This window comes from Emys orbicularis, chromosome 8 (genome assembly GCF_028017835.1).
Source record: "Emys orbicularis isolate rEmyOrb1 chromosome 8, rEmyOrb1.hap1, whole genome shotgun sequence".
Taxonomy (NCBI): Eukaryota; Metazoa; Chordata; order Testudines; family Emydidae; genus Emys; species Emys orbicularis.
The window spans coordinates 6,131,296-6,197,583 of NC_088690.1; the positions used below are offsets into that span (position 1 = coordinate 6,131,296).

The window sequence follows — 66,288 nt, forward strand, 5'->3', positions numbered from 1 at the left end:
CTATAGCCCACCTCCAATTGTATTCGCTTAGCCTTTTATAGTAACCCCCTGACCCCTTCCCATCTGTGTCTGACAATCGAACAGGGCTTGCTGGCTCCTGGCCTCCAGACTCTTCAAGGGGCAGAGCAGCTTGTTATAACACCCAAGGCATGCAGACACCCAGTATAACCCCCTATTGTAACATGGTGTCATGAAAGGCAGTGGGCAATTATTACACAGTGGCAAAGAGCATTGTTTCCCGGGCCGTTGTAGTCTGCAGCACAGATGGCTTGTTGAAAGTCGGTTGAGCAAGATGATCACTGCAAGAAGCATCCAGCAAAGCATATCATTTGCTGTGGTTGTGATTGTTCTCCCCACGACAGGGCAGGAATTTGAGGTGTTGTCGGGGTGAATAAGCAGAGGCATGTGCAGAATACGAGTTTCACGGGCAGAAGTGAGTCAGGATTGTCCATGGAGGGTGTATGCCCCAGCGTTAATCACCTGTGACAGCTGAACTCGATAAACAGATTTCTATTGCTTATTTATTCAGATTTATAACACTATGGATACAAGCACCTGGCCTAGGCCTTTGCCAATGCTTAAAAAAACAATCAATCTAGAGTAAAGTCAGCAGCTGCTCCACACCCCTGTGCCAACGCTAACAGTGCACAGGAGAAGCCAACCCAACAATTCTCACCCTCTTCCACATAATTGATCGCTTCTAGTGTGTCCCTCCCTCCACAAAGGCCTGGGTGAATAAATGGGCTTTGCAGCCTGCCCACATCTGAGCCATTTCAGACTAAGGGCTTGTCTACACTTGAAGGTTGTACCACGATAACCATGTTGATTAAGGGTCTGTTTTTTTTACTGATATAGTTCTACTGGTACAAGCCCAAATGAAGACACAGTTATATCAGTATAAAAGTGCCTGATACCAGTATAGTTATTCCTCTTCCCTTACAGAAATAGCTCTAACTAAGCACCTTTATGCTGGTATAACGCCTGTACCACTTCAGCTATGCTGGAATAATTAAAATAGCACAATTTTCTAGTGTAGACATGGCCGACATCGAAGAGAAGGCTTTGGATTCTTCGACCATGGGATGGTGTTCCAAGAAGGAGGAGTGCTAGGCAGAGACGGGCTCCACCTAACGAAGAGAGGGAAGAGCATCTTCGCCAGCAGGCTGGCTAACCTAGTGAGGAGGGCTTTAAACTAGGTTCACCGGGGGAAGGAGACCAAAGCCCTGAGGTAAGTGGGGAAATGGGATCCTGGGAGGAAGCACAAGCAGGAGAGCGCAAGAGGGGAGGACTCCTGTCTCATACTGAGAAAGAGGGACGATCGATGAGTTATCTTAAGTGCCTATACACAAATGCAAGAAGCCTGGGAAACAAGCAGGGAGAATTGGAAGTCCTGGCACAGTCAGGGAACTATGATGCGATTGGAATAACAGAGACTTGGTGGGATAACTCACATGACTGGAGTACTGTCATGGACGGATATAAACTGTTCAGGAAGGACAGGCAGGGCAGAAAAGGTGGGGGAGTTGCATTGTATGTAAGAGAGGAGTATGACTGCTCAGAGCTCCGGTATGAAACTACAGAAAAACCTGAGAGTCTCTGGATAAAGTTGAGAGGTGTGAGCAACAAGGGTGATGTCGTGGTCGGAGTCTGCTATAGACCACCAGACCAGGGGGATGAGGTGGACGAGGCTTTCTTCTGGCAACTAGCAGAAGTTGCTAGATCGCAGGCCCTGGTTCTCATGGGAGACTTTAATCACCCTGATATCTGCTGGGAGAGCAATACAGCGGTGCACAGACAATCCAGGAAGTTTTTGGAAAGTGTAGGGGACAATTTCCAAAAATTGGTTTGGAAAGGTCAGGAACCAACTAGGGGCAGAGCTTTTCTTGACCTGCTGCTCACAAACAGGGAAGAATTAGTAGGGGAAGCAAAAGTGGATGGGAACCTGGGAGGCAGTGACCATGAGATGGTCGAGTTCAGGATCCTGACACAAGGAAGAAAGGAGAGCAGCAGAATACGGACCCTGGACTTCAGAAAAGCAGACTTTGACTCCCTCAGGGAACAGATGGGCAGGATCCCCTGGGAGAATAACATGAAGGGCAAAGGGGTCCAGGAGAGCTGGCTGTATTTTAAAGAATCCTTATTGCGGTTGCAGGAACAAACCATCCTGATGTGTAGAAAGAATAGTAAATATGGCAGGCGACCAGCTTGGCTAAACAGTGAAATCCTTGCTGATCTTAAACGCAAAAAAGAAGCTTACAAGAAGTGGAAGATTGGACAAATGACCAGGGAGGAGTATAAAAATATTGCTCAGGCATGCAGGAGTGAAATCAGGAAGGCCAAATCACACTTGGAGTTGCAGCTAGCAAGAGATGTTAAGAGTAACAAGAAGGGTTTCTTCAGGTATGTTAGCAACAAGAAGAAAGTCAAGGAAAGTGTGGGCCCCTTACTGAATGAGGGAGGCAACCTAGTGACCGAGGATGTGGAAAAAGCTAATGTACTCAATGCTTTTTTTGCCTCTGTCTTCACGAACAAGGTCAGCTCCCAGACTGCTGCACTGGGCAGCACAGTATGGGGAGAAGGTGACCAGCCCTCTGTGGAGAAAGAAGTGGTTCGGGACTATTTAGAAAAACTGGACGTGCACAAGTCCATGGGGCCAGATGCGCTGCATCCGAGGGTGCTAAAGGAGTTGGCGGATGAGATTGCAGAGCCATTAGCCATTATTTTTGAAAACTCATGGCGATCGGGGGAGGTCCCAGATGACTGGAAAAAGGCTAATATAGTGCCCATCTTTAAAAAAGGGAAGAAGGAGGATCCGGGGAACTACAGGCCAGTCAGCCTCACCTCAGTCCCTGGAAAAATCATGGAGCAGGTCCTCAAGGAATCAATTATGAAACACTTAGAGGAGAGGAAAGTGATCAGGAACAGTCAGCATGGATTCACCAAGGGGAAGTCGTGCCTGACTAACCTAATTGCCTTCTATGATGAGATAACTGGCTCTGTGGATGAGGGGAAAGCAGTGGATGTGTTACTCCTTGACTTTAGCAAAGCTTTTGATACAGTATTCTTGCTGCCAAGTTAAAGAAGTATGGGCTGGATGAATGGACTGTAAGGTGGATAGAAAGCTGGCTAGATCGTCGGGCTCAACGGGTAGTGATCAATGGCTCCATGTCTAGTTGGCAGCCGGTTTCAAGCGGAGTGCCCCAAGGGTCGGTCCTGGGGCCGGTTTTGTTTAATATCTTTATTAATGATCTGGAGGATGGTGTGGACTGCACTCTCAGCAAGTTTGCAGATGACACTAAACTGGGAGGCGTGGTAGATACACTAGAGGGTAGGGATCGGATACAGAGGGACCTAGACAAATTAGAGGATTGGGCCAAAAAAAACCTGATGAGGTTCAACAAGGACAAGTGCAGAGTCCTGCACTTAGGACAGAAGAATCCCATGCACAGCTACAGACTAGGGACCAAATGGCTAGGTAGCAGTTCTGCAGAAAAGGACCTAGGGGTCACAGTGGACGAGAAGCTGGATATGAGTCAACAGTGTGCTCTTGTTGCCAAGAAGGCTAACGGCCTTTTGGGCTGTATAAGTAGGGACATTGCCAGCAGATCGAGGAACGTGATCGTTCCCCTTTATTCGACATTGGTGAGGCCTCATCTGGAGTACTGTGTCCAGTTTGGGGCCCCACACTACAAGAAGGATGTGGAAAAATTGGAAAGAGTCCAGCGGAGGGCAACAAAAATGATTAGGGGTCTGGAGCACATGACTTATGAGGAGAGGCTGAGGGAACTGGGATTGTTTAGTCTCCAGAAGAGAAGAATGAGGGGGGATTTGATAGCTGCTTTCAACTACCTGAGGGGGGGTTCCAGAGAGGATGGAGCTCAGCTGTTCTCAGTGATGGCAGATGACAGAACAAGGAGCAATGGTCTCAAGTTGCAGTGGGGGAGGTCTAGGTTGGATATTAGGAAACACTATTTCACTAGGAGGGTGGTGAAGCACTGGAATGCGTTACCTAGGGAGGTGGTGGAGTCTCCTTCCTTGGAGGTTTTTAGGGCCTGGCCTGACAAAGCCCTGGCTGGGATGATTTAGTTGGGAATTGGTCCTGCTCTGAGCAGGGGGTTGGACAAGATGACTTCCTGAGGTCCCTTCCAACCCTGATATTCTATGATTCTATGATTCTATGACGTGCAGAGTAGGTTCCAAATAGGGCAGCTTGGAAACTTTCCATCAAAACGAGAAACTGCGAACGAGAAACTGCAGAACTGGAATTAATTTGCAAACTGGACACCATTAAACTAGGCTTGAATAAAGACTGGGAGTGGATGGGTCATTACACAAAGTAAAAACTATTTCCCCATGCTAATTTTTCCCCTACTGTTACTCACACCTTCTTGTCAACTGTTGGAAATGGGCCATCCTGATTATCACTACAAAACTTTTTTTTCTCCTGCTGATAATAGCCCACCTTAATTGACACCACCTTAGTCTCGTTAGAGTTGGTATGGCAACACCCATTTTTCATGTTCTCAGTATATATATAACTTCCTACTGTATTTTCCACTGCATGCATCTGATGAAGTGGGTTTTAGCCCACGAAAGCTTATGCCCAAATAAATTAGTTAGTCTCTAAGGTGCCACAAGGACTCCTCGCTCTTTTTGCTGATACAGACTAACATGGCTACCACTCTGAAACCAGTCTTTAGTTACACGATTGCATACTAATTTTTCCGCCGGCGCCCTGACGCATTCAGTGCACAGGATGGATGGTGCTCAGTTAATGAGCAGCTACTGAACAGTTCTCTTTATCCTCGTTGAACAATGGAGGTCACTCAGTGGGGCTGATTTTCCACTACCTTACACCTTGTGCAATTCTTGACAGCAGTGCGATGTGAGTGTTATATGCGTCGCAGCCTAGCCTGCTGCCATAAGATCCAGGAAAGGCAGGCCAGATTGTTGCTCTGCTGCACTCTTCCCCTCACAAATGATGTCTCCCCAAAGCTGTGCTGGTTGGACTCTTCCCTCCAATAAAGACTCTCATGATTTGGCAGCAAAGCAGCGTCTGAGATTCTGCCTCTTTGCACAGCATTGGCTGAGGCTGCTGACTATAACTGTAGCAAAGGAAGGGTGAGACAGGACAATGAGTGCAGTTTGGGGGAGCCAAACAGAAGCAGCAGGAACATGACATCTGTGCTAGAGAGAGGGTTAAAGCCCTCCTGGTCCTGGCTGGGGGTGGATATCTATCGGATTTTTCACCTGGCTGCTGTGTTCGGCTTGACCTGCGTGCTGTTGAAAGTGATTCAGCTGTATCACCGGAGACAGGAATTGATCAAAGCTTTCAGCAGATTCCCAAGCCATCCGACCCACTGGCTATACGGCCATGTCCATGAGGTAGGAAAAGGGCTGAGTTTGCACCTTGGGGGATGGGGGTGGGGCAGAAGGAGGTGGTATTTAAAAATGAAATAGACACAGTGCAGTGAACCGAGTAAGCAGCTTCCCTGAACTAGGGAGGGGCGGGGGGAAGCGGGGAAAATCTCACTGATATGGTATGTCCCTGGGATCTGTGAGAATCCTCCTTGTGCCCCTTTGGCTAATATAAATCATTGGTAAGTCATGCATCCCACTAGACCAGGGGTCGGCAACCTTTCAGAAGTGGTGTGCCGAGTCTTCATTTATTCACTCTAATTCAAGGTTTCACGTGCCAGTAATACATTTTAATATTTTTAGAAGGTCACTTTCTATAAGTCTATAATATATAACTAAACTATTGTTGTATGTCAAGTAAATAAGGTTTTTAAAATGTTTAAGTAGCTTCATATTAAATTAAAATGCAGAGCCCCCCGGACCGGTGGCCAGGACCCAGGCAGTGTGAGTGTCGCTGAAAATCAGCTCGCGTACCGCCTTCGGCATGCGTGCCATGGGTTGTCTACTCCTGCACTATACAAAGCTTGCTCTGCAATCATGATCTAAGGAGTGTTGTGTAAAGAACAAAAGACATAGGTCAGTGCAAAAAGCACAACAAAGAGGTAATGATTAACTGAGGGCAAAGGAGAAGGTAACACCTTATGACACCTTATGGGTCAACTCTTCACCTGGCGTAAATCAGGGTAGCGCCATTAAAACTACACTGATTTCCACCTGCTGACCCCAGGTCTCTTCTGGTTTGACTAGGGAGTGAACTGAGAGTGAAACCACTGCAATGCTCTCCATGTTGTAATTCCTTTGCAGAAGGGCAGAATGCATATTAGGATCAAGCTTCCATACATGGCAGATAATGTATGGCAGATACGCGTTTGTAGGGTTTCGTTAATTCCGTTGCCAAATGAGATGTACCAAGTAGTGATGATCAGTTTGTAATGTGCCGGCACATGCTACAAATCCCACACTCAGCAGTCAGCACTGATTGTCATGGACTGGGGTGTGAGCGGTCATGCCTAGTGGTTGGAACAGCAATGGTCAGGCCTAGTGGTCATAGCAGGAATCAGAGGCCAGGAACAGCGCTGAGGGTCAGACCCAGAGTCAGAGACCGGGGTAAGAGTATTTTGACAGCTGCAGGGGACAGAAGAAGATTCTTTCTTACAGGAATAGGAATTCCACTGGATCCATAATGGTAAATGTAGCTATTACTGATTTTTTTAATAATAAATCAATGAAAAGTTAACACAAGCACTGGTAATAACATAGTAATACAATAAATATATACTTGGTGGGGTTAGTCTAGCAAGTCTGAAGGTAGTATGGGGAATCCAGGATAAGGTCCGATTTCCACTGACTTTAGCTGGAGACTAGAATGAGCAATGAATGCAAGAACAGTTAATTATAGACCATTGGTTTGTGGTGGTGAGTGACTGTTGACTTGAGGGCTACTCAGATGAGTAAATTTGTGCATCATCGGTTCCAAGGCCATAGATCCTGCACTTGGAGCTAGGAACACTAATGTCTGCAATGGTATAGGGTCGCCCAGACTATCCTTCTAAAATTTAGGGTCTCCCTTAATTAAATCTTTATAACCCGTAGAGAAAATCTATAACCACCCTAGTGTATGGCTGTAAATATTTCCATTTCCCCTGGAAACATAACCCGTTGAAAGGTTACTAGGCTGAATTAAGTGGTTGTAATTGTTAGCTGCTGTACAAGACCTGGGACTGAAGTTTAGGAGTGAAAGGTGAAGGGCATGGTCTTGCACCCAGGGAAATCAGTGGACTGCAAAGACTGGGGAACCTCATGAATTTTCAGCGGATCAGGGCTAGGAAAAGGAGTTGCTAAATATTTTCCCCGTTACCTGTTGCTCTGGCCCCATGTCTTATGGGTACTGTCACCAACTTGGCTTGGTATCTTGTCCAGCCCAGGAGAGGTGAAGGAGCTTCCCTGCTTTCCCCCTCCCTCCCCAAGTCTTAGTAGTTCCCCTCCTTTCCCCTCCTATCCCTCCGACCCCCACTCTCCCATTCACAGGGGGCTTCTGCCCGGCCCCTCCCTAGCGATGTGACAAAGCAGACAGGCCTTTGCTATAAAATGGGCCTGATTCAGCTCCCATCGACTTCAAAGGCAGCAGGTTTGAGGCCATTTAGGCGGATGTCTAATGGGCGGGCTCAAACATGATTTTTCAATTGCTTGTAACTGAGGATCAGATTGTGATCCAGTTACTCATATTGAATAGGACCCTACTCCAGGAGCAGGGGCGGCTCCAGGCACCAGCGCAGCGCGCGCGCGCCTGGGGTGGCAAGCCGCGGGGGGCGGCCTGCTGGTTGCTGTGAGGGCGGCCGTCAGGCTGCCTTCGGCGGCATGCCTGTGGGAGGTCCGCCAGCCCCGCGGCTTCGGCGGTAATTCAGCGGCAGGGACACTGAAGGCGCGGGACCAGCAGACCTCCTGCAGGCATGCCACCGAATCCGCGAGAACAGCGGACTACCTGCAGGCGTGCCGCCGAATCCGCGTGGCCAGCGGACCGCCCGCAGGCGTGCCGCCGAAAGCCGCCTGACTGCCGTGCTTGGGGCGGCAAAAACCATAGAGCCGCCCCTGTCTAGGAGTAGCTCCAGCTGTAGCGTCAGATATTATTCAGTGCGAGTTAAGGTATCAGAATCTGGCCTTTCATTATTCCACAGTGAAATGCTGTCCAGGATCTGCTCCAAAAGGCAAACTATTTACAGGCTTGTGTTTGAGTTCCAAAGTTCAACTGTTTCCAGGTTAATGAGCAAACAAGGGCCCCATTAAAGCGTCAGAACAAGAGTAAATCTGAAATAGGATCATTAAGAAATGAGGCACTGATCCATTAATTTTGATGGGCTTTGGATCAGGCCTTTAGTGATCCTAGACGTTACTATGTTATTAATTATTATTATGTGTATTCCCATAGCACTTAGCAGTCCAGTCATGAACCAGGACCCCAAAGGACTAGGTGCTGCTCAGACACAGATTAAAAAAAGTTCCTGTTCTAACGAGTGTACAGTCTAAGTATTGCACCATGGCCTATATCCTGCCCCCAAGTTGTGGCTCACACCCGATGCCACATTCTGTATGTAAATCAGTGGGGTGACGCCGCAGAAGTTAGACATAACAAGGACTTTTCCTCAGGAGCAAATTGCTATAACCATAGACCACAAGTTACCATGAGCAAAAACAGACAACAACAAACAAAATCTTCCTCGGGCTGAGATTCCACCCAGTCTGCAGAACATGGGAATAAACCTGGCCCCCTCCCACGCCTCGCAGGCACTCTCCTCTCTGTAGCTATCAAGGGGCTAGTCTCATAGGGGAGGGGTGGGCAAACTATGGCCCGGGGGCCACATCCGGCCCTCGAGCTCCTGGGGTCGGGGGCTTGCTCCGTGCGGCTCCCAGAAGCAGTGGCATGTCCTCCCTCCAGCTTCTACGCGTAGGGGCAGCCAGGCGGCTCCGCACATTGCCCCCGCCCCAAGCACCGCCCCTGCAGCTCCCATTGGCCAGCAAATGGGGCCAATGGGAGTTGCAGGGGCGGCGCCTGCGAATGGGGCAGCGTGCAGAGCCGCTAGGCCGTGCCTCCATGTAGGAGCCAGAGAGGGGACATGCCGCTGCTTCTGGGAGCTGCTTGAGGTAAGTGCTGCCCAGATCCTGCACCCCTGACCCCCTCCTGCACCCCAACCCCTTGCCCCATCCCTGATTCCCCTCCTGCACCCTGAACTCTTCATTTCTGGCCCCACCCACGCCCGCAACACCAGCTGGAGCCCTTACCCACCCCCACCCCCCCACACTCCAACCCCCAATTTCATGAGCATTCATGGCTCACCAAACAATTTCTATACCCAGATTTGGCCCTCGGGCCAAAAAGTTTGCCCACCCCTGTCATAGGGCCTGATTCTCATTTATACTAAGGTCCCTTTGTACCTCTCTGGCAACTTAAACTTGTATCAACTCTAAGGCCCCTTCACACTGCTAGAGCTGTGCAAAGGGGCCCTAGTGTATATGAGAGCCAGGCCCATAGCTACCCTACTGAGCAGTCACAATGAGGAGGGAAGAGAGGGAGGATGCCAGATTTAACCCCTTGCTTACTATAAACCTGGCGTTGCCTCCACAAATTGCTTTCAAATACTGTCGAAGCTCTAAAGTCCTTAATGCAGCCTTGGGCTTAGTTATTGCCCATGTCGTTTTATTGGTGGTTTGGAATGACCAGACAAATGGATGACTTGGCTGTAACTCTGACTTCCCCAGCGTTCGCAGGTACAAATCAGAACCTACTTGCCTGTGAGACTGTTTAAAAATGGAAGATGAAACAGCGCCCTGTGTGAGCTGGCAGGACTACTGTGGCATCGTCTTGGCATAAAGACAGCTTAGAAAAGCCTGGTACTGACCTTTGCTCCAGGCGGTACAAAATCTGTATTGATTCACTGTTCAAAAACATGTTTATTTACAGCAGGGAATTTTCAAGCAGATTTTTGAGTTGCTCGACCAAGCTTTGTGACACGCTTACCTGAATGGCTCCATCTTTCTGCAGCATCGAACTTCGGGGTAGAGAGTTAGGGCTCCCTTCTGACCTCGGAAGCGTGGGCTCGAGCCCTCTGCTCTGCCAGCTTTGAAGGACGTATAGCCCCCCCAAGAATCGCACCCCATCCCGACCTGGAAACCTACAGCGTTCAAACAGGAGCTAAACTATGGTGGACTTTGTCTCGCAAGCTCCCACTGGTTGAGTTTTAATATGAATAATTATACATGAAAAGCATATAGCATTTACTGCTGACTGCGCCCAACACCCCAGTCGAGTAGGCCACTATTCTTCTTCTCATTTTACCTAGAATGAAAATGGAAGCATAGAGGTTTAGGCCTAGATTTTTAAAAAGGTATTTAGGCACCTAGCGCCCATTGAAATCAATGGGAGTTAGGTGCCTAAATACCTTTTAAAAATCTGGCCCTTCGTGACTTGCCCAAGGATATGCTGCAAGTCAGTGGTGGGATTAGAACTGAGGAATTTGTGGCTCTCACCTGTTTATTCAGCCTAACTAGATCATACTGTGCATCTCCCCTTGTGTAACCCTTCTGCCAGGTGGAGCCAGCAGCAACAAGGGCTGGGTTCAGTATCTAGGGGTTCCTTTTTTAACAATACAACACAAAACCGGCTTGAGCCCCCACCCAGTGACCTCACACAATTACACACCACCCCCTGGGTGCCTCTAAGAGGCAATGCTTCCCCTCTCGCAAGCACAGAGTCCAAGTGTAGCAAAACTTTTAATAAAAGGAGTGAATTAACTCAGCATTAATTTGGGAAAACACCACAACTAGGGCTCATAAACGCAAACCATGAGCAAAGGCCCACCCCCAAGTAAGCTGGACAGTGGCCTTTTCCCCTCAGGGTCTTAAGCCCAGCAACCCAAAAGTCCCTTTAACGTGCCCATCCCTTCTCTGCACCCCACTCACAGTTGCTGTCCTTGGCCAGTGCAGCCCCAGAGTTCAGAGATTCATCCACAGAGTTCACCTCCCACCCTGTGTGGAAGGCGGGGCGGGGGGGGAGGTAAGGAGGCACCTTACATGCTGCACTGCTCGGGCACTCGCTCATCACCCCAACAGCCAATTGCCACGCCTCTGCAGGGCTCTGCTCTGGCTCCCTCCACCAGCTTTTCTACTCGCCACTTGCCATGCCTCTCTGCCTGCCAGCCACCCTGTTGGTCACACCTCTCCACTAGCTACCCTGCTAGCCACTTACCACACCTCCCCACCAGCTGCCTTGGTGTCAAGGACCCTTAAACAGAGCCCACACTACCACATATCTGTCCCCACCCTCTCTCAACTCATTGGGCTTTGGAACCCATGTCCCCTGCCTAGCGAGTGCTGTTCAGTTGAGGGTGAGTCCCTCCATTGAGGTATGCCAGGTACAGTTCTGCTGCCCTCAGTTCACACAACAAGGATAGCAACGCTTTATTACTCCTGCCCCAATAACAAGGAGACTGGGGATCCAACACCAGCCACAAGTGATCATTTGTGCAAGCAGTCCCATCATGCTGAGCACCTAGACAGGGTGGGTGTGTCCATGCAAATGAGATCAGCTTCTGAAGTCTTTCCACAGCTCACCACTAGATGTCAGGGGAGAGCTCATTCAGACTCTGCTTACACTTGTAAAACCAAAACCAGAGGTGGTTTGGCATTGGTTTCCACGCTAACTCCACCACAGTTTGATGGAAGGGATGGGTGAATGCTTTTGTGACAGATATGGTAATTTCCTTCACTATCCTGGACAAACCTTATTGGATTAAGCCAAACTTTATTGGATTAAGTTGAGTATTTTAGGAGTTACTGAATTAACGATGCAAAGGTTTATATATTATTGTGGGATTGTATGTAACGTCTCTAGGGGGAGATGTGACTAATGCAAACCCTAGGAAGTGTTATGAGCTTCAAAGGACTCTTTTAAACAGTGTGCCAGGCAAGAATGAACTTTTGGCTAAGTGGGTTTCCTAGGAAATCTCTGGGGGGAGATGAATGCAAATGTACCTCATCCCCTTTCTAGTTATGCAAAAACCCAGCCTTTTGAAGCTATGCCCTGAGGAAAGGTCCATTGTCTGTTTACCTGCTCCTGGAATCTCTAAATTAGAGACCCCAGATGTATAAAGGACAGGCAGATTTATTCATGAGGGATCTTCTTCTGAGCAAAAGACGTATGAACTTGTAACCAAAGAAAACACCCTGTGAGTGGATTGAAGGACTGACTCCTACCAGAGCCCTTGTTGGAGTTTGGGGTGGGGGTTATGATCTCTGATATGCTAGTTAGCATGTGTGTAGGTCCTTTTATTGTTTTTAACATGTTTTCTCTGTAATGTTTTCACCTTTATAACAAATGTGTTTGCTTAAAAGAGCAGGGTGTTAATTTCTAACCAGGGGCAATTATGCTGTTTACAGCCTCTGAGGAGAAAGCCAAGCAGGCCTGCTTGGGCAGTCTGACTTGCTGGGGAACTGCGCAGTCTGGCCAGTAGGGAGAGAGACAGGTCTCCGCCCCAGAGAGGTGACGGCTGAGGAGTTGGGAGCCTAGAGTGGGTGCCCTTGTGAGACCACAAAGGGAATTTTAGGTGCAGTTGTCCTGATCTGTGACAGCTTCTGGCCCATCTTTATCTGGGCTTTTTATTGGTTGGTTAGATTCCTCCTGCTCCTTTACAAAGTCCATTATATATTGTACCACTGTGGCAAGGATTGAACCAGAAACCTCATAGAGCTGAAAACTTGAGTCTCCATCTATGAGCTAAAAAGCCAGGCTGTCCTGCTGGGAGCTGTAACAGATTCACATCCTCTGTGGATTGGTTCCAGGGTAGGGACATGTAACATACACTGACCAGTCCGTTACAGCATTCCATGTAAAGGTATTTTCCTTGGTGAGAATCCCTGGATGAACAGTTATTTCATATAATGTTTAAAAATAACAACCCTCTCTGCAGTACATCAGGCCAATTCAGAGAGACCATGGACTATTTATAACTGTCATGTCCTATGAACATTCCCCATTCTTCTGGCTGTAGCAAGATTACCGTGAGCTCTTCTGGACAGTTTTCCAACCACCCTATTTTCTTCTCTCTTTTTTCCTCCGCTGTTGCAGCTTCTACAAGGGGAGATTTTAAACAAAGTAGAGCTATGGAGCCAGAAGTACCCGTACGCCTTCCCTCTCTGGTTTGGGAGTTTCTCAGCATTCTTAAACATCACCCACCCTGATTATGCCAAGGCCATATTTGCCAGAGGAGGTAAGGCATGGTGCATCTGAGTTCTGAATGATTGTAACGTTCCTGCAAATTGCAAATGCCGAGCATAATTTCCCGGGTATTAACTATTCACAGCAAAGCAGAATTCCACAACTATGATGTCACTCAGGAATCCCAACTCCTTGATGCATCATCATCTGCAAACTGATAGAGGACCTAGACAAATTAGAGGATTGGGTCAAAAGAAATCTGATGAGTTTCAACAAGGACAAGTGCAGAATCCTGCACTTAGGACGGAAGAATCCCATGCACTGCTACAGACTAGGGACCGAATGGCTAGGCAGCAGTTCTGCAGAAAAGGACCTAGGGGTTACAGTGGACGAGAAGCTGGATATGAGTCGACAGTGTGCCCTTGTTGCCAAGAAGGCTAACGGCATTTTGAGCTGTATAAGTAGGGGCATTGCCAGCAGATCGAGGGACGTGATCATTCCCCTCTATTTGACATTGGTGAGGCCTCATCTGGAGTACTGTGTCCAGTTTTGGGCCCCACACTACAAGAAAGATGTGGAAAAATTGGAAAGAGTCCAGCGGAGGGCAACAAAAATGATTAGGGGGCTGGAGCACATGACTTATGAGGAGAGGCTGAGGGAACTGGGATTGTTTAGTCTGCAGAAGAGAAGAATGAGGGGGGATTTGATAGATGCTTTCAGCTACCTGAAAGGGGGGTTCCAAAGAGGATGGAACTCGGCTGTTCTCAGTGGTGGCAGATGACAGAACAAGGAGTAATGGTCTCAAGTTGCAGTGGGGGAGGTCTAGGTTGGATATTAGGAAACACTATTTCACTAGGAGGGTGGTGAAGCACTGGAATGGGTTACCTAGGGAGGTGGTGGAATCTCCTTTCTTAGAGGTTTTTAAGGCCCAGCTTGACAAAGCCCTGGCTGGGATGATTTAGTTGGGGATTGGTCCTGCTTTGAGCAGGGGGTTGGACTAGATACCTCCTGAGGTCCCTTTCCATGTTCCCCTTCAGCTCTAGACCTGCAGTATCCTTGGTTAATGCTAGTCTTGCATCTGTCCTTCATTCAGCCACCTCACAATTATGCTGAACTGGGTGTTGCTTCGTTGTGTAATATTGATTCATTATGAAGAGATGCCACCCATTTTGTTTCATTCACAACTGAAGGTTGGTGTGTACCCCACAGATAAACGTACAATACAGTGAATCATTACTAATAAAGTATTGTCTTCTTCTCTCTCTCTCAATTGACTTTTCCAGATCCCAAGGATAACGTTAGCTATAGGCATATAGTTCCATGGATTGGTACGTATATTCGTGGTCTCCTCCACATTCTCGACCAGAAATGATGCTAGGTCAGTCAAGAACAAGCCATCAATCGATGGCATTTCCCGCTCCTTGGCGTGGTGAGGGCCAGAAGCTCTCTGAAATCATTATGTATGCATTGTGTGTCAAAAAAAGGTGAAACTCGAAGAAGCTTTTGGATAAAGGTGGTTACATGCCGGAGAAGAAGGTTCAGATTGCAGGGTTGAAAGGGCTAGTTTTAAATTGGCGGATACAAAGTCATTTTCTTTTAAAAATTACTACAAATATTGAGTTTAGAGAAATAAGAAAGGGTAGGCCAGCTGTTATGGATTGTTTCTCTTACTGCCAACTCAGTGCTGTGGCTTCCATTATTTAATCACCAGGGCTCTTTGACATACCATAGGGAACACTTTGATCACGACCAAACCAACTAATCACAATGGTTAACTCTGGCCTTTTTATTATTAAAGAAAGAAAAAGAAAACATTAAACAAAATACCACAAATGACAGATTGATAAACTGGTTAGTGTCAGTGACGGGGAGGTGGGCAGTCATGTCTAGTGATCCGAACAGGAGTCAGGCCTAGTGGTTGGACAGAAGTCGGTAGCCAGGCATCAGAGCCAAGGGTCCTAGCTGGAGTCAGAAGCCAGGGTCAGAGCTGGGTTACCTGGAGTGAAGCAAGGCAGGAGCAGGGCTGGGACCAAGGCAGGAGTAGGAGCTATTGCAGCCACAGGCTAATACTTTAAGCCACTGCTGCTGCTGCTGGATTTAAGAGCCAGTCTGCTGCCTCTTCCAAGCAATAAGCAGTGGAGCCAATCAGGCAGCCTACTAAAGGCCAGCTGTGATCCAGAGACTGACTTTGCTGCACTGATTCTAGACTGTGGGTACGTCTATACTTACCTCCGGGTCCGGCGGTAAGCAATCGATCTTCTGGGATTGATTTATCGCGTCTTGTCTAGACGTGATAAATCGATCCCGGATCGATCCCGGAAGTGCTCGCCGTCGACGCTGGTACTCCTGCTCTGCGAGAGGAGTACGCGGAGTCGACGGGGGAGCTGCCTGCTGCGTGTGGACCCGCGGTAAGTTCGAACTAAGATACTTCGACTTCAGCTACGTGAATAACGTAGCTGAAGTTGCGTATCTTAGTTCGAAGTGGGGGGTTAGTGTGGACCAGCCCTGTAACTTCCATTAGTCTCTTTTGCAAGCCTTTCTGTGGTGAGCTTTTAACAGAGATTATACCCTTGAGAGTGAACCCGCCTGTTGGGAGGAGGGGTCACTTTTCCCTCAATAAGTAAAGACCCAAGTATAGTGTTTTCCAAAATTCTTGTGAATTTGGTTTTAGTAGCTTATTAGATACTTAAGTGTTTAATGTCTGGCAAAATAATTTGTTTAAGCCTATCTAGTTGTTAACAAGAACCCAAACAGTTTATAGCTGGGCAAAGGAAGCAATCTTAACTAAATCCTATGAATTCGAAGACAATATTTACATTAGTTTCTTAGAAGAAGCCATTTAACAAGCTATCTTAAAACAGGCCAGTTACAAATATTAAGAATCCTAAATCCAATTAAATCCCACTGTTTCTCGGTTTACCAATGTTTAGCCCGTGTCTCTTCTCCAGGAATACATGATCTAACCATTTGGTGATTAACAGGAGAAATGGTTAGTAAATTTAAGTTATGACATCATTTCAATGTTCCAATAAAAATCATTACAAGAGTTTTAAACCTAATCCCTTGTAAGTGAGTTAACTTCCTCTCACCGATCCATGTTGAAGTCATGGAGAGGTTGCTTTGGGTTGGTTTCTTCTTGAGTCTTCTCTGTTTTTCTTATCTGCCTGTTGCAGCTTGCTTGTAGAGATAGACAGGATGAGTTAGGGTGTACTCGCTCCATGAGTACTGGGAGTGTGTGAGCAGGAGATGTTTATTTCAGAGTCTTTTATACCTTCTTATTTTTGTGAAATTATAGGAAAACAAACTTCTTTTATGCTTGTTTTAGATTCTGGTTGGTTGCTGCCACTCTTATTGACTCCATGATTTCGGGGTTGGCTTAGGTGACATTTTCAACTCCCGAATATGCAGTCTGTCTAATGAATATGCAACATTTCTTGATCAACGAATCATAGAAGATTAGGTTTGGAAGAGACCTCAGGAGGTCATCAAGTCCAACCCCCTGCTCAAAGCAGGATCAACCCCAACTAAATCATCCCAGCCAGGGCTTTGTCAAGCCGGGCCTTCAAAACTTCTAAGGATGGAGATTCCATCACCTCCCTAGGTAACCCATTCCAGTGCTTCACCACCCTCCTAGTGAAATAGTGTTTCCTAATATCCAACCTAGACCTCCCCCACTGCAACTTGAGACCATTACTCCTTGTTCTGTCATCTGCCACCACTGAGAACAGTCTAGATCCATCCTCTTTGGAACCCCCTTTCAGGTAGCTGAAGGCTGCTATCAAATCCCCCCTCACTCTTCTCTTCTGCAGACTAAACAATCCCAGTTCCCTCAGCCTCTCCTTGTAAGTCATGTGCCCCAACCAATTAATCATTTTCGTTGCCCTCCACTGGACTCTCTACAATTTGTCCACATCCTTTCTGTAGTGGGGGCCAAAAACTGGACATAATACTCCAGGTGTGGCCTCACCAGTGCCGAATAGAGGGGAATAATCACTTCCCTTGATCTGCTGGCAATGCTCCTACTAATGCAGCCCAATATGCCGCTAGCCTTCTTGGCAACAAGGGCACACTGCTGACTCATATCCAGTTTCTCGTCCACTGTAATCCCCAGGTCCTTTTCTGCAGAACTGCCGCTTAGCCAGTCGGCTAATTACCTTTGTTCTTGTGGCAGGGAATATCCAGATAACTTTTAAAGTTAAAACTAACTCGTTTCATTCAGTCCATTTTCTGATAAAATGTTTTTACCTTAGTTTGACAGGAAGTGAAATTCTGTTTTCAAAAAGTCCAAACATTCCTGTTCATTATATAAGAGTTTGTAGTCCTCAAAACAGTCTTTTAAAATTAAATAACTCTTAGTAAGACCTTAGCTCAAGTTGTTGATTCTACATGGAAATTTTGGAAATGATGATTTTATGTTCTTCCTGTGTTGGATGAGGGTTTGCTTTGATTAATTAATTCCCCATTATTATAACTATTCTATACTTAAATGGCTTCTTATATTAGTTGTTAGTCTAGCATCAAATGACTTTGCTGTATTTGTACATAAAACATCTTACTATTCATATAACAATAATATCAAGCAATTATTATAGGAAGGCTTGTATTTAGATACAAAATATTTGCAAATATACATATTAAAAGCAGCTGATGCCATCTTAAGCATTTGAGAAACAACAAAGGTGTTGCTCCTTAAGTGGAAACACAAGTTGGAAGTAACCAGTGTCTTCTGTAAAAACTAGGGCTGTCAAGCGATTAAAAAAATTAATCGCGATTAATCACTATCACTGTTAATAATAGAATACCATTTATTTAAATATTTTTGTATATTTTCTACATTTTCAAATATATAAATTACAACACAGAATACAAAGTGTACAGAGCTCACTATATTTATTTTTTATTACAAATATTTGTGCTGTAAAAAACAAAATAAATAGTATTTTTCAATTCACCTCATACAAGTACTGGAGTGCAATCTCTTTACCATGAAAGTTGAACTTACAAAATGTAGAATTATCTTAAAAAAAACTGCATTCAAAAATAAAGCAATGTAAAACTTTAGAGCCTACATGTCCACTGAGTCCTACTTCTTGTTCAGCCAATTGCTCAGACAAACAAGTTTGGTTACATTTGCAGGAGATAATGCTGCCCACTTCTTGTTTACAATGTCACCTGAAAGTGAGAACAGGCGTTCACATGGCACTGTTGTAGCCGGTGTTGCAAGATATTTATGTGCCAGATGTACTAAAGATTCATATGTCCCTTCATCTTCAACCACCATTCCATGTGTCTGTGCTGATGATGGGTTCTGCTCGATAACGATCCAAAGCAGTGTGGACCGACCGACGCATGTTCATGTTCATTATCTGAGTCAGATGCCACCAGCAGAAGGTTGATTTTCTTTTTTGGTGGTTCGGGTTCTATAGGTTTCCTCATCAGAGTGTTGCTCTTTGAAGTCTTCTTCTGAAAGCATGCTCCAGAAGTACCTCATCCCTCTCAGATTTTGGACGGCACTTCAGATTCTTAAACCTTGGGTCGAGTGCCGTAGCTATTTTTAGAAATCTCACAGTGGTACCTTCTTTGCGCTTTGTCAAATCTGCTGTGAAAGTATTCTTAAAATGAACATGTGCTGGGTCATCATCCGAGACTGCTATAACATGAAATATTTGGAAGAATGCGGGTAAAACAGAGCAGGGGACATACAATTCTCCCCCAAAGAGTTCAGTCACAAATGTAATTAACACATTTTTTTAACGAGCATCATCAGTGTGGAAGCATGTCGTCTGGAATGGTGGCCGAAGTATAAAGGGGCATACGAATGTTTAGCATATCTGGCATGTAAATATCTTGCAATACTGGCTACAAAAGTGCCATGCGAACACCTGTTCTCACTTTCAGATGACATTGTAAATAAGAAGCGGGCAGTATTGTCTCCCGTAAATGTAAACAAACTTGTTTCTCTTAGTGATTGGCTGAATAAGAAGTAGGACTGGGTGGACTTGTATGCTCTAAAGTTTTACATTGTTTTGTTTTTGAGTGCAGTTATGTAACAAAAAAATCTACATTTGTAAGTTGCACTTTCACAATAAAGAGATTGCACTTCAGTACTTGTATGAGGTGAATTGAAAAATACTATTTCTTTTGTTTATCATTTTTACAGTGCAAATATTTGTAATGAAAAATAATGTAAAGTGAGCACTGTACACTTTGTATTCTGTGTTGTAATTTCAATCAATATATTTGAAAATGTAGAAAAACATCCCAAAATATTTAATAAATTTCAATTGGTATTCTATTGTTTAACAGTGCGATTAAAACTGTGATTAATCGCGATTAATTTTGTTAATCATGATTAATTTTTTTGAGTTCATCGTGTGAGTTAACTGCGATTAATCGACAGCCCCAGTAAAAACATTTTCCATCATGAATATTCTGCAGGTTTAAAGAATAAAGACTTTAGTGTGTTTACAGGAGAAATCAATTTCAATGAGGATATTCCTAGCATTCCTTGTGTGGGTTTAAACTCTGGTTTCTCTTTGAAAAGAAAAGGGGAGGGGATCTGTTATAGGACCAATTTACCTCTTGATTTATTGCTCTGGTAGCACAACTTTGAATTCCTTTCACAATCAGTTTTCTTCCTATCAGGGTGTAAATGGTTATTCTACTTGATGACTGCTTGTCCTTGGCTATTAGAAACAGAAACCTTCCAATATTTCTTTGATTATAATCAATTAGCTTTAACATTTTGTAACATAATTAGCTAACATGTGCCTGTTATATTTTCAAGCATCCTGGCTAAAACATTATTATGGCTATATCTTAATGTTCAGTAAAGGTCCAGACAAGTTTGTAGCAACTTAAAAAAAAGTTAACATTTTTATTATCATTTTTGTATCAACACTGAGGTCTCTCCCCCACAAGTTGCTACTTATGTAGAGTTACCAACCCTCTAGGACTGTCCTGGAGTCTCCAGGAATTAAAAATTAATCTTTAATTAAAGATTATGTCATGTGATGAAATCTCCAGGAATTTGTCAAAGTTGGCAACCCTATACTTATGTGATATATACAAATGAAATTCCATTAACATACCTTGAATCCAGCAAGAACTAGTGACGGGCGAAGATCCAAAGGTTCAGTTTGAAGAAGCAACCAAAAGTTTAGCTGCTCATCTGAACTTCTTGGATCTAGAAATCTGGCTGTGGATTTCATAAGAACAGGCATTCTCTTGCAATTTAGGCTATTCTTTGCTTCTGATCCAATCAGGAATCTTGGGAGTACAGCCTTTCTACAGGCATTTCTGTACGTCCACTTCTGGTAAATACAGAGAAGCACGAAAATGAATATGCAATCAAAGCTAATTTTACTGGAGACTGGTAAAAGATTAGTTAGTTTCAAGTTATGGGTGAAAGGTTCAAATAGGTTCTTATTTTATCTAAACCTGGTCACCTATCTACAATAAAATCATCGTCTGGAGTATGATCCTGAACAATCATGGTGAAATTTGAAGATGAAAGATCAAGATCCTCTCTGCATTCCTATCAGTTGTTTGTTGTCATAGCACTAGAAAATATACTATCCTAGCAAATAGGAGATGGAATAGATGTGACCAAATAGTTTCCATCTCTGATGAAAGTTTTAGTTATTGTAGGCTAAGGCTTTACCTATATACATCAAAAATATCTGCTTATGGTCTTTAAAATCTTAAATGATCTGAATTCTATTGCTTGTGTTCCCCCAGGGAAAGGATTATTGGTCTTACATGGGCCAAAGTGGTACCAGCATCGTAAACTGCTGACTCCAGGGTTTCATTATGACATTTTGAAACCTTACGTGCCATTGATTGCAGATTCTACCAAAGTGATGCTGGTAGGAATGATGACTGCTATTGCCATATTTATTATGTTAGTTTCTTATCCTTGATGGGTTGAAGGCAAAGTGATGGATCAAGAGTTTCCTTGCTGTTCTTGCTGTTACCTAGCTGTTATCAGCCTGTACAGTCTATAATTCCATGGAAATTCTCTTTTTTGGTGGTTTAGCTTTTTGAATGAATCACATTTCTTTTCTGAGATATAGCAACTAATTGGTCCAGAAGATATACAGACTCTGTGGCAAAGCCTATAACAGGGTTTGGCAACCTTTCAGAAGTGGTGTGCCGAGTCTTCATTTATTCACTCTAATTTAAGGTTTCATGTGCCAGTAATACATTTTAACGTTTTTAGAAGGTCTCTTTCTATAAGTCTATAATATATAACTAAACTATTGTTGTATGTAAAGTAAATAAGGTTTTTAGTAGGTTTAAGAAGCTTCATTTAAAATTAAATTAAAATGCAGAGCCCCCCGGACTGGTGGCCAGGACCCGAGCAGTGTGAGTGCCACTGAAAATCAGCTCGCGTGCCGCCTTCGGCACGTGTGCCATAGATTGCCTATCCCTGGCCTATAATATCATTAAAAAATAAAATAAAATAAGGGACCAGGGCTGATCAGAGAATGGTGTTTTGAGTAAATGAAAATCTGCCTGTGACGCATCTCCTGTCCTTGAAAATTTTCGTTTTTTCTCCCCATCAAAACTTTAAAACAATTTTTAAAAACTTTTCGGCAGTTTACAGCCAAATATTTGTGGGGTTTTGAGTTTTGTTTTCCAATGAAAAGTTGTCCTTTTCAATGGAAAATGCCCCGGTGTTCTGACCAGCTCTGTGAGGGACACATTTTTAAATGAAAAGGTGTGTGAGGAATGGTCCCGACCAGCTCTACTCTTGAGTTAATTAATGCATTTTGCCTGTTAGAAACGTAAAACAATTGGCAGTCCGGGCCTTTCTGAAGTGGATTCCAGCTGCAGTATTTCCTTGCTTTTCAATAGGTAACAATTCTAGAATCCAGGGATTTGGGGTTCCCTTTTACCGTGATCCAAAAATCACATCTAATCTACAATAGTGATTACTACTATTAATAAGGCATTAAATAGGTTCTTGGTGGTACTCTTTAAAGGTACTTATATGAAAGGCAGGATTAAATAAGGGATCTCATGCATTCCTAAATCCTAGGATTGGGACACTTCAACCTTGTGATCTGGGGATTAGAAAATACCCTGAGATGCCAATATTCACAATGTTTAGATTTCAGAGTAGCAACCGTGTTAGTCTGTATCCGCAAAAAGAACAGGAGTACTTGTGGCACCTTATAGACTAACAAATTTATTTGAGCATAAGCTTTCGTGGGCTAAAACCCACTTCACTGGATGCATGCAGTGGAAAATACAGTAGGAAGATATATATGTTTAGATTGCAATCTCTGCTTTCCATAGTACACATTGTAACTACAGTTTCACTTCTCGGTGGGCTCTGTGCAGGAAAAATAATAGAGTTACAAGGTTTGCGCATGGGACCCTCATTAATTTCTGCAGCTACATTGTCAGGGAGTCTGGGTACAAGAGCAACTAAACGTGCAATGCATTGTCCCTCAAAGAACGCTGATTCCATGTGGACAACACTGCCTTCTAGTGTGAGAATTAAAAACAGGCCTGCAGCATAGATTCACTACTGAGTGAACCGAGCATGTGCATGGAGAGAAACCGGAATATTGACGCACTGGCATGGAGTTTGAACCACACTGGGCTATTGTTACAGAAAAATAAAACAGCCCTATTTTCTGTATGTGTCAGCCAATATAACTGGGATCGAACGGGGGACTTCCACCGCTGAAAACATGAGTCTGTACATCTTGTATGGAGCTAAAGAGCTTCTGGGTGTGGCTGGGAGCTGTAACAGACCCAGACCCTCTTTGGAATGGATCTGGAAGGGGCACACGTTCACTAGTAGGTCACATCTCCTTAAGACTGACCAGTATTGCGGCCCCTTTTGCTGCCTTCTTTAATAGGGCAGCAAAAGAGCTAATACGTTACAGTTTTAAATATAATGGGCAAGATTCTCACTTGCCTTCTTGTGGCTGTGCAGGCACATAATGCCCCACTGACCACAGCCCTTCTATTTAGCCTGCACAGACTGAAGCTTCAGGGGGGTGGGGGGAGAGGGAAGGTGAGATCCGACGCTGCAGTATTACTACTTCTGAACCCCAGCAAGTTGGGCAGGGAATAGGATAGGAGGGGAGAAGAGTAGCCACAGAGTTGTGGCTTCTCCCCCCCACTCCCCACGCCAGTTGGCAGATGTCATAACCCAGTGCAAGCTTCGAGGTGTTAAGAGCTGGAAGCCTTTGCAGTGCATAAAACTTTACTGAACCTATAAACTTACAAACCATACAGCAGATGCTATTATTCTTATATGTGCCACTAGAGGGTGATCTCTCTCCCCATAGGCTTGGTAGAATTTATTTATGCATTTATATATCTTGGACAGCTAATATGGATTATTTGTAAGCATTTTTTTTTTCAATTTGCGACTTACATTTTGACAGTTGCACAAAATTATGGGTTAGCTTTTTTCGTATCATCAATTTAAATTTTTCACAGTTTCAGGAAATGATGGGGGGGGGGTCAGACAATAATCATTTAAAGACCGAGACTGAGATTCAAAAAGGTAACGCTTTCTAACCATTAAAACACAATTTGTCAACATCACATTGACAAAGTTACTAGCCTTAAATCAAACTCTAAGTTTTCCTATCTGTATATTTTGATTTATTATCTATGGAAATATTTCCCCCCTCTGTTTGTATATGTATTTGAAATTGACATTCACCAACATTTATCAATGCATCTAATCCTTCCAAGCCTCTATAGATATGCCAACCCCCCACCGCCCACACACAAGGAAGCAAGCTGCATCCTACAAATAATTGCATCAACTTACACCCCAGCTGATGCAAAGGAGAACCCAGGCTGGAGCTGCAAGTCTTTTAATCAATTTCCTTCCCAGGGCTGCTCTTGGCTAATCTAGCTATGGCCACCCCTATGCAGGAGTAAGACGCAATACAAATCATATACCAAAGTCTAAGCATCTGACATCCTCAGCCATCAGTGGCCTTTATATCAGTCAGAACTGGTACCTGAAATCATTGATCAATGAACACATTATTTTTAGATTGACTTTTATAATAACACCTAAGATCCTCACAGTGCCACATTACTAAACATTAATAGCCCGTTGTGGGACCACTCAGCTGTCGTCGCGGCTTCTGCTGTACTCCAACACTTCCCCTGTTGTGGCAGTTATTTCTGACCTCATCGTGATATGAGCCTGAGGCTTCTTCCAAGGAGGCCTTTGGCAATGACATTTGACACATCAGGATGGGCTGTGGGCCAGCATTAGCGTGTCTCCAGTCTGAATTGACACTGGCAGTGTTGGCATGGGACAGATATCTGTCTGGTAGTGAACTTGCCTTGTAAGGAAGAGGAAGGCATTGTTGAGGCTGGGGGCAGAGCATCTGGCATCCTATACATGGGGACTAAAGTAAAAGATCACTCCTGTGCAGAGGGCCAGCCCAAGACCTTTGCATCAGGGTTTGGCTAAAGAGGGACCATTTGTACATAGTAATTTTTCTGACTAATTTTCCAGACCATAAGATAACGTGCAGCGTAACGATCAAAGCAACTGACTCTGGACAAAGGCAAAAGAGAGAAAAATAACTTGGGTCTATACCATAAGTGCCAAGTCAGATTCCTAGCTTCCTCTTGTTTCAAACTAGCATCTCTAAATAAGAAATAAGGGAGTGTCTCCCTTTCCCATATTTTGTTGCCTAGAATACACAACTGGTTAAAGATGTCCCGCGTTTATTTTTAAGATGGAAGGTAAATGCTGACACTGCAGAGCAAGGCATTTCTGGGCCTTCTCACCTGTCTCCTTCCTGCACTAGGATAAGTGGGAACAGCTGATCACACAGGAGAAGTCCGTGGAGCTCTTTGAACATGTCAGCTTGATGACTCTCGACAGCATCATGAAATGTGCCTTCAGTTACCAGAGCAACTGCCAGACGGACAGGTCAGTACCAGATGCTCTCGGGTCCTGACGGAAGGCTGCTATTCATTGGCCATGAATAAACTGCGCAAGTTGCTTATGACTGGTACATTTATCCCACCTTCATTTTAAAAGTTCTCCAACAGTCCATGCAGTTTAATGGGTGGAATGCACAGGAATCCCACCTCCGGCTGCCAGTCACTCTGTGCCAGAGGTGACTTTTACATTTCCCAGAGTATTATACAGTCTCAGCATGAACATTTCCTTCTCAGCAGATAACCCGCAGCAAAGATTTTGCCTCTGCCAGAGTGTCTCTGGGGCTCCCAGGAGCGGATGCGGTATTGAGAACACTGCCGCCTTTTCAAGGCGTGCGATATTTGCTTCCCTCCCTCCTGAGGCAGAGAGGAAGGATGGTCTTGCAGTTCAGGCATTGGACGGGGACTCGGGACCTCTGGCTTCAATTTCCAGTTCTGCTACAGATTCCTTTTGTGCCACCTAATCTCTGTGCCTCAGTTTCCCATCTGTAAAAGGGGGATAATAATTCTCCCTTTCTCCTACCCTTAGACTGTCTTGTTTATTCAGACTGTGTATTTCCCTGCAGCATGGCCCAGTGTACTGTCTCTTACCATGTATGCATACAGGGCCTAGACCAGAAGAGCTCTGGTCTTGCATAAGGCCTTCTGATGCTATTGTATTATAACTAATAGTGGTAGCCCACTCCTTCCTGGGTGGTATCTAGTTGAATATATGGAGTCCTTATGTATTTGCCCCTCCCTTCTATTTTTGGTCACCATCTTCTGCTTTAAAATCCCATTCAGCTGCTCCCTCATGTTACATTACAGTACTAAAATTGATCATACTTCGGAGAGAGATAACTGTTCCCTCTGAAACAATGGTGCTGCTTTGTAGCCTGTGACCAGGCGGGGCCGGGCAGTGAGGGTGTCCATGGGTGAAAGTGAGCATGGACCATGTGCACCACAGCATACAATATTTGATTTCCTGAAAGCAAATCCCTTCTGTTTGTCCCTCACCTCCAACCCCAGGGAGAATTCCTACATCCGAGCCGTCTTTGACCTCAGCTACTTGGTGCAGCAGAGGCTGCGCATCTTCCCGTATCACAATGATCTCATTTATTGGCTCAGCCCTCATGGTTTCCAATTCAAGAAGGCCTGCCAGCTCGCGCACCACCACACAGGTACTTCCCAACACCCTGGCCTTTGGTTTTCGGAATCCTTTGTGCATTTGGGGTGTTTAACATGGAACCCTCTCTAGCCACAAAACAAGCAGCAGCCATCACAGCTCCTGACCAATGTGCTCCAACCTTCTTCTAAAAGGCTAGAGCTGAGTAGTGCAGACGATCTGGCCCATACGCTCCTTGGCCTCAGTGCCGAGTTTTCAGCCAAGGGTCCAGTTACTTGTCAGATGTACCATTGTTTCTCATGATGTGAGCACAAGGCAGCTAGGAACCAGGCGGAGACCCAGCAAGTTGGCTAATGAATGGCCATCCTGGGGTAACAGCTTTGGGTGCTCACTCATGCCCGGTCTGCACCGGAATTGATCAATGACCTTTCTCTGAATCCTAATTGTGCCATATTGTTCCTGGAGTGTAGTAAATGGGGTTGGCGGAGGTGCTGAGGTAAATGGGGTCAGGATAGGAGGAAGTCCCCACTCCTGAAAGACTCCTAACAGACCTTTGCTGAGGCACGAGGGCCCACACCCTCAAAGGTATTTAGACGCCTAACATCCATTGATTTCAATGAACAAAAGGATTCTAAATCTGGGGGATCTGGCCTACATACTGTGGTAACAGAGTGAATGCTACCATGTTCCCATAGGTCAGAGGAGGGTTGGTGTAGTTGAATGGCCACCCCACTTTGTGTTTGGAGAGCACGCAGGCAGTCTCCAGGACTACAGGGCTCTACCGGCTGTAGCTGAAAGGTGTACTTCAATCGTTTTCTAATGCAGACAAGGTGATCTGGGAGCGGAAGGAGTCTCTCAAGGACGAGCGAGAACGTGAGAAGGTCCAGAAGAAGAGGCACTTGGACTTTCTGGATATTCTTCTCCATGCCAAAGTGAGTTATGGAGGTATGCGTGTGCACTAAATACCACCAAGCAGGGGGTATGTTCCACTGGGCTTCACAACCAGAGGCCTGGGTGATACCAAGTGAACTGCACCCCTGTGCTGAGAGCCAGCACAGGACCAATGCACCACTTAGGCCCTCAAATGAGGGCTGAAGTGATGCATAAGCCTCATGGCTGGCCTATTGCATAGAGTGAATTTCACCTGGTGATTAAATAAAATATTTACTCTTCTCATCCTACTGAAAGTTGGGTGGGCCTCCAGACTTTAACTGCCGGGCCCCCGTAGAGAAAGTGAAAAGAGAAGTTAGTCCCCATGCTCAGTTAGTGACCAATCAAGCATCTATATGTAAATCTCACTTCTTGTCTATAACCTCCTTTTCCAATCTGCAATAATTGATTCAGTCCACTAGGGAGCCCCCTTGCTTCAATTTACCCCTCTCTAGCATAGGCAGGCCTTGCTCTCAAGTCTTCTTTCCAGCTGTCATTTCATAGCGCTGGAGAGTGAAGATATTCTCTTCTCCCTTCCTCATAGTTGTTTGCTGGAAGCTCTTGGAGTGGTGTTAGGGTAACCAGATCACCCAAGTCAAATATCAGGACGCGGGGGGAGAGTGACGCGGGGCGGGGGGGCGGGGCAAAAAAAAACAAAAAACAAAACACCCTTCCTCCACAAGTGCTAGAGGGAGGCCCGGGAGACGCAGGGGAAGCGCGGGGCCGGGGTGAGTGAGAGTCCGGCCTGGCCCCGAGCAGGCAGGACTCAGTCGGGCGGTAGGGAGAGTAGGGGGGCGGCCCGCGGGGCCAGGCGGCGGCTGTTCTCCCCCCCTGGGCAGCGGGACTCGGGAGCAGCCACTGCTGCAGCTCCCACTGCCGCGGGGGGAGGAAGCGGCCGATGGCCAAGCTCGGCGGCTGCGGCTCGGACGCCCGGGCCTGCTGCGGGGACCCAGCAGCGCGCACGCTGCGCCCAGCCCCTGGCCAGTCACGTCTGGGCTGCTGCTGCCCAGCTGGTGCTATCCCATGGCGGCCCCGGGGCGGAGGCATCGGCAGCCCAGCCCCGTTCGTTCCCCTGCGGGACCCGAGCAGGACGGGGGGGCTGGGGCCTGCTGCCCCCACTCCGGGGCCGCCGTGGGATAGCACCAGCTGGGCAGCAGCAGCCCAGACGTGACTGGCCAGGGGCTGGGCGCAGCGTGCGCGCTGCTGGGTCCCCGCAGCAGGCCCGGGCGTCCGAGCCGCAGCCGCCGAGCTTGGCCATCAGCCGCTTCCTCCCCCCGCGGCAGTGGGAGCTGCAGCAGCGGCTGCTCCCGAGTCCCGCTGCCCGGGGGGGGGGAGAACAGCCGCCGCCTGGCCCCGCGGGCCGCCCCCCTACTCTCCCTACCGCCCGATTGAGTCCTGCCTGCTCGGGGCCAGGCCGGACTGTCACTCACCCCGGCCCCGCGCTTCCCCTGCGTCTCCCGGGCCTCCCTCTAGCGCTTGCGGAGGGAGGAGGAATGGTGAGCCTGGGGAAGAGGCGGGGATTCGGGGAGGGAGCCAATCGGGGGAGGAGGGGCGAAGTTGGGGTGGGGGGGGGCGCGAGCACTTCTGGGCTCTGGAGCATTTCCTTGTTTGTCCAGTGTCCCGACCGCACATCGGTCGGGACGCGGGACAAACAAGGAAATATCGGGACAGTCCCGATAAAATCGGGACGTCTGATCACCCTAAGTTCTGTGTGTCTACACAGAAGAGTAGAGAGGGCAGATTAATTTTTACAGGGGACATAACTCCTTTCCCAGGACAGGTGGCATAACCTGGACTAAAGGGGCAATATTAAGAAAAGGAAATGTAGATGTAACCCACACACCTCCTGGGTGTGGTGTTCTGTCCCCTCTAGTGGCACCAAGACCACTTAGAGAGAGGGAAAGAGATTAATGAGTCTGCTCTACAGACTTAGCTAACAGCCAGTTAGCTTTCAGTTCATGCTGTAGCGGCTCATGCACTAAGCTCCAGAGGTCCCAGGTTCAATCCTGCCCACAGATGACCAGGGCCTGTCAGCGTTACATAGACACAACTGGTCAAAAGTTGATACAACTTCATAGCAGTCAATTGGGTAAGACCAGAATGAATTTGACCCTTTAGGCCTCCAGAACAGTCTCTGAAGGAAAGTGGGAGAGCATTCTTGCTGGAGAAAACCAAAAGAAGTGCTGTAGGGAGCAATTCTTCACTGCTCCTCCACAAGAGGAGCCAACCTACCTCTTCCCGTCTCTGTGCCAGGGTGAGGCAGCAGGAGTTGTCCATGGGCACTGTGACAAAGAGATTTTGGATTCCCGCCTGAACTGGTTGGCAAAGCGATAGCCAGCATGATGAGTGATTGTAGTTCTTATTGCTGGATTCATTTGTGCCACTGAGAGTGTCCATGTGTTGTTAGGATGAAAACGGAGCTGGATTATCCGATGAAGACCTACGTGCCGAGGTGGACACGTTTATGTTTGAGGGTCACGATACCACGGCCAGTGGGATCTCCTGGCTCTTGTACTGCATGGCCCTGTACCCAGAGCACCAGCAGAGATGCAGGGAAGAGATCAAGGAGATTCTGGGAGACAGGACTACTATCCAGTGGTGAATCTCACATTTTCATATTTATCTGATTCCTCCCTATCAATGTTGTTACTAGGAGATAAGGTATTAATAAATGTTAGTTAGGAAGCCAAGGTGCTCAGGGCCTAGTTTTCAGAGGCACTGAATACACAGTAGTTATGACTTCATTTGATGTAGTGGATGCTACGCCCTTCTGAAAACTGGGCCTGCAATATCTATATCAGTGGTTCTCAACTTATTTATCATTGTGGGCTGCATATGTGGCCCACAATTTGTTACCTGGGCCGCAGGGGCCGGGTGGCAGGGCAGCGGCAGCCCTGATCCTGGACCCCCACCACGCAGGGCCAGCCAGCTGCCCGCCCTGGACCCTGGCCTCTCCCTGCATGGGGCTGGCCGGCTGCTCCGGAGCTTGCGGGGCTGGGCGGCAGCGCCGGACCCTGGAGCTTTTGGGACTGGGTGGCGAGCCCAGATCCCCAGCCGCGTGGGGCTGGCTGAGAGCCTCAACCCCGGACCCCCACCACGCAGGGCGGGCCAGCAGCCCTGACCCCGCCGTGCTGGGCAACTGGAAACCCGGACCCCGCCTCACGGGCCGGCCCTTAGCACATGGCTGAGCTGGGCTGCAGCTGTGTGGTAATTGGGTCACATGCGGCCCAACACCCTCTGATCTATATTTAATCTAGTCCGTGTCACTGCATTTCAGGGCATCGGGCAGTGCAAATATGTTACCCTCAAATTAAGTCCAAGCAGATGTAGGGAAAATTATAATTCCAAACCACAACCAGAGGTGTGGCGGATGCAAACAGTGTGTATGCTCTGGGTACAGCTGTTGCTTGCTGGAATAGCTGTACTGGAAATATCTGAATCACTCACTCACACCCTTGCCTTTGGGTCATTTCAGGGATGACCTTGGCAAGATGACTTACAGCACCATGTGCATCAAGGAGAGCCTTCGCCTTTACCCTCCGGTACCTGGAGTGTCCCGACAGCTCAGCAAATCCATCACGTTCCACGATGGACGTACCTTACCAGAAGGTCTGTATTCGGGTTCCTCTTTTCCATTAATTTTTAATGGTCAAATTCTGCTCTCAGCTATACAGGTACAACTCCCATTGACAGCCATGAGAGTTACACCTCAGAAACGGAGAGAAGGATATGGCCCGCCCCTAAATAAGTTATATGTCATTAGAAGTAGGGTGACCAGACAGCAAGTGTGAAAAATTGGGACAGGGGATGGGGGGGGGGGGGTAATAGGAGCCTATATAAGAAAAAGGCCCAAATATCGGGACTGTCCCTATAAAATTGGGACATCTGGTCACCCTAATTAGAAGAGCAAGCATTGATATAAAAAGCTGCAGACAGCGCCCTCTGGTGGTCAGGAGATGAAGTGCACTAAGAAGAAGGCGATTAGAATCAAACTGTTGGAAACGAATTGAATGAATTCCGACACAAAAATGTTGAGTCAAATTTTTGACCACTCTAATATTGTGAAGAGCAGAGACTTAAGTCCTTTAGAAAGGGGTACTCGATTGCTCTAGGGATTAGTGTTGGGTAATGGAATTGCAAGTTTAGCCAGTTGAAAAGCAACATATGATGTTAGAGCAAGAATTATTTGTGACCACTGGTCATGTGCCTATATGAAATGAATCAGTGATCTAAGTTCAATTAATAGATTCTACGGCTGGAAGGGACCATTGTGATCATCTAGTCTGACCTTCTTTATAGCACAGGCCGGACAACTCCCCCCACCCTCACCAAATAATTCCTAGAGTAGATCTTTTAGAAAAACATCCAATTTTGATTTTAAAATGGTCAGTGATGGAGAATCCACCACAACTGTTGGTAAATTGTTCCATAATTACTCACTGTTAATTTATGCCTTTTCACAGTGGATTGGTATCATATCACACAAAAACCCACCACAACTGAAGAGAGTAGAGACGGAATGAGATCTTGGAGATTAAGCTCCCTCCAGGCCAGTTCTGTGAAACCTTGGCCTGACTCCGGGGGCAATTTACGTTGCTGCTGCCTGGGAAATTTCTTATCGGTGGACAAACAGATTTCTTTCCGCAGGATTATCAGGCCAGCACCCTGCCCTAGTTCTGAACTTTGCACAATATTTGCTTTAAAAAAGAATGAGGAAAGTTGGACTTTGCTCTCCTGTATCCATAGCATTTAATTTGTTCCTCTCTATTCACGCAAGATTCTTGATTATTCACGTCAAAGTGTGTAGTGTGAAATTTACCCCAGGCCGTGTGCCAGAACAAGGTATATGCCTCATTTAAGTCCTAAAAAATAAGGACTAATTGGGATGTGAGTGGTTCATGAGCCTTTCTGCACAGAGATGAACTTCACCCCCTAATGTTTAAATAAATTCATTTCTTGGTTTATCTTATACTAGATGATGGTTTTATAGTTTAATGCCTGACAATGTTCATGCTCACTGGGGATCCAGTAACCTAAACTAATTGGAATGGGATGCTACTCTACAGTCACAATAGGGATATCATGGGCTCACCAGAGCTGGGGTGTCCTGTGGAGCAGGCTCACCTTAATTTAGTTTTCTGTAAAACAATTTTCAACTCAAAATGGCCACCTGGGTGTTAAAGACCATAACATAACAGTCTTTCACAGATCTAACCAAACTGTCAGCGTTAGGCCCATGACCAGCCCAGGTTTTAGTCTTAAATCAGGGAGACAGCACCTTCCCTGTCACAGCCACACCCAGAACTGGCCTTTGAAAGCAGCAGCCAATCCTTTTTATCTGGCTTGCTGGCCCCTGATTGGCCTCTGCCTGCTCCCAGCCCTTCTAGCCTCACTTATTCCTCCAGCAGCTGATCCTGGGAGGCCTCTCTAGGCAACTCCTGGAGGTCTGAGCTCGCTACTCTTCTCTTCCAAAAGAACTGCTTCATAGGGCAGGATTACCATGGCAGCAGGGCCTCCAGCAGGGGGCAGTGAACATCTAGTACCCCCCTGTCAGAAGGAATCAGCAGATTTTCACCCTGTTGACTTGTTCTCCTCCTAAACGGATACTGAACAAGTGACATTTAATTTGGAAAACAAATCAAATAGAAATCCTCCGACAGGGCCTGATCTAAAGCCCATTGACTTCACCGGGTGTTAGATCAGGCCCCTAAAGCCCAAGAGAATATGTGCCTGGCCCCTTGTGAAAGGCAGTGTAGCAGTTCGCGGACTCACCGGTGCGGCGCCTCCTGCTGGTCGTCTGGGAATTATCTCTTTTCCAGCCTCGGAGCACCCTCTGCTGGCCGGTGTCTCGCCTGCCTCAGACCCCTGTGTCCCTCCCAGACCCCGGTGCCCTTTACCTCGGGGTTATGCTCCAGCAGTACCCCCACTCTCTGGGTCTCCCCTCCCAGGGGAACCCCCAACCCTCTATCCCCACCTTGCCTTAGTAGCTACTGCCAGTCACCATGTAGCCCCTTTCCCTGGGGGCAGACTGCAGTCTGTAATGGCCACTCATGAGTGGCAAGGGGGTTGGACCAGCTGCCTCTGCCTATCTCTGTAGCCCCAGGGCCTCAGCCTGGGGAGTTGCCAGGCTGGAGCTCCTCTTGCCTTTCCCCAGCGCTGCTCTGCAGCAGGTAGCCTCTGTTCCCAGGTAGCTAGGCCCTTCCCACTCCAAGGCTGGAGTGAGACTGACCCAGCTCCTCCCTCAGCCCTTTTATCAGGGCCTGCTGTGGCCTGGTTAGGTGTGGCCACAGCTGTGGCCGCTTCCCCAATCAGCCTACCTTTTCTCCGAGGAGTGGGTAACTGCCCCGCCACAGGCAGTCATTGAAGTCCAATGTCTCCTCAAGCTAGAATTTACACTCCCGCTCCAAGTGTAGACATACCCCAAGAAAGAACTATTCAAAATGGCCATTTGTTCTTCCAAGCCCACTGGCACGCTTTTAAAAACGTGAGAACATCTGAGTGAAATGATCCCATCTTGACCAACAGATGGAGAGACAAGACACACATTATTTTGTACTGAAGCTCCACTCTTCTGATCAGCAAGTGGGCTGCTAAATCAGGGGCTGGGGAAGATGTAGGTGCAGCAGAAACTTGTTGCTAATTTCCACCTCCTGGCCACTTAAGCAAGTGTCAAATGCAGACAGATGGAATAAAATGGATTAAGAACAAAGAAATTATTATTATTTCACTAGGAGGGTGGTGAAGCACTGGAATGGATTCCCTAGGGAGGTGGTGGAATCTCCACATCCTTAGAGGTTTTTAAGGTCCAGCTTGACAAAGCCCTGACTGGGATGATTTAGTTGGGATTGGTCCTGCTTTGAGCAGGGGGTTGGACTAGATGACCTCCTGAGGTCTCTTCCAACCCTAATATTCTATGATTCTATGAAATAGTAGGTACCTACATCCCAATTCCTGTTCAAAGATTCACAAGACAAATGGCAAAACTTCAATGGGCTTTAGTGGGGCTAGGATTTCATCCATAGACTAAGGCCAGAAGAGACCACTGATCACTTAAGCAGGTTTTCTGCGTAACACAGCCCATAGAATTTCCCTCTGTAATTGCTGCATCAGTAAACATTTTCTCCCCTTTGTTTGCTTTACAGGTTCTTTGGTTGCAGTAAGCATCTATCTCATTCACAGAAACCCCAGCATGTGGAAAGATCCGCTGGTATGTTTTCTTTTGTCCTTACGAGACCCTTTCCGCTGCAAGCAGTGCATTCAATGTACGTGTTTTAGTAGCTGAGTTAGCACCTTTAGTAGCTAAACCCCTTGGCATACAGGCCCCTGTGACTGAAGACTGTAGGCTGCACAGGTTTCATGCACACTGTGTCGTGACTTTCCTGGCTTTGTCTCCTCAGCTGGGTGGGTGGCATTGATGGGCTATTTCTACCCCACTCCCAACCCCCCACAAAAAACTCCACAAGAAAATCCACATGCATGCGCACACAACCCATGGAGTCCGGACTCCTCGGTTTAATCCTGGCTCTACCAATGTCTGACTCCGTGGTCTTGGAGAAATCCTTGAGTCAGAGACCTTTGTCAGCAATTAAAGACACAGTTAGGGGAGAGCAGCAAAGGGATTTCACAAGTCCACCTGCCTCCCCTGTGTTGATCAGGCACTTCAGGAAGCCTCTTCTGATGGGTGGATCTCTTAAAGCACTTGCACAATAGTTATTTGCACATCTGTACCATCTTTTCATCTGAGGATCTCCAAGAGACTCTGTCAGGGCCGGCTCCAGCATTTCTGCCGCCCCAAGCAAAAAAAAAAAAAAAAAAAAAAAAGCCGCGATTGGCGGTGGCAGTTCAGCGGCAGGTCCTTCGCTCCTAGAGGGAGTGAGGGACCTGCCGCCCCCAAATTGCCAAATTGCCGCAGGTGCCGCCCCTCTCCCTTGGCTGCCCCAAGCACCTGCTTGTTAAGCTGGTGCCTGGAGCCGGCCCTGGACTCTATACATATTAATTAAACCTTCCCACACCTCCAAGTAGGGACACCCAGAATGAACATCCACTTTTCAAAATGGGGGCCCTGACCTTTCTGTGGGTATCAGCTTAGCCAAACAGAAATTGGCTATGGTAGCAATCTGTACTGGTAACTCACAAGGGCACTGGAAGGCTTAATTAATTGTTTGCATTGCAATCCTCAGTTAAAGTCCCACAGGTGTGCAAATTATTGATTATTATTAAGTGGTTTTGGAGACACTCCCCCCCCCCACCCCCAATCGAGAGATGAAGTCCTTACTCAGATTAATAAAATAATAGTAGATCTCGGTGTGTGTCACAACCTTGTTTTGAGCTACAAAGCGGGTTGAGCTTTCAGACAGGCAAAGTCCTCAGGGAAACCTCCCTGATTCTTACATCTGGTGAGTGGCTTTACAATCCTCATTATACAACCGAAGGGCTGTAATTTATGAAAACAGAGACAACTAGAGGCAGGTGGCTCACCAAATAATAGCCACGATTCTCAAAAGTGACTAGTGATTTTTGGGTGCTCAACTGGAGATACCTAAAGAACATAGGACTGGAAGAGACCTCCTGGGACAGAGTCCAGTCCCCTGCTTTTGCAGGCAACTCTGTCATATAATCCCATTCATAAACATATCAAGCTCCAGCCTCAAAATTAGGGCGTTTGCCCCCACTGCTCCTGTTGGGAGGCTGTCCCAGAACCTAACTCCTCTGATGCCTGGACACCTTCTTCTCATTTCCAGCCTGAATTTGTTCGTGGGAGTAGATCCCCATTTGTTCTTGTGCCAAGATTGTCCTTTATTTTCAATAGCTCTTTCTCCTGCTCTAATTTACCTCCTCCCCCATTTTAACCCAATGTATTTAGAGAACAATTAGATCCCCTTCCCAGTCTTCATTTTGCTAGGCTAAACAAGCAAGCTCTTTTCATCTCTCCTGGTTAAACAGGCCCTCCAGTCCCCCGATCATCCTAGCAGCCCTTCTCTCCATCTGTTCCAATTTGAATTCATCTTTCTCAAACATGCATGACCCGAGCTGGCCACTATTCCAGATGAGGTTTTACCAGTGCCTACTATTGGCATTAATACGTCTCTATCTCTACTGGAAAGATCTTGCCTGATACATCCTAGGACTGCCTTTACTTCCCCCTCCCTCCCCCCCCCACAGTCACATCTGTGGTGGCTGATAGTCTTACTGTGATTGACTAAGACAGCCTGGTCTTTCTCCTCCTCTGTTTCCAACTGATGGATAGCAGAAATACTTAGTAGTCTAAGTGCATAACCTTACACTTTATACTATTACATTTCATCCCATTTCTATTATTTCAGTTCTCCAGTTCTACCTGTATTGCTGGTGCCTCCCAATTTGGGTCATCAGCAAGTTTAATTAGTACCCTTCCCTTAAAGGGACCTGACTTTCAGAGGGCAGGTACTTGACCCTTCCTGGGGTTGAAGTGGGGAAGAGAGAGACAGATTCTAAGGCCAGAAGGGACGATTAGATCATCTAGTCTGATCTCCTGCATAGCAGGACCTAGTAATTCCAGCATCAAGCCCACCTTTTCTATTGGAGCTAGAGAAAGCTGTTTAAATCAAGACTGGATACCTATGTAAAGACTCCAAGTGATAGAGAATCGACTGTATCCCTTTTTCAGTGGTTCCATGGATAAGCAGTGGCGGATTATCCACTGAGCCAACGGGGCCCATGCCCATGGGCACCCCTGCACCCCAACCTGCTCCATCTGTCTGGCGCTCCAGCCGGGGAGCAGGGTCAGGGCGCAAGGGCTTGTCCCGCTCAGCCCGCTTGGCGCTCTTGCAGAGTGGGGCAAGCCCCCACGCCCTGACCCCGCTCCCGGCTGAAGCGCCGGGCAGGTGAAGCAAACCCTCACACCCTGACCCCGCTCCCCAGCAGCAGTGTAGAGGGGACTGCAGGTGGAAGGGGTGGGGAGGGGCCCCCACTTGCTCTGGCCCAGGGCCCTGCAAAATACCCCTGTGGATAAGCACTCTCGCTATGAAAGATAAGTTGTGCCTTGTTTCTTATCTGAATTTGTCCAGCTTTATCCTATAAAGGAGTCTCAAATTGGGCATCCAGAACATAGACGCCAAAGCCACTAGTCGCTGCTGAAAGAATTGGCCGGTAGTTTTGAAACTGAAATGACCATTGTTTGTTTGTTTTTTAAATGAACTCTTTCATTCCAGGCGTTTGATCCGTGGAGATTTTCTCCAGAGAACGTCTCTGACAGACATTCTCATGCCTTCCTGCCTTTTGCTGCTGGGTCAAGGTGAAGTATATTTTAATTTAAGAAGTCAAAGGGAAGAAAAGAACCACCATTCTGAAATGTGATTTAGCAGATGTTTCTATCTGTACTGCAGAAGCACTTAGAGATCGCAGCCAAGAACGAAGGTTGGGGCCCATTGTGCAAAGTGCTATACAAGCACAAAGGAACAGATGAGCCCTGCCCCAAAGACTTACAATCTTAATATTTTCTATCAAGTTGACATCAGTTATTATCTATATTCTGGTAGCACCCAGAGGCCCCAGCTAAGATCCTGTCCCACCGTGCTGGCAGTCATGTACCGTCATGCAAAGAGCTTATAATCTAAATACACAAAATAGGAAAGTAGTATTATCCTTGTTTTAGATACCGGGAACCGAGGCACAAAGAGATTAAATGACTTGGCTGGGATCATGCAAGGAGTCTACCCCATCTCAGACAAAGAAATTGTCATCTGTTCTTCTCCTCTGATACCTCCCCTTGCCCAAGTGACCCCATCCCATCTCCTGATCTCCCTCATGCCCACTCTCATCCACTCCCTTACTCTCCTTCTTAACCTCTCACAGTCCTCGGGCTTTTAGAGTCATAGAGTTTAAGGCTAGAAGGGACCACCAGATCTTCTATTCTGACCTCCTGTACATCACAGGCCACCATCATCACACAGCACCAACACACGAACCCCAACAACCGAAATGAGATCAAAGTATTACAGCCGACAGGAGACTAGATGTGGGAAGAGAGAGATCATACAGAAACTGAGAACAGAAAGGGAGAGGTAGAGAGACAAGAAAGCCAAGCAGGAACCTGTAAGCACAGTATGACCCTGGAAAAGCTAGTGAGAAAGATTTGGGGTCTGGTGTTAGCTAGAGAGACTTTGGGCTTGTAAGATAAGAAACTGTTCCTTTTATTTTTGGTTCTTTCTGTGTTCAGAGACATGGGACTTTGTACATTCCTTGTAAATAAACAAGATAAATACCCGACTCCATTAATTTCTGCTTCCAACTGGAACATTCCCAAGGCCCCAAACTTTGATTGCGTCAAGAAGGGGAAACATAAGAACGGCCATACTGGGTCAGACCAAAGGTCTATCTAGCCCAGTATCCTGTCTTCCGACAGTGGCCAATGCCAGGTACCCCAGAGGGAATGAACAGCACAGGTAATCATCAAGTGATCCATCCCCTGTCGCCCATTCCCAGCTTCTGGCAAACAGAGGCTAGGGACACCATCCCTGCCCATCTTGGCTAATACAAACACAAATACGAACACTGTGTTTGAAGGAGGCTGTTGGTCACTAGCATTGGCTACAGGTACCTAAAGGGAGGAAACAGGTGCCTGAAACCCAGTCAAGCCTTCAAGGTAATAAATCGTTGATACATGGGGGAGCGTACTTTAGTCCTGATCTAGTGGGGGAAACACTGCAAGATTCCACCATAAGGCAGGGCAAAGGCAAGAGGCCTATCCCCTGAGGGGCTGTACACAGAGACCAGAAAAGGGACAGATGGGCAAGAGTCTTATGGGACACTCTGGAACTTTATGGGGGGTTTTAGTAGAACACGTGTGAAAGACGAGTGGGTTGGTTAAGTCTGAAAATAGGCTGGATACATCAGGCAGGCAGTACGTGAGTCTCAGCTACTGGAACTGCTGAGTAGCCATTTGCATGACAACTGTGTCTGTCTGGCAAAGAGTAAGAGAACTAAAGAAAACCATAAGTAATGGCTGAGAGGGTGAGCTATGGAGAGAGGTTCATGCTTTTTGCTGATGCAGGCCCAGCTTTTCTGAATTTCCTTTGGGTCTCTTCTCTCAGGAACTGCATCGGGCAGCAGTTTGCCATGAATGAGTTGAAAGTGGCTCTCGCCCTGACTCTGCTCCGCTTCGAACTCTCACCGGATCTGGCCAACCCCCCCATCAAAATACCTCAGCTCGTCCTACGCTCCAAGAACGGGATTCACCTGCACTTGAAGAAAGTCCTCTGATGCCGATATTGCACTGATCTAAGTGCGGGAAAGGGACCAAGTAGATAACGTGGTGCCATTTGAATCAGACCAAGAGGTTAGTTAGAATAGACAAGCTTCTGGGCGTAAAGATCTTCACCCCCCCTTCTTCTGCCACCATCAGCCAAAGTGCCTATTTTGGCCTGAACTGATGTGTCATAGGTAGTTGGTTCAATAAAAGGCCTGGGTCTTATTGCCCAGTAGGATTTTATTCTGCCTAGCAAGTGGTCCCTTTGGAACATCTGCCCCTGCTTTGATCTTGCCTCTCCACGTCCCTTCACTGGCTTCCTCTCGTCTTTCGCACAGGGGTCAAATCCAGCACCCACTGAAGCCTTGCAATGGGCATTGGATCAGGCCCCAAAGTTCTAGCCTCTCTCTTACAACTCTTACTGCTTCCTACTATACATCTATCCTAAATTTCCCTCCCAATTACCTTTTGGGGTCCTTCTTCCACTGTCCATACCTTCTACAATGCCTGCATATGAACCCCTCCATCCTCCTTCAAAACTCTCCTTATGTTGCACTTGCAAGAACAGGCCAACTATTACAGACCTTTTTGTTTTTTAATAAGCATTGATTAAAATTTGGACTGTCGACCTCTGGGCACACTGCATTATCTGCATCTGATGAAGACTGGAAAGCCGCTCGGGACAGTGTCTGTCTTCTGTGTTAATAAATAACCAGTTATTAACATAACAACAGCTGTATTGCGTTATCGGTGACATTTGTAGCTAAACCGATCAAACAGGAGTACTCCAGAAAACACCTTAGCAATGGGGAAGGAAAAAGCATGGACCTGAAGGAACCAGACCAGATCCTCAGCTAGTGTAAATTGGTATAGCTCCGTTGACTTCAACAGAGCTATGGTGATTTACACGGTCTAAGAATCTGGCCCATTGTGCAAGAGAAACGATTGCAATGCTGGGCGTCAAATCCCATGAACCCCCCTTGCAGAACACCCGTGCCCCTAGCTGAATATTATCGACATGTCTATAAATATAATGCCTGTGAAAGTAAGAAGTCACGGGGCTGCCGTAACAGCTAGGGCAGGGGTGGCCAACCTGAGCCCGAGAAGGAGCCAGAATTTGCCAATGTACATTGCCAAAGAGCCACAGTAATATGTCAGCAGCCCCCATCAGCTCCCCACCCCCGCTCCCAGCACCTCCCACCCACCGGCAGCCTTGCCAATCAGCGCCTCCCCCTCCCTCCCTACACCTCCCAATCAGCTGTTTCGTGGCGTGCAGGAGGCACTGGGGGGGAGGAGCGAGGGCATGGCAGGCTCAGGGGAGGGGTGGGAAGGGGTGGAGTAGGGGCAGGGCCTGGGGCATAGTCAGGGGCTGAGCAGTGAGCACCCCCTGGCACATTGGAAAGTTGGCACCTGTAGCTCCAGCCCTGGAGTCGGTGCCTATACAAGGAGCCGCATATTAACTTCTGAAGAGCCGCATGCAGCTCCGGAGCCACAGGTTGGTCCACCCCTGAGCTAAGGCCATTGGAAAATCTCACATGGTGTTTTGCCTCCTGCTATAAAAGATCACACTATTTTTCCATCATACCCTGTCTCCAGCAGTTGTCTATCTGACACTTCAGAGGAATATGAACACCCCCCACAACTTAAAATTCTGATCAGGGCAATGCTGTTTCTGAGGATGCAGATTCCTTCCTGACCATTGAAGGTAGCCAGTTCATACTCTGAAGCAGGACGTTGTATGATTACCCTTGTACTTATGGCCAGATCCAGTTTAACGCCCCCTGAAGTCAGTGGAAGACTTTTGTTTGCATAGCCATGAATGTTATCAGTGGTTAAAGTTACCCAGTTACTGAACCAAAAAACATATTGCCTTGTATTTGTTCTAAATCTCCTGCCTTGTCACTGTCCCCAAGCCCCATTCTGTACATCACATGGGACATGGTGCAAGAGATCCTCAGATGATCCTGCCTCTTACTTCTCCATGCAGACCTAGCAAGTGAACAAGATGTGAATGATTCACCAGTGAATCAATGCCAATGTGCCGGAGCCCAAGTGTAATAAAATGCAAAGGTGTCATTCCAGTGCTCAAATGACTGTTGCTAAAAAAAACCACAATGGAGTGTAAGGGAGAGACACCAACCTACACATTGCACCTGGTGAGTGATACCTGTAGGAGCATAGAAAATCATAGAATCATAGAATCATAAAATATCAGGGCTGGAAGGGACCTCAGGAGGTCATCTAGTCCAACCCCCTGCTCAAAACAGGACCAAAGAAAATAGAATCAAACTTCTTAGAGACAGATCTGCACATTTAAGCCAAGGAGTCTCCTGTCCTCTCACTAGGACGTTCAAGCTGAACAACAGGACAAAAACTGATTAAAATGCCTTAAAACGTAATTAAATTTAAAAAAGCTAACCACCATCATAAAATTCAAAGCGGTAAAGCAAACAGAGTGTGTGTGTGTGTGTGTGTGTGTGTGTGGACAATACACAAAAAGAGAAGTGACAGGCGATAATGAAGATGGAACTGACAGGTGCTATCCTGAAACACATTTGGGGGAGTGGGGGGGAAGGTTTCGGTGTTTCTTAAAGGCTGGATCTAATTCCCATTGACCTCGGTGGGAGCTTTTCCATTGACTTCAATGAAAATTGGATCAGGCCCTAAAATGAACGAGGATGACTCTCAAGGCGATCGTGTTCCATAGTCAAAGGCCCACCACAACAAAGGCAGGAGAGCTCCCCAATCTCAAGTGTGATTTTGGGACCCCCAAGGAGTCTGTGGATTGTAAGCGCACCTATCCCTCGGGTGCGAGGACTCAGCCGCAGCTAGAACCCACCTTGCTTAGGGCTGTGTAAATGGTCATCTTCGTCAATCCACCAGTGTAACTGACGCAGAGTTGTGGGTAAACAAGAAATCCCCTTGGTGCCCATACATTTCCTTAGGCCTCATTTAAAACAGGCTCTTCAAGTTTCCTGCACTGTGGGGTAGGCTTTTCAAACACATTCAGCCCTGGGCTAACTCTGCTCTCGCTGGAGTTTGACCATTCATATCATTGGGGACAGAATGAGGCCAATACTGAGAACTTTTAAAACTCCCACATGCAGTGTTGAACCTCGATTGGTCCCAGTTTGCAAGCGCTAGTTAAGTCAGTCCGTATTTAGCACTATACAGCCGGCTCTTTCTCCATTGTCCAAAGTGTAGTTAGCTCCTGTTTCCTCTTTCGCCGTTTGATACGATACGTTCATTTGAAAATAAAGAGCCCCAGCTCGTGCCCAGCAATATCACGAACAGTCCAGACACCAAATGAGGAACCTGAGTTCAGAGCCCAGCATTTGTTGCCCAAATGCAAAAAAAAAACAACCATGGGCGTGACAACATAAAGCAATTTCCCTTCTCCCCAGTGTAGGATGCAGGTCCCCTGGCCTCTCGCATTCTAGTAACCAGGGACTTCTCTCAGCCCATGGATTTCCCCAAGGCCTCCCGCCCCTTGCAGTTCTCCACGCCAAGGTCTACAATTTGGGCTTTTGTTTGAGGAGGGCATTTTCGTAGCCGTCTCCTGGGTCCCAGGGTTCTTTAACAGAGCTGGGACCCTCCTCTCTATGCCTAGCTGCTAATCATTAGACTCAGTCACCTGACTCCACTCAAGTGGGTCAGATGACTCCCAGAACCCTCCCCAGAACAGGCTGACTCTTCCCCACCACTCCCAGGCCTTAACGGGGCAGCCCTCCCTGTTACCCTTACCCACTCATCCCCCATTACAGTGGCATGTGTTTTGTACTTTGCAATGCATTTCCCCCAGATTAACACTGAGGAATATCACACTCTTCCGTGCAATGTGTTTTTATAGGGAGGTATGTATTGATTTTTTTTCTTTTCCGGGCAAGTTTTAGCAGCTTCAGGAGTACACTTCCAATCTTGATTGTGATCTGTTAGTGAAATGCTCTTCAACCTGGACTACATCCTTGTTTTTCCCTGTAACTATGTAACGTCTGATTGTGGGACACTGTGTTCTCAGGGATTGTGGCTCTTTTCCAACGGTTCTGATTTACAGGCTGTAACTGTGCCAATAAAATGACATGAGAAGCCAGTACAGTGCCTGGAGTTGCTGGGGAGTAACACAGAAGTCTTTGTTATGCAAGTATCTGTGTTGCGTGCACCTTGCATAAGAAACTCTCACAGTGATGTCCTTCCACCTACTGTAGGGTGTCCCTCTCTCAAAATAGGACCATCGGGACTTAAATCCCAAAGATGGGCCTGAGCCATAGACATGGATCAAAATATGAACTTCCCCAGGGATAAGATGCATTCAGGTCTGGTGTTCCAATTCAGGCCCATGAACAGATAAAGAACATTTGCTAAAAGATGCAGCGCTTCAGGAGAACATCTCCCAGATTCAAGAGATTGAAGGGGAGGGGATCAGATCTGGCATTGCTCTTAATTACGGCTTCATTCAAACACTGAAAGAAAATAGAATCAAACTTCTTAGAGACAGATCTGCACTAGAACATCCCAGAATCCAAATCCATCCATGACTTGTGCAGCTGATGCCGCTCTCTCTGCTCGGACAACCTAACACCCTGGGCCAAAGCCCTCATGAATTTAGAGGTTTAGAAATGCAGATCCACATTTGTATTTTGCTCAGCTTACTGAATCAAATGTGCGTTCATTTCACAGCACCACCAGGTTCGGAGTAAAAAAATGACTAGATCATCCAATGAAAGTCTACTCAGGAAGGATCTACCCAGTGTCATGTTCCATCACATGAATACTCATAGACTCATAGACTTTAAGGTCAGAAGGGACCAATATGGTCATCTAGTCTGACCTCCCGCATGATGCAGGCCACAAAAGCTGACTCACCCACAACAGAATCTTCCAGCCTGCGACCCCTGCCCTATGCTGCGGAGGAAGGCGAAAAACCTCCAGGGCCTCTGCCAATCTACCCTGGAGGAAAATTCCTTCCCGACCCCAAATATGGCGATCAGCAGAACCCCGAGCATACAGGCAAGATTCTACAAGATTCTATACGTTTTTGATCTGTCCTGAAACTGCCGAGTTCAGTGACTCAGATACTAGACCAGCAGTCCCCAAACTTCTGAGGGTCACGCCCACCCTTACCCCGTCCACCTCCCCTGCCTCCCCGCAGGGGAAAGGGGGCAGGAGGGGAACTGCAGCCAGGCTGCAGTGGGGGCTGGAAACTGGGCCCAAAGCCAGGTTGGCTCCATTCCCGGCCTCGCCCCCAGCCTCGGTCTTGGGCCAGGAACAGAGCCGCAGGCAGTAGCTGTGGCTGGGGGCGGGGCCAGGAGCGGAGCCATGGCGAGGCTGGGGGCGGGGCCAGGAGCGGAGCCACAGCGAGGCTGGGGGCGGGGCCAGAAGCCAGGGACGCAGCTGGGGCAGGACTCGGTGCAGAGCTGGGGGCGGGGCGGGGCTGGGTGGCACTCCCTCCCCAGGCCCCCCCACTCCTGGACATTCCCCCACGCCCCTCAAGGGGAGCATGCCCCACAGTTTGGGGACTTCTGTACTATGCAGGGAACATAAGTGATAATTTCATCCTGCCAGTCCAATTCAAGCTTCTCACTCTAAAATGGCTCTGCTCCTGTATCATAGAATCATAGAATCAAAGACTTTAAGGTCAGAAGGGACCATTATGATCTTCTAGGCTGACCTCCTGCACAACGCAGGCCACAGAATCTCACCCACCCACTCCTGTAACAAACCTGTGTCTGAGCCATTGAAGTCCTCAAATCATGGTTTAAAGACTGTATAAATCTGTGCTCTGCTTTCTTCCCACTCCCTTCGAGCCAACACAACCAATTTCCTTACCTCTCCCTGTGCACCCTGCTCCCAATCCTCCGCCCTTGTTCCAGGCTGCTGCTTATGCCTAGAACAAGCTCTTATCTCTTTGTGCTCTTGTTAGTCACCTCCTCTCCATAACCTCAATTACAGCTAGAAAGGAGCAAGTAGCTGAACGCAAAGATGTTGTCACGTTTCCCCACGGGATAATTTTTACCACCACTAGTTGCCCAAGGAGAATTGTGGGTTGTCCATTTGATTGCAAATCCCCACTCGGATGAGTTGCAGAACAAATAGTTTACTTACTGGATGAAGAAACCTGACACGACCGATATTCATCCCAAACAGCAAATAACCAATGGCGAAAAAAGTGAGAGTCTCATGATAGGGTCACGGGCAATTCCCAAACTGAGATAAAGGCAGCCCTGATCAAATACATTGTCTGTTTCAAATGATTCCTTACGCTCACTGTACCTCGTCTCTTAAGAAGCCTTTCAAAGCTTTCCATGAAACATGATGTGCATCACCTCCCAAGCACCCCGTCATGTCCTCAGGGTGGCTTTGCAGAGGCCCGTCTCAGTTTCCCCTTCGTTGAGGGCTCCTTAATAAAACTCCAGACAGGCTCTCTCGTGGCCGGTTTAATAACAACCAGTTTAAAACAATCATCAGTGTTCCAAACGAAAGTCCATCCCGCCGACACAAAATCTCACACTCAGTTCTGGCGTCTTCAGCTAGTCCTGCATTTCTTCTGTCCCAGTCTGCTCTCCACCAAGCAGCCATGCCCAGCGCTTCCCAGCTAGAGCTCAGCCTTCCTCAACTCTGCCTCAGAGAGGTCAGCAGGCAAACCCCCTCTGCTGCTCTTCTGGTTACTCAGACCCTCCTGCACTATGCAGACCCTGCAACAATTCTCTCTAGCCGCACTCTTAGCTCCATGGCTTGAGAGAGGTCAGTGGGCAGCCAGTCATTCCATGGTGCCATCTCCTCCTTTATAAGGCCCAGGTGACTTCCCTTAAACTCAATTGGGCTGCAGGTAATCAGTCACAGGTGCACTGGCCCCTGCTCCCTCCTAAAATGGGCCAGTCACCCTGTGACACATGGCAACATAGGAACTGCCAGGCTGGATCAGACCATTACTCCGGTATCCTCTCTCAAACCGTGACCAGCTGTGTCGGAGGAAGGTGCATGAAGCCCTGCAGTAGCAGTTATGGGATAATCTGCTTCCTGGGAAAATTTCTTCCTGACCCCCTTAGTTATGCCCAGAAGCACCAGGGTTTATATAGGTGCCAAAACTCTTCTTTCTACCCTAACAGAACTCTAGATACTCTTGTTACCCATATAAATGTCCAATTTATTTATTTTTTTCAATCCTGAAAAGCCCTTGGCCTCTAGGGTAAAGGGTTTTACATTGATTTCTAAAACAGGGAAAAGAACAAACTTGAACCTAAAACTGATCTGCAGAACACGTCTTTTCTGTGAAAATCATTTCTCTTATTGAGCTGTTTCAGGACACTGTCTTCCAGCCTTGCTTGAAAAGGTATCTGCTGTCTTTTCCATGCTCCTACAGGTATCACTCACCAGGTGCAATGTGTAGGTTGGTGTCTCTCCCTTACACTCCATTGTGTTTTTTATTAGCAACAGTCATTTGAGCACAGGAATGGCACCTTTGCATTTTATTACACTTGGGCTCCGGCACATTGGCATTGATTCACTGGTGAATCATTCACATCTTGTTCACTTGCTAGGTCTGTGGCAGCACCATCTCTGGCTATCTTTAATTATTGATGCTAACGCTGCATTTCAGGGCATGTCCTCTCTGTTAAAGTTATTCTCTGTCTTCAGTGTTTTTTGCAGTCCGCCCCAAGCTGGGTTGCGAAAGGTTTGTCATAAACTTCCACTCACGTTGCTGCTGGCACAGACACAAAGAGAAACTGGGACAGCAACGTGCAAACCTATGGCATATCTAGTTCATCCCCTGCCTTTTTCCTGCACTTTGCTGCAGCAAAATCATCAATGAAATCACTGAGCTCCAGTTGTTTTCCCAATGAACTCTTGCTAGACGGGGCAAGGGACCAAATTCAGCTGCAATGACAGCATCTCTTATTGCATTCAGCGGGAACATCAGCTGTCCCTTGGGGTACTGAGTTTGGTCAAGGGCTGGATTTGATCCAGAGAATTCAGTTTATCCTTTGCCAATAGTAGCCTGGAGTTACCAGTGCCAAATACTGGAAAAGCTTTGTCATCTGGCATGTTGGGGGAATGTGGGGGTGCCCGTTAGTCCAAAATTCTGGTTAATTAAGAGTTATACTTACCAACGGAAGGAGGGAGTTTGGGTGTGGGAGGGGGCTCAGGACCGGGGTTGGGGCGTGGGAGGGGGTGTGTGGCATGGGCTCCAGGAGGGAGTTTGGATGCGGGAGAGGGCTTGGGGCAGGGGCTTGGGGCACAGGAGAGGTTTTGGGGTGCTGGATCCAGGCGGCGCTCACCTCGGGTGGCTCCCCGCAAGCAGCGACATGTTCCTGCAAATCTTCAATAGGGTTGCCAGGTGTCCAGCTGGCGCAGGGCCGGCAGGCTCCCTCCCTGGCTCTGCGTGGGTCCCCAGAAGTGGCGACATGTCCCTGCTGCTCCTAGGCAGAGGTGCGGACAGGCGGCTCTGCACGCTGCCTTCGCCCACAGGCGCTGTCCCCGCAGCTCCCATTGGCCACGGTTCTCGGCCAATGGGAGCTGCGGAGCCAGTGCTCAGGGCGGGGCGGGGGCAGCGCATGGAGCCCCCATGGCTGTTTCTCCGCCTAGGAGCATCAGGGACATGTCGCCACTTGCAGGGAGCCACGCAGAGCCATGTAGGGAACCTGCCGGCCCTGTGTCAACTGGACACCTGGCAACCCTATTGACGATTTGTATTGGGAGATATCAAACATGCCAGTTTCTAAAGCTTTAAGTGCCGGATAACACAGCTTTTACTGTAATGCTCACTGTCAGCATTGACTTGAGGGGCTGGATCAGGCACCCAGATTCAGACAGTGCAAGATACATACAACGTACTTTCATGAATGCAGGGGGAAAACAGAGCCGCTTTAGTAATTGAAAACAATAGTAGAGAGCCCCGCTGAAATCGACTCCCGGCATTAGTTATAGCTGGGTATGCCCAAAGTGTGCCAGGCCCGAAGAACTCACAGTGTAAAAGATGCTGTGACACAGCGAAGGGGAAAGGGTACAAATACGAGTATAAAGGTCCTGGTGGTAACTGGCCATGGTAACATAATATAAGACAAGCACACTGAATCAGGCTGCCGGGCTCTGGACTGGCTACCAAGAGAAATGTAAAGTTGTACTGGGGGCACTGTGGCTCGAGGGGCTGTTTTGGCAGCCAGGGATCACCAAGGCACAAGTGTACTCCTGGCCACACCCCTTTTCATGACCACACCTCCTACATGGGAGGCTGGGAAGGGTCCAGAGTGGGGCTGAGGCCATGGTTCGTTGTGTGCACCAAGGTGCACTGGACTGTGCCTCCCCAAAAGCCAGTTGGCTGATAACACTCCATATGTGGGGTCCTTTCAGTTCTCCTAAACTGCCCACACTATCCCCCACTACCATACCTATGGTGCCCATTGACATCTTGGCTGCGCCATCTCCTTCCCAGGGTGCAGGGGCTCACCCAGAAGCAAAGGCACCTTCGTCCCTCACCCCAGCTTCCTGCTTCTGGGGCAGGGAGGGTGCGACGCTGTATGGAATTTGGGGGACACTTTAGGATATTATGAACACCAATATTGTAAAATTGCCATGAGTTGTGCCAGATATGCCGGGTAAGGTATCTGCAAAAATGTTATAATTTTCCAAGTTGATGATCTTGTTTATATGTTTGTGTCACCTTTGTATTATGCGTTATAGCTATGTATGTATGCCTGTTTTTCAAACTTGTGCCATGCTTCCGAGTGACAACCCCAGACAGTTTGGCATCAGAACTGCCTAGCCTTCTTGATGGTTCCTCAAGCAACATCAATTGTACAATGAACCCATTGAAAGGGTCAGGGATATACCTTATGACTCAGCAAGGCATGCAGGGACATGCCTATGGACAGAACTCTAAGGCTTCCAGGCCATGTACTGGGCAGCTTGTGTTTGGAACAAAGGAAATCAAGCTGCATGGCAAAAGACTATAAAAGACTAAAACAAAGCCCCCACACAGCCCCCTTTATTGCATTCCAGTTCTCTGGCTCCTAATCAGGACGTAGGTCCAGTATAGTGAGAAGTTATTTAAAAAACTCTGCTCACACATACAAAATGTTCCTCTGACCCCAAAGGGTCAGCCATGACTAAAGATTATAAAACTATAGATTATAAAGACTATTAAAGGCAGCTGCATCTTCTGCTTCTTGTCTTCATTCCTGCTTCTTTCCTCTGGAGTAACCTTTCTACAAACAAAGCTCTGGACAAAGGACTGAATGAGCCATCCAAGTAGTGGATGTGTTCCAGAGGGACTTTCAAGCCAGCAAACTCACCGATATTGCTAGGATCCTGATGGACTTTGAAGTCTTTGTATGTATGGGACTGTTTTACCATTTAACATCTCTCTTCTTGTTCTTTCTTTTTCTTTATAATAAACCTTTAGTTTTAGACACTAAAGGACTGGCTGGCAGCGTGGGATTTTGGGTAAGATCCAAACCTATACTGATCTGGTAACATGGCTGACCCTTTGGAGTCAGAGGAACGTTTTGTATGTGTGAGCAGAGTTTTTTAAATAACTTCTCACTATACTGGACCTCGGTCCTGATTAGGAGCCAGAGAACTGGAATGCAATAAAGGGGGCTGTGTGATTTCTTTTTTTGCTTCTTGATAACCAGTGTGGGGAATCAGAAGCACAGTTTATGACTGGTTGGGGAGTTTAACTTCAGTGTTACCCACCGGTCTTGGAAGTATCTGGTCTCTCTTTTGCAGCCTGCCCTGACCGTGGCATTTCCAGTGAGGGATGCCCTAGGTGCACTGGGCTCTTCTCTTTACCCTTCTGGCTGTGGAGGGGGCACTTGGGACTAGGCTGATCTTCTGGATGGCTGCAGCAATGGCACAGCCCACCCTGAGAGCCCAGGGATGGTGGGTAGGAGATCGTTCTAGACATAAGCAGCAGGGTGGAAGAAGTTGTGATGGCAAGAGTGGGAGCAGGCTACAATGGGGAGCAGTTAGGAGACAGGCTTAGGTGGAGTGCTGGCTGGGGGAATAAGATCTAGGAACTGGCATTTCGGCAGCAGAGCAGCTGTGCAGAGCCTTGAAGATCAAGCTGAGAAGCCTGGACGTGATGCATAGGGTGAGAGCACTGCTTGTTTCCTGCCAAAGGGTTTGAGCTACCATGAGCTCAGCTGTGTCAGAGCCACTCCAAACAAGGTGTCTCATGAGGTGGCGGGTGATCCTGGGCTCTGCTGCAGCAGAGAGTTCTTTGGGAGCTGGTTAAGGAAGGAAGAGGACAGGTGACTCACGCACAACAAGGATCTGCCTATACAGAGACAGCAGAATCCTGGGCATTCTGCCTCCCTTCCAAAGACAATAGGCTTCCTCCATCACGTGGGCTTGACAGCCCTTCTGGACAGCCTGATTTATTTCACTGCTCAAGCCAGCTCGTCCCCTGCACACTGTGAGCTGAGGTAGGCATAAAGCTAGAATTTTGGCAGTGCTAGAATTTTGTCATTGCTAAGATGCTGAATAAGACTGTTAATGATAACTACAGCGTGGGAATTCCTATGTGCTAATTACTCCACCCCTGAAGTAGACACAGCTTACTAGAAAACTGAATGCCGTGAGCATTTTAACATAACCGATCCTCATTAGCCAGGTGGGGAAAAGTTCCTAACTCCTACACAGCTTGTGGGAAATGATCCAGGATGTGACATGGAGGTTTGGTTTTCACATCAACTTCCCATACCAAATACGGGGGAGACAAAAGTCTGACTTCTAAAGGAGCTGTGAAGAACAATGGAGCTGCGGTGGCAATACTTTTAAATACCGATGACCAAGGAGCCAGGAGAATGATCAAAGGATTAGAAAACATGCCTCACAGTGCTAGACTCAAGGAGCTCCATCCATTTTGCTCAACAAAGAGAAGGTTAAGTACCAACATGATGAACCAATATTTGATATGGGCTCTTCAATCTAGCAGAGAAAGGTACAACACGATCTAATGGTTGGACATTCAAGCTAAACAAATTCAGAATGGAAGTAACGTGTAAATTTTTATCAGTGAGATTAATTTACCATTAGAACAATTTACCAAGGCTCATCATGGATTCTTCATCACTGGCAATTTTTAAAATAAAAAATGGATGTTTTTCTCAAAGATCTGGTCTAGAAATTATTTTGGGGAAATTCTGTGGCCTGTGTTATACAGGACATTAGACTAGATGATCACATTGGTCCCTTCTGGCTTCGGAATCTGTTAATCTACGATTTCTTTCAAACAAGTGAGTGTTAAGTGGAAGTCAGTGTTAAGGCTGAATCTGACCAAGCTCTTAAAAACCCACTTCTACCATGCTGCCTGTAAGGAATTTTGTTGTTTTATAGAAAATCCCTTTTGTTGTTCCCCTTTCCCTGACCTCTGCCTATCTTGTCTATTCTTAGACTGTGAGCTTCTCAGAAAAGAGACTGTCCCTCCTTACATGTCCAGATAGTACCTAGCGTATCATGGGTACTAACACAAATAAATAACGACAACACTCTTTTCCTTAGCTTAATAATACCTTTGCACTGCTGCATTGTGTGAAACTCACTCTTCAGGCTGAAGTCAGGCATTTCATGGCGACTAGTTCCAAGCTTCCCTAGGAGTCTTCCAACATTCTCCAGGCCCTCCTATTGATGAGTTTCTGCTCCAGCTGGAGCTTTTTACATTTTGGATCAGGATGTCATCTCCTCCATGACTCAGGAACTTCTTCACCGACGAACAATCTGGCTGTTCTTGTCACCCAGCTCATGAGTGATACTGCAAACAAACAAGTCAGAGCTGGGGAAAGAGTTACTTACCCATGATGCAAATGTTGTCCCTCGAGAGGGCGGCGCATGGGTGTACTGCACTTAGGTGTGCGTGCACTGAAGCTGGAGAGTTTTCCTCTGCAGTACCCATCGGGGCTGTGCCTGCACTCTACACATCTCTGGGGCTCCTCCCGAGGCGCTGTAAGCAGGGCCGGCTCTAGGTTTTTTGCCGCCCCAAGCAAAAACATTCTTGGCTGCCCCCCACCCCAGCCCTGGGCTTCCCCCCCCCACCAGTGCCCTCCCCCACCCGCACCCCCTGCCGCCCCAGCCCTGGGCTCTCTCTCCCCCCCCACCCGCATCCCCTGCCGCCCCAGCCCTGGACTCTCTCTTCCCCCCCCAACCGCACCCCCTGCCGCCCCAGCCCTGGTCCCCCCACCAAACGTGACCTCCTCGTTCACCACAGCAATCCCCGTTTACACTTGCAGTGGGGATCAAGCAGCCAGGGCCAGCTCCCATCTTTCTGCCGCCCCAAGCAAATAAATAAATAAATAAAGGGGGGCCGGAGTGCCGCCCCTTGGAAAGTGCCGCCCCAAGCACATGCTTGGAGCACTGGTGCCTAGAGCCGGCCCTGGCTGTAAGGGCAGCACTACACCCCTGAGTTCCTTTGCACCGGAACATGGCGTAACAGGACTGCAATGAAGAGGAGATGGCGTCGGGGCGTGGAATACACATGTGCAGCAACATCTCGAAGAACAATAGTTACAACACAGGTAAGTAACCATTTTCTCTTCTTTGAGTGGTTACATAACGTGCATCCCACTCAAACGACTCACAAGCCGTGCCGCTAGGAGGTCAGACACAAAGTCTACTTAAGCAGCGCCTTCCCCAAATTTGCATCACATCTCGATGCAGCTGTGACGGCATAATGATGAGTGAAAGCATGCACTGAGGACCAAGTGGTAGCCATACAAATGTCCAAGATGAGGGCGCCTTTTGGAAAAGCTGTCAAAATAGCTTGAGCGCCCATTGAATGAGCTCAGTGGAGGAAGGGTGGTCACTGCCTCGCAAGCCGTGCTAAGACAGGAAGCAATCCATCTAGAAACCGACTGTGTTGTAGCTGCTTGACCTCTCGTTCTGTCAGCATAAGAAACAAACAGCTGTTGAGACAGCCTGAAGGGGTTAGTCCCGTCTAGATAAAAGGCTAATGGTCACCTTACCTCCAAAATATGTTGATGTTCTTCATCCTTATGTGAATGTGGTTTGGGGAAAAAAAGAACAGAAACAAAAAATTGTAAGTATATTGTCTAGTCCATCCACTGAAAATCAGATACCACTTTAGTTAAGAACATCGGATTTGGCCTCAAAACTACCTATCTTTGAAAAATACTGCGTATGGCAGTCCTGCCGTGAGAGCCTGAAGCTCACCCACTCTTCTGGCAGATATAACAGCAATGGGAAAGGACATCTTCTGACCCAGGTGAGGGAAAGACCAGGTGGCAATAGGCTCAAAGGGAGGGTCCATTAAAGCAGCTAATACCGTGTTAAGGTCACAAGTTGGCAATGCGTTCTTTGCAAGGGGAAAAAGTTGAACAATCCCTTTTAAAATTCTAGAGACCATCGGGCTTAAAAAAAAAATCTTGCCTGAATGGGAGGGTGAATTGCTGAGATCACTGATAAGTGAACTCTCAGGGTACGTCTATACTTACCTCCGGGTCCGGCGGTAAGCAATCGATCTTCTGGGATCGATCCCGGAAGTGCTCGCCGTCGACGCCGGTACTCCTGCTCCGCGAGAGGAGTACGCGGAGTCGACGGGGGACCCTGCCTGCCGCGTGTGGACCCGCGGCAAGTTCGAACTAAGATACTTCGACTTCAGCTACGTGACTAACGTAGCTGAAGTTGCGTATCTTAGTTCGAAGTGTGGGGTTAGTGTGGACCAGCCCTTAGGGAGCTTAGAGAAAGGCCCAAGGATTGGAGAAGGAGCAGGTACTCCAACAGACGAAAGTCCTACAGTTTCATTGCTTCCGACAAAGCTGATCATACAGTGCCCCTCCTTGTCTGTTTAGGTAGTACATTGCATGTATTGTCAGTCAATTTCTGGACCGACAAGCCCTAGCTATGAGGAAGTAAATCACAGCAAGGTTTGTGAATTGTCCAGAATTTGAGGGCATTGATATGAAGGGTCGCTTTGTGTTGCATCCATAAGGCTTGATTTTTCACATTCTCTATGTGAGCACCACATTCTATCAGGGATTCATTGGTAATGATGGTCTCAGATGAAAAGGGACAAGAAAGTGACATGCCACAGTATAGGTCGCTCGGATCCTTCCGTCATTCTAAAGAAGCTAGGTCCTTAGGAGGTACATGGACCAACTTCTCTAATGGGATGTCGTTATCCACCCTCGGAGGATGGACAGGTGAAGCCTGGCGTGTTGGGTGAGGTAAGGTAGCCACCACTACCATGCACTTGGTAAATAATCATGGGGCCAACGACAGGCTGGAGGGAAGTACTAATAGTGTTGGCCTGCCGTTACAAATCTTAGAAACTTCCTGTGACTTGGCAAGACTGCTACATGGAAATAGGCATCCTGGAGATTGAGGGCAGCAGACCAGTCGTTGCAATCTAGGAAAGGAATAATTGATGCTAGGGAGACCATACAAAATCTTTTGTACTCTATGGACTTGTTGAGATTTTGAAGATCTAGGATGGGTCTCAGGCCCCCTTTGGACCTGGGGATCAGAAAGCATTGTGAGTAAAACCCCTTTCACCAGTGTTGAAAGGGAACTCTTCTATGGACCCTAGATTGAGCAGAGTCTTAACATCTTGAAGGAACACTGACTCATGACATGGGTCCTGGAAAAGGGAGAGGGAGATGGGTGGGAAAAAGCTGGATAGACTATCTCCATTTCACAGTGCTTAGGACGCATTTGTCTATTGTTATAGATTCCCAGGCTCTAAGGACATGGGACACTCTGTCCCCAAACGTGTGTGCAGTGGAAGACAGAAGGAAGGTCACTGGTAACTGCATTGCTATCCTCGAAAAAATCAAATGGTCTGCTTCCCCACAGCTAACTAAGGATGAATTTGTGTTGAGCGTAGCAATTTATACTCCCTTTGTGAGAAATCAGGGTGCTTTCCTGGATAGAAAGGCTGCCCTTAACAATGCTATTCGTATTGCTGCTGTGGTTGACTCTGTATTGGCACCTCGCAGGGGCTGGGATATGGAGCCCTCATGAACAATGCATAGGTTAAGGGTCTTTAAAAGAATGTAAACCTTACTGATTTTGTCCAAAAACAAAAAAATGACCATTGTACGGAAGGTCTTCTATATAGTTTGTTGGATGTCCGTAGCTATGGCTGAGGTCTGTAACCACAAAAGTCTGCCCATTGTAATTGCAGAAGCCATCACCCTAAAAGAAGGATAAGCCACATTAAGCTCATACTGGAGAGACCTCTTGGCCACAATGCAATCTTCTGCCAGGAAAGCTTTAAATTCCACCCTTGTGTCTTCTGGGAATTTCTTAGTAAACTTGGACATTGAGTCCAGGTTTACAAAGCCACATTGAGCTAATGGCACTTGCTGGTTCATTATACTCATCTGGAGAGAGTGACACTTTATAAACTTTTGCCTACTTTCCTACGGTTAGGCTCACAATTAGGGTAAATTTGAAGGCCCAGTTATCACCCCATTACCCTCAGGCTGTATTTGAGGAGTGACCCTCATCTAAGTCCTAATTATGCAAGCTTGAATTTAGTGAGAAATAACTGTGAAGCCAACTGGGTAATGATACAAGAGAGGCCCCACTCCCACCCACATATGCTTGCAAGAAGGCACCAAGTAGATTCCTTCTAGTAGGCCTCTGCTTCTTCCCTTCTGCCCTGCATCCTATGCCATCCATACAGAGTGAATCCTATCATCATCATCAATGTGGAAGATTATGGGGCCAGAAAGATCTCACATGTTGACTGGTCTCCCTTCACTCTGTTGATAGAATTAGCAGAGAAATCCAGAGGCTGGAAAATATAGTCTTATGATTCTTTTCCTAAAGTGATAAAGGAGAGGAAGGAATCTCCCAAGACTTGGCAAGAACCTGAAAAGATCCAGAAGAAGAGGCACCTGGACTTTCTGGATATTCCTTTGTGTGCTGAGGTATGTACAAAAATAACCTTGGTTATTGCTCATATCTAGTAACCAAGTGTGTGTAGGTCTGTTGGACAAACAATTCTCAAACTGACTTTCCATTTTGTAGCAATGTCGCTTTCTAGCTGGGTTGGGCTAAAAGTGGATTTTCTCTGGCATCAGTTAATTTCTGGAGCAAGTTCTTTACTCTGCGGACTCCACATCCTTCTCCTCTCTTTGTTTATGGGTACCTATGGCTTCAAATTCACGTATTTTAGCAGCATCCAGGAATTCCTTATTCTTGAACTGGGGTCCATTGTCTGTTATTAAAATCCTTAGACTTTTATGAGGTTCAAAGAGGAATTCAATGTGTCTCAGCATGCTTGAAGCTGTAATATTGTAACCAGTCCTGCTTGGGCCAACAGCAGCGCTGGAATCCCAGACCTACAGAGCTCACAGCAACAGCTTGTACCTCTTGATCAAAAGAACTAAATTCATTAAGTGAAAGTAGTTTCTTATGTGGACTAGTCACTAGAGGGAGACAAAGATACATACATTTCCAGGGGGGATTCAAGTGTCACTACTTCTGGTAAATTACTGAATATGGTAATCTTGGATTTCTTCATCCAAATGTCAAGACCTCAAACTTCATCCAAATGTCAAGACCTCAAACTTCATCCAAATGTCAAGACCTCAAACTTTTTTTGCAAAACAGAATAGTTGTCTTCCAGCCAGCCCTAATTACTGCTTATTCACAGACAGAATATGACTCCTCTAACTTGCCTTTTTCACTGTCATTGCACAATGCCTGTCACACATAACTTCCAATATTTTCCTTCTCATTGCACTGGGAATGACTGTTTTTGTACTTTTCGTATTTATTCCTGAAATTCATTACAGTAACACCAGCTTCACAATAAGCTGTTTCTCTTTCCAGTTCATCTCCTATTCCTGAGTGATGATACAGCAGATGATGGTTGTCTCCCATTCACACATATTATTACTGCTTGTGTCAGATCATCCGGTTGTGTGTCATCAGCCTGGGCATGCATTCTTGACAACTTGACTGTAATTACCAGGTGATTCCGGGCTAGAACATCAGGGTTGCATAACATTTCTGTACTTTCAATTTCTAGTCTTGTGTATTACAATCACTGGTTTATCAGCAATTTCAGCCTTGCAGCGGAGATCAACGAGAACCTAATGGAACGTCGTACAGACATCAGCAAAGCTTAATCTCACTTTTTGGATTTGTGAAAACATTTCCTCTGCTGGTGTCATAGCTCTCACTGCAACTATTACAACAGCCATTGAGTCCTGTGTGGCTCCCAGCCTTTCCTTTGAAGCACTTGTGGAGAACCAATCTCTTTCCGTGAGTCAAAACATCACCTCCAACGTGCTGAGATCAACATTACAAATCCTTGGATTTGCATACTTTGGCATCCATGCTTATTCTGTATCTTAGTGAAGGGATTTTCTTGGATGAATAGTTCAATCTGCAAGTTGCCTATGAACCCATGTACAAAATTCAATATGTCTTTGTGACGGGGGCCCCGCGTGTCGAGCTGGGGTACCCCCGTCGGCCCAGTGCGGGGTTGGTACACCCTGTCACACAGTCATCGGGATTCCCCATTAACCGGGTGATTTTGGTCAAATGGGTCCCGGCCCCCTGATGGGGTCACTTAGACTAATAGTCCCTGGGTCCCTGAGTGGGCAAAACGAACAAGCAGTCTGAGGCCTTGCAGCCTCCTGGCTGGGGCAAAGCAAATGAACAGGGGGGAGGGATAGCTCAGTGGTTTGAGCATTGGCCTGCTAAACCCAGGGTTCTGAGTTCAATCCTTAAGGGGGCCATGTAGGGATCTGGGGCATAATCAGTACTTGGTCCTGCTGGTGAAGGCAGGGGGCTAGACTCAATGACCTTTCAGGGTCCCTTCCAGTTCTATTTAAAAAAAAAAAAAGTCTGGAGGCCTGAAGTCTCTCTACAGTACCACACTGCCTCCTCTAGCTGGCAGTGATCCAGCATCCCCATCAGTCTCTGTAGACAGTGAGTTATCCACATTGTAGTCCAGGTCCACGGGCCCTGCCGCTTGGAGCGTCACTGGTACCTCTGGAGGAGCCCCCAGGACACACCCTTACTCCTCCGCAGCCAGAGCTGGACTGCCGGCTGCCTTCTTTTATCTGGTTCCTCCACTTGGAGCATGCCCAGCAGAGGAAAGGGGGTGTGGCCTCTTGGGCCCACAGTGATTGGTCCGCCCCCATCACAGTCTTGCAGTCTCTGACTTCCTTTATTGCTGGGTCTCAACATTCTTGCCAGTGCTCAGATCTAAGATTAAGCAGGCATTCTTCCATGTGTTGTCAATGTCTCTTCTCAGTAAGTGAATTCTACTACTGGTCAACATTTTTCGGAGACAGATTTTTCATGAAAAAATTGTTTTACCGAAAGCTAATTTTTTTGAGTAAAAAGAAATCATGTTTGACAAAATTTGATTCCCCCCAGATTTTGAAATGAAAAAAAAATGGAAGAAAAAAGTACTTTTTGGCATTTTCAAAAAATTTCATTTAAAAATTATGGATAAAATCCTACATTCTCTAAAGGCTTGGCTACACTTGCATCTGTAGAGCGCCAGGAGTTAAACCAGCCTTCGGAGACCGCAGCAGGGAAAACGCTGCCGCGTGTTTACACTGTCAGCTGCAAGCGCACTGGCGTGGCCACATTAGCAGCGCTTGCAATGCCGCAGAGAGCAGTGCATTGTGGTAGCTATCCCAGTGTGCAAGTGGCTGCAGCATGCTTTTCAAATGGGAGGGGTGGAGTGTGACAGGGAGTGTGTTGTGTGTATGTGAGGGGAGAGACAGTGTGTTTTGGGGGACAGAGAGTGTGTCAGCATGCTGTCTTGTAAGTTCAGACAGCAGCAGACCCCCCCGCCCCCGCCTCCCTCTCTCTCACACACACAAACTCCTCGGCAGCAGCAGCATTCCACAGTAACGGTTTGCTTTGTCCCACAGCAGATAAGCAGCCGGCTGTCAGAAACAGAGCTTTGAAAGGGGATATCCGCATGCCTACAGCCAAGTTCAAAACAATGACCAGAGTGGCCACTTGACTTCAGGGGATTATGGGACGTTTCCAGAGGCCAATCACAGCGCAGTAATCCAACACGTCGTCCACACTGACACCTGGGCATTTCAGCCAGGGCGCAGCGAGCTTTATGCTTCTCGTGGAGGTATCAGGAGCGCTCCAGGCGCTCTACGTGCCTTGCCAGTGTGGACACCTCAGGAGTTAGGGCGCCCGGGGCTGATTTAATGCGCTCTAACTTGCAAGTGTAGCCAAGCCCTAATTTTTTTCAAATTTCTTCTCTCAGAAGAAAGGGGGGGAATAAAGGTAAAGTAAGAGAAAGTAACACTTAAAAATGAAAACTGTCAACACTTTCTTATTGTTTTCCAATTGACAAAACTTGAAAGGCAGTGAGAAAATGTCAGAGGGTGGTAGAACCAACAACAAACCTCCACCCACAACACTTTCCACAGATGGCAAAATTTGGAAAACAGCCAGAAAGTGGGTGGAAATAGTTTTTGTTTAATATTTTCCCTGGGGAAATCATGATTTCCTGATGGAAGAATATTTATTTTCCCCTTGAAAATTCCTGCAGGAAAAATTCTCGTTTTCTAGCCCACCCCACTGATTTCCATTGTATTAAACTGACATTTAGCTTTGCTCAATTTAAGCTGCTTTCTCTTTGTAATAGCAGTGCTGCCCTAGGCTATCACATTCACTCCAATAACACATTCTGTTATCTGGGATATTATATAATGAAATACAGTATTACTTGCACGTATGTTCTCCAAAAGACAATGTCAAGAAGCAGCATCTGCCAGCTAGTATATTAAATATGGTAATCTTGGAAATTTCTTCATCCAGGGCAACCTGCCAGCGCATCAAATTTGCTAAAAAATTTGGCTGCTACCATCTCATCATACATCCAGTTTCTTGTGGGTGTATAGACATATTCCCCATTAAAGGTCTTCTTCGGGTCCTTTGCCCCCCTTACATTTCTGCAATTACTAAGCGGCAAACCCAGTATCTTGGCTCTATGAAAGACACTATCTGCTCAGTTCTAGACTCATTGAAAGCTTGTGGAGCATTTTTGGCGGCATGCACGTGTTCCATGCCTTCCCATAGCAGCTACCCTTTTCTGGGACCACACCTTTGTATGCTGCAATGAGCCCATTCCCATCAGATTGAGGATGATTGCAACAGTTACGACCAGGACTCCCTCTGGCATATTCCCTTGTGACTAGGCCAAACACCTCCAGCGTGTCTCAGCCCAAGAAGGATTGATCTCCTCTCTGGGCTCCTGCCAAGCCCTTTTGTCACTGCCTTGTCTTCGTGCATCGGTGACAGCTCCACACACCCACGACTGGAATTTATCCCTCACAATAAGATTTGAATTTCACTGTTGACTTCTCCGGCTTTCCACATTCTTTGTACAATGCTGCATCAATTTCTATTACCACATTCATTTGGGCTCCACGGCCTGTTTTATATATCACATGATTTATTAGTCATTCTCTGGCGTTTGCAGCTTCTTTCCCTCTCATGTTTATGGGCGGCTCATTGGCTTCATTCAAGGTATCTGTACTTTGTCTTTTTAGCCCATGCGTTTGCCTGTTTGGGCTATACACTTTGCAACGTGAGCTTGGCTTGATGAGCAATTTGGGATTAAGACCATGTAAAACCTGGAGATTAAATTAAGCTTTGCTTTGCAGTGGATGAATTTCTCATGGTGCTACTGTGAATTATTGTGCAGTAAACATAGCAGCAACCACATGGAATAGCTACAGGGCGGGGGCCACAGTTTGTCCATAGAATAATGGACCTGATCCAAAGCCCATTGAAGTCAATGGAAAGAATTCACTGGGTTTTAGTTCTGATCCAGCAAGATGTGGGCCTGACCCCAAAGCCTGGATTCAAACACCACAGAATCTGGGAAAACTCTGCATCTGAATCCAAACTTTGTGGATCAGCCAGTCTCGAAGATTCAACTCTGGCTCACCACTCCACTTAAACACACAGCACTTAGATATATTTATTGTGAAAACACGAATCAGTTCGTTAGCAGAGAACAGAGATTCAAACGATAGTAAATAGGAATATTGGAAACAAATGGTTACATGATCGTATAATGAAAGACTGACTCAGAATGCAAACGCCCGAGGGGGCTGAATTGAGCTTGAATGGGTGACCTTGATAGCAGCATGTCCCAACTTTTCAGTGCTGGGCTTTGCTAACACAATGTTCTCTTAATGCTGGTTTTTTGGGACGTAATTATTGTCTGCATCATGGTAGCCACAACCAAAATCAGGGCCTGTCACGGGGTCGGTGCAGGCTCTCCCACTTTTCCGCCTGCGCCCTGAGTTTAGGCTGGTATAATAAAGAGTCTTCCATGCCTTCTTTTGTTGGATCACCCAAGTGTCTTTATTTACAGCGTTCGTGCAGTTCCCCGGTCTCCTAACAGCTAGTGCTCCACAGACCCTCCCCAGGGTCTCCTGCCTTTGAGGCTTCCTCCTTTGGTAAGGAGACAGCAATGCTACCCACCTTCCTGTCTCCTCCCAGTCTAGCCTCCTCTCTGAGGTGTGTTCAGGGTTTTTATAGCCCTCCCGGGCCTCAGCCCAGCTGTCAGCACTCAGCTCAGCACGTTCCTCTGAGCCAGCCCTGATTGGGGCTTGTAGCTGGGCCCACTGCTGAATACCTGTGTCTCTCCCCTGGCCTCCTGGCCAGAGAGCAGACTGCAGCCAGCATGGCAGGGCTTTAAAGGGGGTTTTACCCCTGCCCTGAGAAAATCCCTGCCCAAAGGTGTCTCATGAGGTGGAGGGTGATCCTGGGCTCTGCTGCAGCAGAGAGTTCTTTGGGAGGCGGTTAAGGAAGGAAGAGGACAGGTGGCTCACGCACAACAAGGATCTGCCTATACAGAGACAGCAGAATCCTGGGCATTCTGCCTCCCTTCCAAAGACAATAGGCTTCCTCCATCACAGCCCTTCTGGACAGCCTGATTTATTTCTCTGCTCGAGCCAGACCTCCCCTTTCACTGTGTGAGTTCAGCTGAGCATAAAGCTAGAATTTTGGCATAGCCAACACGCTGGGTAAGGTTTTTATTGATAATTATAGTGTGGGAATGCACAGGTATTAATTACTCCACCCCTTATATCAAAGTTGATACAGCTTCAAGGAAATAATACTGAATGCAATGAGCATTTTATTTTAAGTCGTCCTAATCGGCCAGGTGAGGGGAAGTCCCAAACTCTTGCACAATTCGGTTGCATGAAAAATGATCCAGGGTGTGATATGGAGGTATTGTTTTCACAGCAACTTCTGCTACCAAAAAACGAGGAAGAAAAGAGTCTGACTTCTAAAGGAGTTGCAATGATTAAAGGACCAGCAGTGATGCAATATTTTCAGATACAGATTTCCGGGACTGACTTTCACTAGTAGTTGTCAATCAAGGCTGATCCAGTGTGCGATGAGACAATATCTGTAATATTCCTTGGTCCTTATAAAGGAGACATAAACAAAGTTGAGGAACTGGTTCTGTATTAGCAGAAAGACCATCCCTGAGTGTCTGTGTCATTCTCAACCTCCTTGTGCTGAGCCAGTCTAGACAGAGCCAACATGAGTCTCTCAGAGAGATATCCTCTCATCTCCCGGTTCCAAATAAACATGAATGTTAGACACAACCGTATATATGCAAATACAACCCCCTAATAACTCACTAACAATTTTCAATTAGTCTTTGAGGTGTGCTGCTCAGTCTTGTGAATCTGGGGTTATCCCTTCAGTCTCTGCATGTGTGGTGTTCAGTACCACCCGTGTGCACCCATTCTGTGGACTCCTCCATGGCCCTTTCTGGTTCCATCTCTGCCGATTTGGACTCTGCCTCCCGTGCTCAGGGCCGGCTCCAGGCACCAGCCCACCAAGCATGTGCTTGGGGCGGCGCCTGGAGGGGGGCGGCACGGCGGGGCGCTCCGGCCCGAGAGTGGGGCCGCGACTGGGCTCGCCGCCCTCCCCCAGCGCTCTGGCCGCCGGGGGAAGAGCGGAGAGCCCCGGCCGGGCTTGCCGCCCTCCCCCCCGGCGCTCTGGCCGCCGGGGGGAGAGCGGAGAGCTCCGGCCGGGCTTGCCGCCCTCCCCCCGGCGCTCTGGCCGCCGGGGGCTCTCCGCCCTCCGCCCCGGCACTCTGGCCGCCGGGGAGAGCGGAGAGCCCCGGCCGGGCTTGCTGCCCTCCTCCCGGCGCTCTGGCCGCCGGGGGCTCTCTGGCCGCCGGGGAGAGCGGAGAGCCCCCGCCGGGCTCTCCGCCCTGCTCCCGGCGCTCTGGCCGCCGGGGGAAGAGCGGAGAGCCCCGGCCGGGCTTGCCGCCCTCCCCTGCCGCAATGGGGGGGGGGAGGGGCGGCCGCTGGCTTTTTTGCCTAGGGCGGCAAAAAAGCCAGAGCCGGCCCTGCCCGTGCTGTCTCATTTCTTGTCTCCTTGTCCTCCCTTCATCCAGGGGTTGGTTGGAGGCGTCTCCTATTCCATCTGTATGTCAGTTTCCTCAGGAGTGACAACCTCATAGGACCTAGGAGCCACTTTGTGAGAGACCCCGGCCTTTTGTGACCAAGTTCTTGCCTCATATACTTGTACACGATCATGTTGCTGCAAAGGCTCAGGTTCTTATGACCCCTGTCATCATAAACTTTTTGTTTCTTTTGGTCAGTTTTCTTATACATAGTGAAGCCATTTTATCTGTTACACCAATTTCTACACAGTTAGGCTTTCTTCTTTTCAGTTTTCTATTTGTAAGGGGTCTATTGGCCCCTTACTAAAACTCAGTGGCGGGTTTTGGTTGGCTAGGTCCCAGTACCAAAAGGAAGGGGAAGAGTCGATGGGAAACCAGGACCCTGAGACTGACAGTCCCCAGGGGCAATGGGGAGAGGCCAATGCTCCAGGTCAACCTGTCTGACAGGGCAGACAGGCTAATGACGGAGTCAGGGGGTCAGAAAGGTCCCATCCTCTGTGTGAGCTGGAATCACCCTGAGTCACACAGACAGAGTGGGGCCGAGCTAAGGAGAGAGAAGACCCTGTGCTGGGAGCAGAGCTGCAGCCACAGAGCCAGAGACACAGCCCAGGAGAGAGCAGACCCTGTGCTGGGAGCAGGGCTGTAGCCACAGAGCCAGAGGGGCTAGAGAAGCAGCCCAGGGGGCTGGAGGCAGAGCAGCAGCATCAGTGCTGAGGCCGAGTGGAGCCGGAGCTAGAACAATGGAGCTGGGGCTGGAGCTGGAGCAGTCTGGAGCCGGGTGCAGTGAGCAACTGGGGCCAGCCAAGGGGGGATCCTGGGCAAAGGGCCCAGCGCAGAAAGACACCCCCAGCCAAGGGTCCTTGCAGGCCAGACTGGGAGGGGGATCTTAGCCCGACGGGGGGCTGACGCTGGGAAGAAGGGTCCCACCACCCAAAGCCCGGAGGTGTGTGGCCACCACCAGAGCAAGTGTCCAACCCGCAGCGTCCCTGCAGCACAGCCAGGGCCTGAGAAGGAGGCCCGGGACCTACAAGGAACAGACTGTGACCTGCCCGGACGTTCCAGAGACACTGTTTGTGATGGTCCCTGCCACAGAGCAGGGTGACGTGTTTTCCTTTAATCTTTCCCATTTTTCCTTATTCTTTTTTAAATTAATTGCTGATTAAATAAATTGTATTTGCTTCAAATTGTATGTAATGATCAGTGAGTCAGGGAAGTGTCCAGTGCAGAGAGAGCCCCCCGGAGTGGGGACACCCTAGCCCATGTCCTAAGTGACCACAGCAGGGTTGGGGGTCGAGCCCCCCAGGAATCCTGGGCCCAGCCTTGTTGGGGTTACGAGGACTCTGCCAGACAGAAGGGAGGAAGGGGAGTCCTCGAGGGCAGGGAGGCCTCTGGGTAAAGGAAGTGGGAGCGAGGACTCAGATCCTTGCGCTAGCCCATTTCTCCGGGGTAGTGCAGAAGCCAGGAAAGTTCCCCACAATAGCAGGACCATCCCCCGCTTACATATTGAACAAAACCTCTGCTGGTGACAACCCATGTGTAACGGGGCGGGACTCCTTTCCTGCCTTCTTCCCCACAGAAAATGCACGGATTCGAGTGGTTGTGCTTTCACTGTATCCTTTTATTTTAAGTATTCGCCACCATTTCCATAACAACCCCCATGCAACAGTCTGAATACAGCACCACCACAATTTTTTGGCCTTCTCCCCAGGACCTCAGGGGAACAGAGGTCTCTCTCCTTTGAGGCCTCCGTTTAACTGGGCTCAACTAGCCTTAATCTCCTCTCTTTCCCCCGGCACTTCCTGCTTTTTTGTCAGCCTTGGATTGATGGGGTAAGTGGCTCCTGATCCCCCAAGCCGGCCAACCTGATTGTCTAATTACCGCTGCCAGCTTTCTCAGGGGGAGCTAATTAACTTCTGAATGATCAGAGCACAGACTCACCTGTTCGCTCCCTGCACTCTGTCCCACCACGCTTTAAGGGGGCAGCAATTTTAAGTAAGAGTTAGACTCCTCTTCCTTTTTAAACAGCCTCTTGATTATTTTTATGCCATTTTCCACTAGACCATTAGACTGTGCATATCTTGGACTAGATGTAATGTTTTTACACTAGGGCTGTCAAATGATTACAAAAAAAAGTCGCAATTAATCACAGTTTTAATCTCACTGTAAAACAATAACAGAATACCAATTTAAATTGAGCATAAATATTTTTGCATGATTTTCTACATTTTCAAATATATGGATTTCAATTACAATGCAGAATATAAAGTGTACGGTGCTCACTTTATATTATTTTTGATTACAAATATTTGTACTGTAAAAAAGAAACAAAAGAAATAGCATATTTCAATTCACCTCATACAAGTACTGTAGTGAAATCTCTTTATCATGAAAGTGCAACTTACAAATGTCGAATTATTATTATTATTTGTACAACTGCACTCAGAAACAAAATAATGTAAAACTTTAGAGCCTACAAGTCGAAGCAAGAAAGGATATATGAATCTTTAGCACATCTGGCACATAAATACCTCACAACGCCGGCTACAACAGTGCCATGCAAA

The 66,288-nt window shown here is 47.4% G+C and overlaps 1 pseudogene; it reads left to right on the forward strand.

Annotated features, from left to right (window-relative positions):
- Nucleotides 1-4,981: 4,981 nt before the first annotated feature.
- LOC135882864 (cytochrome P450 4B1-like) lies at nucleotides 4,982-39,985 on the forward strand (annotated as a pseudogene).
- The last annotated feature ends 26,303 nt before the right edge of the window (nucleotides 39,986-66,288 follow it).